General features: G+C 37.5%; 1 protein-coding gene across 1 annotated transcript; it reads right to left on the reverse strand.

Moving 5' to 3' along the window:
* Positions 1 to 10,390: 10,390 nt before the first annotated feature.
* SLC25A36 (solute carrier family 25 (pyrimidine nucleotide carrier), member 36) lies at positions 10,391 to 42,220 on the reverse strand. Its single transcript, XM_004682154.2, has 7 exons — positions 41,968 to 42,220; positions 30,538 to 30,702; positions 27,153 to 27,230; positions 25,198 to 25,298; positions 17,440 to 17,506; positions 15,444 to 15,733; positions 10,391 to 12,967 (listed from the first exon to the last, which is right to left on the reverse strand). Exons 1-7 carry the CDS (start codon positions 42,006 to 42,008, stop codon positions 12,774 to 12,776), a joined length of 936 nt encoding a protein of 311 aa, XP_004682211.1. The 5' UTR covers positions 42,009 to 42,220; the 3' UTR covers positions 10,391 to 12,773.
* Positions 42,221 to 59,080: the final 16,860 nt, after the last annotated feature.

Raw genomic sequence — 59,080 nt, forward strand, 5'->3', positions numbered from 1 at the left:
TAACCCACTGCACCACCAGGGAGGGCCACTCCCAACTTTTTTTAAGATTTATTTTATTTATTTATGCATACAAAACTGGGGTGTAGGCCAGAGGTCAAAGGGATGAGAGGATTTTCCGAGGCAGAGAGGGGAGCAGAACAGGCAGATTGACTGAAATACACTGCTGTGGGGAGAAGAGCAAGAAAGGAGAGGTCTGCTGCACCATGTGGGTCATCTCCCTAATCAGGGGTTGAACCCATGCTGCAGTGGCTGGTGATAGCACTTTGGTGCTGAGAGTTTAACTCTTTAACCAGGGAGGGTCTCATCTTATAATTGGTGTTTACATAGTATAGCTCTCCCCACTTTGTTTCTAATCTATTTGTACCTTAATATTTAAAATAGTTTTCTTAATGTAACAAGAAAAAAAGACAAACTTAACTTTGGAAAGTGTTCTTTTGACTGCTATATCCTACTTAGTACATTTGTTTTTTTTTTTTTTAACAAGAGTATAGTTAACAATTCTGGAACTTGTTTTCTATATATTCTAGCTTCATTTTGGATGATGAAACTAGGCTTCTCACTGTCAGAAAGGAGTTACAAATAAAGAAGACTACTAGAAAGGACATTAAGGTATTGGTTTGGAATAAAATATATGACCTCATGGTGATAAATAGTAACCAGATATAAGCCTCTCCCTGGTAGTGCAACAGGTTATAAGCACAGCACCATGAAGCTACCTGCAGCCACTGCAGCAAGAGTTTAATCCCCGGCCAGGGAGCTGACCCACAGGTGTGGCAGACCTCTCCTGTCTCACCTGCTACTTCCCTCAGCAGGGACTTTGTCAGTCTGACCATTCTGTCTCTGGTGAACCCTCTCATCCTCTGCACCTCTGGCCTGTACCCCAGTTCTTGTATGCATGCATAAATAAATCTTTAAAAAATAGTAGACATATAGATATAGAGATATAGAAGTTGATGGGTGCATGTGTACAAATTCTATTGCTGGGAGGGCCAAAAAGCAATAATATTCTGTTAATAATGAACATTGTGCCCAGAACTTATTTCTAAATATGTCCCCCAGTAAAGGAACCAGGATTCCTTAGAGAAATGACTGACTCTGACTCTTGCACTGGGAATGTGCAAGGTGAGTGGGAAACAGGTCATGGTGGCAGAAAGTAAGAAAATGCAGAAAGTGGTGGAAGCATGTAAACAGGACACAGAACCAACCTGGAAGAGCTCCCAGTGGTTAAATTTCGAACACTTTGAGCAAATAATAAGTATGATTAATAAATTACAACCCATAAAATAGCAAATAACCACCATATAAATAGGTAGCTGAATAAACGAATTGGCTAAAGAGACAATTATTCTCTATTCCTTTCAGTGGAATTCTAGTGAAAGAATGTAGAAGAAATAATAGAAATAGAAAACCATTTGGAACACAAAACAGTTATTGTTTCAGGCAATAACTCTCAAAGGCTAAAATGAGTGGGCAAAAGTGTGGTGACAAGGATTATTCTTTTTCTCCTATCTCTTCAAAAGATAACTATTAGTAACAAAAAAAATAGTGATTGACTTATTCATTACAGAAGGAGAAATGGAGTAGGAGACCAAGTTAACCATGTGGAGAACATTAATATCACTGGTAATGAGACATATTGACATTACATACTTCCCGAAATGAAGAATCGACAAAGACGAAACATTATTTTTGTCATATTATTGCCCAAAATAACTAAATATACACTTAATTAAATATAAACCTAACTAAATACAAATGAATATCGCAAAACTGAGGCCAGTTTAAAATTACTGGACAGCTCAAAAATGTCAGAATTGTGAATGAAAAGAAATACTGAAGACTCTCTCCAACTAGCGACAGTTAAGAGGCTAATTAAACCTAAATACAATGGGAGTCCCTAGATTGGGCCAGAAAAATGACAGTGGGATCATAGAGTCTCTAAATCTGTTAAAAATGTTGTTTCAATGTTAACTGCCCAGTTTCAAAAACTGTACAACATGTTAACTTTTGGAAAAAGTGGGTGAACATATATGAAACCTCTATTTTATTTTTGTATCTTTTTTTTTAAAGATTTATTTTATTTGTACATACAGAACTGGGGTACAGGCCAGAGGCTCAGGGGCGGTGAGAGGCTTCACCAGAGACAAAGTGGAGAGCAGAACAGGCAGATCGACGAAGTACACTGCTGAGGGGAGCAGCAGGTGGGTCAGGAGAGGTCTATTGCATCATGTGGGTCACCTCCAGGGCTGGGGATCGAACTCATGCCAAGTGGCTTTAGCTTCTCAGTGCAGTGCTTTAACCTGCTGCGCCACCAGGGAGGGCCGTTTTTGCATCTTTTTTATAAGCAAAATCCTTCAGTAAAAGAAACCATGGGTTCCTAGAGACTTTTTAATTTCAAAGTTAAAAGATTTAAAAAAAATAGACCCTCCCTGGTGGCACAACAGGTGGGATTCAGCACTGCAAGCAAGCCGCAGCCACTTCTGTGCAAGTTCGATCCCCAGTGGTGATCCACATGGTGTGGCAGACAGCTCCTGTCTGGCCTACTGCTCCCCTCAGCAGTGTACCCTTGTTCATCTGCCTATTCTGCTCCCTGCTCTGTCTCCAGTGAAGCCTCTCGCCACCCCTGCACCTCTAGCCTGTACCCCAGTTCTGTATGTATAAATAAATACATCTTAAAAAAAAACAAAACAGAAAACAAATTTCCTTTTTCATTGTTATCCAGTTTAAAAGCTGTCTTTTATCAACTGCTCAGACCACTGATACTTAATGTTCTTAATGATATGGTTTGCTTTATATATACTATGCTGCTATTTGTTTTCCATTGATTTCTTTTGTTCTATTTTTTGTTCTTTTTTTCCTAGCTTTGGACTTATATTTCATTTTATCTCCAGTACTCGATTATTAGCTATATGTCTTTGTTTCATTTATTTTTAACTACTATGTGATGATTTTCATGGTGTTAAAATGTCATTATTATTAGTCTTCCCAAAGAACAAATTTTTGGCTGTGTTGATTTTTTATTATGTTTAACATTTTAGCACAGCAAATCCTATTCTTTATTCTTTTTTTAATCATGTAGGTTTAGTCAACTCTTTTTCTAATTTATTGTGAAGATAAATTAGAGCCCTTCACCAAGGGCTCTATTCCTCTTCTTCCAGGAATAACGACTGTTCTGTGTCCCAGAATCCCTTCAGCTAGGCGTGATCATGTGACAGGGTTCTGGCCAGGGAAAGTGGGCAGACATGGGGCGTTCTTTGACATCCATTCTTTCATCCAGCCGCATTAGCTACAGGCAGCCGAAAGTTCAGTGGCACTCAGAATATGGTCTTTGGACCAACAGGTTGCAGCACTTCGCAACCTGTCAGAAATGCAAATTCTTGGACCAATTTTATGCCACCAGATTGTGTCACCTAGAAGAAATGGATACTTTCCTAGAAACATGCCACCTAAAGAAACAGAAAATCTGAACAGACTAGTAATAAATGAGGACTTAAATCAGTTATTTAAAATATCTCTCAACAAAGACCAGATGGTTTTACTGGTTAATTCTACCAAACATTTAAAGAAGAATTAATATAATTTTTCTCAAAATCTGCCAAAAAGCTAAGGAGAAGAAACACTTCCAACTCATTTTCAAAGCCAGCATTACCCTGACTGATACCAAGCCCAGGTAAGGACACAGTAAGAAAACTACAAACCAATATCCCTTCCTGTTTTTAGTGTCCCATTCTCCTAGCTAGTTACACGTATGCCATATTTTAAAAATGCACTAGTTTGCATTTTATGACCGATACCTTCACACTGATTTCTAGTTTAGCTGTATTTTTCTCAGAGAATAGCATGAGTGAATTCAATACTTTGAAATTTAAATTGCTTGCTTAGGTCATTTTTTAGAAATATTTGGAAAAACATACTGAATCCACAGATGCTGAATACTGTGTTCTATACATTTCAAGGTTGTCAAACTATATTGTTGCTATATTGAATTCTTGCTACTTTTATTTGCTTGCTCTATTTCTAAGGTGTTTGCTAAAAACTCCCACTTTTGTGGATTTGCTTTTTACTTCTTTTGTTTATTTCAATTTTGGCTCTATACAAGAGGAAATTTTATTAGGCGTAGAAAATGTTAACTCATTTCTTTGGTGAAACAAAGCTTTTATTCTCTCCTCATGTGGTTATAGGCTGTATTCTTCACTACTTCTACTCCATCTCCTGTTAAACTATTTTCTTCATCTTTACCCAACTGCATTTACAATTTTTTTTCATTTTTAAAAGTTATATTTGGTTTCCAAATCTGCTCTACCTTTTTTTAGTGTCCCATTCTCTAAGCTATTTACAAGTATGCCATATTTTAAAAAAATGTACTAATTTGCATTTTATATGTGATAGTCTCAGAATCTGTTCTCTTTTGGAGAGTGGGCTGTTTCTGCTTTTACTTTTGACGGTTGTCACCAGTCAGCGATTTCCTTGTGAGCTTATTATTGACTGTGTGTTTCTTGGAGCTCTTGAAAATTAATGATGTGAGTTCTCCACAACCTAGGATGAGGATTGCTTCTCTATAAACTAATGGGATTTGCTTCTATTGTGCACTTGGGATTCTATGCCTGATACTTTAATTTATGACCAAAGGCTTCCCTCCCAGCTCTAACAATGAAAATTTGGAATCTAATTCTGCTCAGGGGTAGGTAAATCAAGATTAATGTAGTCTCAGGAATGGGTTTATTTTCTTTGATATTTTTTCTTTTCTGTTCTGCTCAGCACCAAGGGAAGTTTCTCTGCTACGATGGGAGTGGAAAAAAGAATTAAACTTAATTCTGGGCCCACACTAATGGAAAGGGCCTGTCAGATTCCTCAGTCTGCCTTGGTCTAGTCATTGACTTTGGTCTCCTTGTCCTGGAAATCTATCATCATTATAGTTCAATTAGCAAATGCTTGTAGGGCGTAAGTACCCTACAGTGCTCACTGAACTTTCTAGGTTCTAATTATGTGTTAGGTTTTACCTTTTGGTATTTTTCAGATTTTTAGGATATCAGCATTACAGGAGCTCGTGTATTTTATGAAAATTGAATATACAGATTTAAAATAGAATGTGAGCCTAAAACCCAAAACACCAACTTGTAAGATAACATGCAACAATTAGTATGAATGCAGTTAATGGCTCTAACGGAGTGGTGGACCCGAAAACCATCTTAGTGCTAACAAAATGAAGAATTCATTTAGCATCATTTGAACTGTAAGAACTTTGGTGCCTAGTGATATCTAGAGAAAATATGAACCCCCCTCAGTCACCTGTAGGACAGTGTTACAACAATTAATCACATAGAAAAACTACCCCCCTCCATCCTAGCCCATTTGATTTAAGCAGGCTTCATATTCCACAGTAGTAAATTTTGTAAATGTTTTATGGATCTCAAAGTACTGGAAAGGAAGCTTCCATTCAAAGGCGATTTGTTAAAAAAAAACAAAAAAAAAACCAAAAAAAAAACCCCTGTAATTGTTATTTCTTTGTCCATTTGAAATATGTAAGTTGTCCAGTAACAACTCATCCTATCAATGTAGCCGTTGTCTACATGGTTGAGCTTCTGGAACAAAGAACTCAATGGAACAATAAAAAAAAAAGAAATGGACTAGATATAACCAGTAAGTTTAATTTGAAGTCTCATCTAAATATGCTGAAGACGGAGAAAAAGACTATCAAAGAAAAGTTAGGAGACACCGAGAAAGGATCATATTGAAGATGGCAATGTGAAGATGGCAACTGTGAAGACACATCACACACTTTGTGGTTTATTTCCAGGCCTGCGACCTCTGCCCTCTCCTCTTTTCCCCTGCTTCCCTCCTTCTTTGCAACAGCCCTTCAGTTTGGGGTGACTTATTAAGAGTAGATGTGAAGATCTCAGGCCATGACTTGTGGGATTACTGCTGTTTGTTGGGGGGTGCTTTGTCTGCACCCCCTAATTTCTGTTAAGTCTTTGGGTCCCCTCTTCCAAGCCATTGTCACTTCCCCACTCTCCACTACCACCACTTGGTGAAAGCACAGATTGTAACTCTTTGTTCCCTCTGAAATTGGTGAGGAATTTGGGGCTTTTTCCATAGCTTTCTCTGTTGCCCCCCAGCTTTATGGAGTAGTGCTGCTTTCTTTCTCCTTCTTTTCAAGCTCCTTGTCACACCATCATCACCCAACACTTATGACACTTTGTTTTGGCCAGAGCCTTTAGAAAAGACTGGCAAATCCCTGCCCTCCCTAGTTCAGCTTTTGTGTCACATTTTATGCTCCAAGACTGAGGAATGAATATTGCATTTTGGCCCTGCTAACCTCTGCTGTCATCATCTGCTCGTTTGTTTTCAGTTCAGGTTTTGATAAGGTAAAAAGAACAGTAGAACAGTCAGTTCTAAGAATCCTCGGTTACACTTAGAGAAAGGCCAAGACACTTGTAAGTACACACGGACACTGACTTTTCTTATAATTGCTTTTTTAAAATAGAAGCTTAAACAAGATTCATTTGGTCATCTTTGTAATCCATTTGGGTCCCGCAGATTTCTCTGAGGTTTGGAATCTGACAACTGGAAGCAGAGAACCTTGCTTCAATCTATTCTTTCACATTGGTGCTGTTGCTTCTCACTGTCCTCAGCAGGGATTAAGAATTTGGTTTGCAAGTTAAAACCACAATGAGATACCACCTCACCCCAGTGAGAATGGCACATCTTCAAACAACTAGCATCAACAAATGTTGGCAAGGATGTGGAGAAAAAGGAATGCTCCTACACTGCTGGTGGGAATGCAAACTAGTACAACCACTATGGAAAACTGTTTGGAGATTCCTCAAACTGCTAAACATGGAGCTTCCCTTCGACCCAGCATTCCCACTCCTAGGTATCTACCCAAAAGACACAAAAACACTGATTCAAAAAGACAACTGCACCTCATGTGTATTGCTACTTTATTCACAATTGGAAAAACATCGAACAGCCCAAATGCCCAGAAATGGATGACTGGATTAAAAAGATGTGGTACATATACACAATGGAGTATTACTCAGCAACCCCCCCTCCAAAAAAAATGCCTTTTGCAGCAACATGGATGGAACTGGAAAAGATCATGCTTAGTGAAATAAGCCAGAAAGAAAAGGAAAAAATACTGATGGTTTCTCTCATAGCATAAATATAACGGAACAGGCAAAAAATAGTGATAATGATGAATAGCTATATACCAGAGACATTTTGTGGGGGTGGAGAGGGGAATGGGGTCAAAAATAGCTGAGGGAGTTAATGCCACTGGACTATGGTGATGGCACATTGGTAATTTGGTGATGGAAAACCCAGGGGATTGCAACTGAGATGGAAAAATGCACAAAAATATGTAAAAATAAACTTTTTTTTTTAAAGAAAGAATTTGGTTTGCACCACAGAACCCTGACTTGACTTGCTAGCAAATTGCTGCGTTTTCCCACTGAATTGCAGATGCATACCGAAATAAAAGCAATTCAAGTAACACTATGGGAATTCTATAGACTTAACTCTAATTGATTAACTTTGAAGTGTGTGTGGAGGAGGGGCGCGGAGGGACACCTTGAAAACCTCAAAATGCACATCCTGACATCTAGCTGTGGTGGAGCAGGTGAGTCCCTCAGAGATCTGCTTATTCATGGTATCAAAACGGTTAAAGACCCTCCATTTTATATCTGTAAACATTTTATTAACGATGCTTTGATAATTGCAGTATGTGAAGTCTTTGTCTCACCATGTACTTACACTCAAATTTAATCTTTTCTGTAGTATGTTTTCACTTTGCATTAGATTTTTTAAAACAAAGTTAATATATAGTGAATAAATTTACATGCAATGTATACAGCTGTCTAGCCACTACTCATGTCAACATGTAGGAAATCTCTGCCACTCCAGGTAAGTGCACAAGTTCCCTCACAAGTCACAAGTCAATTCCTCTTCCCTACCTCTAGGTAAACACTAATTGGACTTTTCACAATGACTGGTTTTGCCTGAATTGACTATGTTATCATTCTTGCCAGGTTTCTCTCAGCTAGTGTGTATTTAGTGCTCATCTATGCATCATAGTCATGGTTTTTTGCTTGCCATGTAGCACTCCTTTGCATGAATACATTAGTTGACCTGTTCTTAACGACCAGTTAGCAGAGATGCTGTGAACAGCTGTAGATACTTTCATTTCTTTTGAGAACTGCAGTAATTCTGGCTTGTAAAGTGAATCCCGGTTAAACTCAGAAACCATCATTTTGAAGTTGCTGGGTCACTTTACACTCTCACAGCAAAACAGTTCATACTTATCCAATTAACACATTTAGCACCATTTCTTATTACTCCCCATTGTTTCGTTCTGAGCCACTAAGAGCTTTCCTTTTAAGAGTTTTGTTTTAGTTGTTCCAGCTTCTTCCCAAGAGCTGATGACTTAGTGTAGTAAATAAACACAGGACTGAGATTCAGAACACCAAAATGAAAAAGCCCATTTGTGACTAGTATCCCTGTAAATGCCACTTGTCAAAGGCTGCTGGTAAAAACTCAAGAAATCATTGTTTAAACAAAGCATGCTAACAGTTTAAATTACTAAATTGAACTCAATTATATATTTAGATAGTAATTGACAGTGGGGTGCAAAAAAAAAGGAAACCCAATTACACTGCTTGAATTTTTAAATTTGTATAGATGTCACATTTGAATCTCAAGAAATCAAACTCACAAACTCCTTTATCACAGCTCCTGACAGAATTCAAACAAGCAAAAGAAAACATAACCTAGGAAGGCATGAAGCAAATCAAAGAATTAGGCTCTAATTTTTCAGATGTTCTTTGTAAATGAATGATACATGATACGTTCTGGCCATAAAGATCAACAAACCTATGGAAAAACAGAAATTTCTTACAGAATGTTATTTGATCTTTTGATTCCTAGATATCATTAGTTCTAGCTGATGTGTTCAAGAAGTTTTGCTAAATAAAAGTCAATGAACCTAACAATTAACTTGAATGAAGACATGAATTCTGTAATACAGATAATCCAAGTCTGGTACATTTTCATTATGCCAAAGTATTAAGAGGTACATAGGAAAAAAAGCCCACCATATATTTTCTTAAGCATATTTTAATTTTTTGAATTTTGACAATTCAGCTAGTTAACATAAATACAAGAGTAAATGCACATAATTTACAGCCATGTACAGAAATGCAAGAATAGCAAACCTCCCATAAATGTTCAAAAGATATAAGCTCTTTTGAAGCCGATTACTTAGCTATGACTGGCAGGCCATAATTAAATGTTCACATATGCAGGGGGTACACATTCAAAATGTTTATCAACACAAAAGCTGAGTGAAACTAGAACTTTCAGTTTCTAGAAGGAGGAGCAGAAAAATCAGTTTTTAGATTAACAAATATAATGGCATGATGAAGACGTTTGGGCAGAAAGTATGTTAAGTCCATTTATATAATTAAAATCTCTTTCAATTTAAATCTTCCAGACATATGCATATTCCCAGGAATGTTAAAGTCATGATCAATATTAAAGGCTGAACTTGGATTTATCAGCCCTTAAAGGGGTCCCTCTAGTACTAACAGTTTGGGCAGAAGAACATGGAAACAAGTTTAGGAAAAATGTTCCAAGAGTAAATAACAGATGGATTTCTAGCACTTAAGTCTTTCAGGTTCAAGTCAGTTTGACTTCAAACAAAATTAATTTGTTTGACTTCAAACAAATCTAAAAATGATGACGTGTCATACCCCAGCAGTGTTAAGAGTAAACACTCAATTTTTCTAACCATGCAAAGCCTGCTGGCCCTAATATAATAATGCTACTCACAATGGGCATGTTTTAGGAGATGAAAGACTGGATTAAATAACCTAATGATATTCTCCCTTGGTTTCAAAATTACATATCAATCACTTGTGGCCCCTAGATCTAGTAAGGTTGGTTCCACAAAAATTACATACATGATGAAAACTAAGATCAAGCTTTGGTGATAGTTTCTTTTCCAAGATTTAAAAGCGGTTCCCCTGAACCAGAGGGTTGGCAAATCTCAATTTGGACTCTGAAATGTGGGAAACTGTTTCTCAGAGCCACAGTTCCCAGGGTACTAACCACTACTCCATGTCTGCATGTGCTTTCAGGATCTACTGCTCTAGCCTGAATGAGTTCAATTTCATTTTCTGAGAAAATTTTATAATAAAAGCACATACCCATCTGAAAAGTGACTTCTATACTAGAAATAAAAAGGTACCTGATAGAAAGCAGATGAAAACAAAATATACCTTAAAAAGAGTAATGCTTTGAGTATGTTTTTCTTTGAAAACATCTATGTCAACTGAAAACAAATCTCCAAAGAAATATTTCAGAGAGGAACTTTATATACAACTTTTACATATAGTTGTTTTTTTTTTTTAAATTTTTAGTATCACACTTCAAGTAAACTGTTTGTTGGGGGGGGGAGGGGTAGGCAACTTGTTCCTTTCCAGTTGTTGCACAAAGAAACAAAGTCTAGGACTCTTAAGATCTTTTTCCTTCCAATACATACATAACACTTTTAAAAGCTGAATTTGATGTACTAAAGGTCAACAGAAATTTTACTTGCTAAAAAACAGGAACAGAAAGAATACATGTTCATCTATGAAGGACACTTGTTATGAATTTGCTACAACTAAATGTAAAATGTTCCTTAGCTGCTGGTTTTCATATCATTCTTAATCAATGTGGGACACTGAGATCATTAGGAGTAGGGAGAATCTTTGTCCTGCATTCAACACAACTAGTGTTTACAGATCACCACAAGGCAAATGGCACTGTGTTAGGCAGTGTAAGTGGCACCTGAAAAGGTAAACACTATAGATTGAGACTTTCTCTACAAAATTAAATTAAAAACCCACTACTGGCTGTCTTTTTTCTTTTTCTTTTTGGCATGTTCCTCAAATAAATGTCAAAGCTGAAATTCACCACAGAGGGTTTGAGTAATTCCAAAGGTAATGAAACTGTATTTGCCTTTGGTCTCCAAACAGACTGGAATATTTTTAATTCCAATCAAAGCACCTCAAAAACATCCAGTTACTGTTGATTACAAGGAAGTTAAGAAGGTAGAGGAATTTAGGAGGACACTGTTTCATTGGTGACGATAAAGAAAGCTTACAAATGACACATTACAATTTTAGGGGCACTACAGAGTACACAGAATATATAACACGTTTATACTGAAGATCTTCAAAACATACCTAAAGCCCAGAAAAAATGTCATGAACACTGTTTCTGCCTAATACATGACCAATCTTTAAAAAAAATCTTAACATGAAATTCTCTCCTACTCTCACACCTCCTTCCTAAAAGAAGGCCACAAAGTGCATTCACTACGAGTCATTAAGATAAAGCCACTGCACAAAATGTACATTTTGGGTATACAAAATGAGTACCACACTGGAGTTTAGTTATAGAGGCTTTATATACCAGTATAGCAACATCCATAAGGAAAAGTCCTTAACAGAATTACAGAAACATCTCCATGAGGGCCATTCATACAATACATTGAAAGTATTAAAAGGTGCAGTTGAACTCAACAGCATATTGTAAAAGTGATCTCCTATTAGCACACTTATCTGAATCAATGTGGATCTATGATTTCCATTCAAGAAATTAGGACAGAATAAATTTTTTGTCAAAGGCAATTTATTCATTTATAAAGCCCTAACGTGATAAGGATCACAACCTGTTCCTACAGCACAGGGCTCCTTTTCTACAAGGTTTATAACTGCTCCGGGTTATTTCTACTACCACCTTTAAAAGTGTGTAAAGGCCAAACTGAAAATTACCATTTCCTCTGGAAAATAAAGGCAATCTATACAGATCTTTGGAAGTAATTAAAAAGTTCATATTTTTGATATGAAAGCAAACAGAGAAATGTTCACAAGTGGTAAACTTTTCCATTAAGAAAATGACAACCTAGGTATAGACAAGTGAGAATTTAAATTCATAAGTAATCAGTCACTGAAAAGACATCCTGGTGAGTCATGTATCATAAAGTTAGCAAATGTGAATACATGCACAAGTCACTGAAGTGACCTAGAATCAACATTTTATTGGTCTATTTTGTCTGAAACTATTGCCATTTAAATTTGATATAATACTAATGTAAATGTCCAAGTTATGTGTAACACTAAGCACCTGTTTGCATGGAAACCAAAATATTTTAAAGCTAAAAATACAAAAGATCTTTAGACAGTATTTCATTGGTTGTCAAAGAGACTAATGCCAAATAATTACTTTAAAACTACTGTGGTGCCTGATTCTTTTAAGAAAAGGGGAAAGTAATACTGAATTACTGTTGCTATTTTGCAATTTATAGGACTTAAACAGAAGCCAGAAGGTAGAAATGTGTAACTGCCTTTGGATAGTGATGGCACAGTCTGCAAAAAGGATGGTTTTGTTTAGAAGACTGGAGAAGTGCTCGTGAGATAAACACTGTGTGCTGACTGCCACAAATCAACAAAATGCAACTGTGTCTCCTGTGGACATGGTAGAGAAAATGGCAATTTTGAGGAAGGAGTGCTTCTAAAGGCATTTCCTTGGAGGCAGTCAAGTTTTTTCCCCCCACACTACTAAAAGTCTGAGTAATGCGGCATGATTTATTCCTACAACCAAACTTCCACTTAGGCATAGTTACATGTTCCCAAACTATTTTCCTTCTGTCCACCATGCTGGTTTCGCTATTCCATGGTCCACTGTAATCTTTTGGTCTTCCCTCTTTGTATTATGGCAGCCGGATGTTGCTATCCATTAAGTAGGTAGACCACCAGTTCATAAGTGGCCATCATAATGGCTGTGTTTGGAATCTGTCTCACCAGATGAGTTGTTAGACCACGGTAAAGAGACCCATAACCTTCTTCTTGAACAACCAACGACAGTGTCTGAAATAAAGATCTATATTTTGTTCCTTCTTCACGTAGTCTTGTTCTTACAACTTCTGTTTAGGAAAAAAAAAAAAAAACATTTAACTTAAATATTAGTTGTATCTTTACAGCACTCCAAATCCTGAGCACAATTCCACTCACCAGTCTGTAAGCATAAGCTTAGCATAAATAAGGAATGGTTTTTCATCTATAACATACTGAAACCAATCATATTAGAGTAACACCAAGCATAGAAGATCACTAACTAAGATCATGGATACCAATTATAAAATTTTATAGCGGTTCCTGAATGTTTTAAGATGGAATGAAAACAAAAGCATCACTTGTATACTAGGTATCAATGAAAAGGTGGATAGATGGGAGAAGAAAAAGGTGAAACACTAGTAACTGAAATGGAGGTGATATCACAAATGAATACAAAATGATACAGTAAAAAAATAAGCAGAAATGACTTACACAGAGTACAATGAAAAAACAGAATCACTAATTTATTCACAATGGTCCACACATACCAACATGAAATTTCATATCAATAAACCTAAAATGTTTAAATACTAGCTGCCAGCTAAAGTCCCATCTCAGAAATAAGCAAGACAAAACATAAGAAAGGAAGCTTAGGGCTCTACCGTGTTAAAGCACCACATGATGAAGCTCTCGGAAGCCACTGCAGCAGCAGCTCCATCCCCCGCCAGGTAGTTGACCCACAAGGTGTGGCAGACCTCTCTTGACCCACCCGGGAGCAGTGGTATGTTTCAGTAGATCTGCCTACTCTGCTCCCCACTCTGTCTCTGGTGAATCCTCTCATCTACCACACCTCTGGTCTGTACCCCAGTTCTGTAAGCATAAATAAATCTTTAAAAAAAATGAAAGCTTAAAGATATCTTACGATGTTTAAAGATTGCATTTGATCCATTTTTTTTTCTTCTTCAAAAAAATAAGGAAATCTGGGCCAATGGGAGTAAAGTTTTAGTCAGCTGTGGGCAGAGGCTAGGGCAACAGTTTTATTTCTTACAGTTCCTTCTTATTCTTTGCATTTCCACTATTTTTCAAAAGTTTCAACATAATATACCTGATGAAAATGGCCTACAGTCATTTTCACAGTAAATATAAACATCTGAAATCTTGTTTCCTGTCTTAAAAATTCATGCCATTTATATACATTCTATTCCAAAATATCTTGCCTAAAAAATACTTTACCTCTTCTATTAATAACACCTCACTTGAATAGATGGGATACTTAAAACTCCTGAAAATTTTCTCACTTAGGAGGTGGCCATCCTGGTCTTCCATAAAAGCCAGAACCCAAGACAAATTGCTGAAACTGCCCTCTTCTGACTCCTCTAAGGAGGCTGGGAATGGGGTTAGTTCACAGTTCAACTTGGCTAGTTAGTGAAACTCTTTCATTAAAAGAGTTGGTAAAACTTTTAATTACATTGTAAAGCAAATACTCATTTCTTAGCCCTGTTTCATTTTTTCCTGCTATTATTTTAGTTCATCAGTACAATGAAAGTACAATACTTAGATGGAAAAAAAAAAAAAACCAACAAACTAAAAATTCAAACATACCAACAATCAAAAACTACATATAAAGAAAGATGGAGAAAAGAACTGCAAAAATCCTGTGTATTAACCGAATTCTTAAGTGCTTTCCTTGATCATCAATAAATCAGGCTGAAGTCGCAAAATTTAAAGACAGAAATAAGATGAATTGTTTACCTATATTTATCTGTTGACATGAAATAGTACCAAAAAAGTTGGTTTGAGGGATTATAGACTATTTCAAATTAGGGCTCTACACCAAATAGACTATGTGACTTTGAGCAAGTTAAATTTGTTCCCCTTTTGAGACAGAGGACAAGTGTGGTCATGTTCTAGCATAAAATTATCTTTAAATAGAGAATTACAGGATTTTAATGCAGATAAGCAATAAAGCCATACTTTAAAAAATAAAAAAAGGCCCTCCCTGGTGGCGCAGCGGGTTAAAGCACTGCACCGAGAAGCTAAAGCCACTTCCGCATGAGTTCGATTCCCACCTGCCCCGGAGGTGACCATATGGCGTGGCAGACCTCTCCTGACCTGCCCGCTGCTCCCCTCAGCAGTGTACTTCATCGATCTGCCTGTTCTGCTCCCCACTCTGTCTCTGGTGAAGCCTCTCACTGTCCCTGAGCCTCTGGCCTGTACCCCAGTTCAGTATGCATAAATAAATAAATCTTTAGGGAAAAAAAAAACTATGCTTAAAAAAAAAAAGTAACTTGCCCAAAGAATACCTAGCCAGAATTTGACTAATTCCTGAACTAGAGCTCATGATAAGTTACCACCAACTTAATACAGTCGATTAGGCTATACCAACCTATTAAAATAGCCTTATGTTACTTACACAGATTTAATTACATGATGATGAACTCCCAAGAACAGTATTTTGTTTACTGGAACCCAGCAATTTATAAATACTCTAGCAAGCCAAGCTGTTGGTTGGGTGGGAATAAAAATTCTAAACAGCACATTACTCTCATAAACCAGTCCTCTTACCGTGGGGATATGCGATAGTTGTGGCACAGGTTTTTGAGGTGGCAGCAGCTAGCATCATTCCCACAAAATCAGATGCTTCTTTTACAGACTCTTCATCATTTTCCATTGTTGAAGCAGTTTTATATTCCAGTAGTTTTTGCTTAATACTTTCATAAATAACAAAATGGATAACAGTCTCTGATATGCCAGCGTATGACGCAGACATGCCCCTATAAAATCCTCTAAGTCCATCTGTCTGATACACTCTACCAACGCATTCAAAAGCTCCCATTCGCTTTTCCCCACGGTTCCTAAAAAGGAAAAACACACAAAGTCTTATTAAATGAACATAGACAAGTAATACAGGCTGTTAAATAAGGCAAATAAAATATAGTAAAAATGATATTGTAATAAAAAATGACCCTCTAGCTCATGAAGTGAAATAAAAATTTTAAAACATTCATTTTAGATTTCCTATTCTTTGCCCCAAATTTGAAATATTTGTAGTTTACTGGATAGAAAATATACTACATTGAATCTTCAATTCCACATCTACAAATATTAAGCATTTGCTGAGCACTGTGTCCAGGAAACATTCTTCAGTGTTCCTTAAGGGTACAGTTTATATACACATAGAATTTTGATTTTGGAAAAATATTTATACCTTATACCATCTTTCCCCGCAATAGGATCTTATCTATAAGAAATGGATTTCAGTGATATAGATACCTAAGGGGGCCTTCCAGTGGCGCAGGGGTTAAGTCTCAGCACTATCAAGCTGATAGTGGCATAAGTTCAGCATAAGTTTGATCCCCAGCCAGTTAGTTGACCCACATGGTGCAGCAGGCCTCTCCTGTCTTGCCTGCTACTCTCCTGAACAGTGTATTTCTGCTCCTCACTCTGTCTCTGATGAATCTTCTCGTCCCCATCTCTGGCCTACACCCCAGCTCTTGTATGCATAAATAAATAAAATAAACCTTTAAAAAAATTAAAACAGGGCCCTCCCTGGTGGCACAGCAGGTTAAAGCACAGCACTAAAAAGCTAAAGCCACTTCCGCAAGAGTTTGATCCCCGCCTGCCCTGGAGGTGATTGATCCACATGGTGTGGCAGACCTCTCCTGACCCGCCAGCTGCTTCCCTCAGCAGTGTACTTTGTCGATCTGTTCTGCGCCCCACTCTGTCTCTGGTGAACCCTCTCACTGCCCCTGCACCTCTGACCTGTGCCCCACTTCTGTATGCACAAATAAATCTTTAAAAAAAAGAAAAATCTAAAATGCAAAGTTTTAAGCCATTATTATACCAGATGGGATCACCTCTCTACCTTTTCTCCATGCTCCATTCTAAAGGCCAACAAGTAGAGGTGGCAAAACTCTTAAACTGTGCTGCTTTGACCTTCTCAAAGTTCCCAAAATATGCTAAGACCCTATGCTTAGGACTTACAAAGTTGCACTGACTGTCCTCTCTTTGCTTCAAGTGAGCTAAAAACAACAAAAAAAATTCCTTGCCTATTCCTTTTAAAGTCAATCCCCACTCTTTCCTAGTATATCTATAGTACCTAGCAATGTCTGTTCAATAGAGATTTATTGAATGAATATTACTACCTTAAAGTAGTCAGAGGAAAAACAGATGGAAGTTTACAAATATGAGGTAAACCCCACACTAGAACTCTTTCTATAAGGCTACCTAATTTGACCAATGATTCTCAATGCTTCAGTCTGTATAGGTTGATTATGTGGGTTAACAAGTTGTTGGGAGGCTGATTATAATCACCTATCTAGTGAAAGTATCACTCCTTGGGCTAAGTTAATATTCTCTTTTCTTTTTCTTCATTAAACATACAGACTTCACAAAAAACACCTTCTTTCCCATCAATTATCATCTTTTTTGCTTCTAATGGCAGACTAGTTTGAAAAATAAAACAAACAAAAAACAAATTCACTGAATAGAAATTCTCACGGACAGAAACTTAGAGAATAAAATTAGTTGGAACCAACTTTATTTTAACGAACCAACATACCTTGCATCAAGTTGTAATCGAGTCTTTATAAGCCAAATGGGATTGGTTGCTGTGATTGCAGTAAAACCTAAACAAACATGTTTAAAATGAACTCAAGTAAAAATTAAGAAAACACTATTAACTTTAAGATCTTTAAATTACATTAAAGAAAATGTACATAATATTTAAGCTATTAATTGGTGTATGCTTTACACTTTTATCTTACAAATTCATGACCATGAAAATTTATATTTTTAATCTACATCCTCAAATTCTAACCTTAACTAAAAGAATATTTTAAGAGCAAAATCTGCTTATATAAATATATAGATATAAATATTCAGAATATCTCTGGGGGCATCCTGACTTTCTAAGCTGAATTCAAAAACCCATTGCTAAGGACAAAATTAGAAATTTTATGTATTTCAAACGTTTTAGCATGCAAACTCTTAAAGCTGCTACTTGGGGGCCAATTGTCATCACAAATCACTATGTTCAAAACGGATTCTATATAAATTTCAGCATTTACTAATATCTGACCATAAATTGATTGTGTATCAGAATCTGTTTAGACTTATGAATACTTTATAATAAACATACACTTGGCTACTATTGTTAAAATAATGGTATCATAGAGAAAAGTTTTTGTTATAATTTATAGGACAGATCTGGTTTTTATCCATTTGAACACATAAACTCAAAAGTTCAAAAAAATTACAAATTGGAACTTCCCTCTCATTTTTACAGACACTGAAAAAGGAAACTCAGGAGAGAAGGTAGTTCTAAGTTGAGTTTAAAACCAATCATGATACACCATCAGTGCAAAAGGATGGTCACCTAAGATGGCTCACTACAGGTAGTAAATTAAGATCCCTGGACAGTATGTTTCTAGGCTAGTAGTTATATCTTTTACTTGCTGTCACCCTGGTGTTATGAAAAAATAGCAGACTATCAAATGCAATCTTACTGATGGGAACCTGGGAAGACTGCTTCATCTATCCAAAAATGGTTTTAATCTATCTTTAAAACTTCACAGAACTACTTACATCAAGCTAAGCTTATTCAACTGGACTTTAAATTTGATGAACAGTTACATGCAGAAATGTGTAAAGATATTAACTGTTTTATTATTTTCTATCAAATACTAGTAGATCAAGCATTGTTTTTAGAAAGGTCGAATGTAATTAGCACATTTACTATGATTAAAGACTTTCAGGAACAAAAAATGCTATGGTGCACTTAATTTTCTTTTAAAGTTAACATAGTGCAGAAGCAATCATGGCCTTTCTTGGCTTTCAAAGTTAGTATGGGTACATCTAAAAATGCAAAATTATTTACTACATTGTTTACAAGTAAAAATTTAGTTTCACAGTTCCTTCCTTTCTATAATGACAGATAATTAGCTAACTCAAATTTTACTGCCTTAATCCACTGTTTTAAAACTATAGGACAGCCAGATGTTTCACAAAGAGATGTTCAAATTATATTTATCTATCTATCAACAAGATAAATGAAATAAAAGTCTGGTTTGGTAACTCTACTAGTTCTGTAATGGTTACATAGTCTTTCTTTTAAATGTTTTTAACACTATACACATACATCTAAAACTGAAATGGGAAAAACAATTTGTAAGCATCAGTCAATATTAAAATAATAAAAATTTAAGGTTTGGGGCAGGTTACCAGGAACATTTTAAAATAAAAGATAGTATGTATATATATATTCTTGATTAAAGGGAAGAAACCAAAAATACAAAACTATCAGAACAGTTTAAATATTTGTTTGAAAAAGGTTTTTCTTACATGCATGGCATAACTGAGAATAAGGTTATATATATTTTTTTCTTTAGAATCTGATTTTTTAAGAGAAGAAAATCAAACTAAAGATATTCAAATCATATTTTAAAGTAAGTATGTAACATTCATCAGTATTTTTGTCATATTTCTAATGAGCCTTATTTTAAAGCTTATTTGCATTAGCTAAATATCTGTACAGAAATATTAGGGGTTTAGTAGTCAAAAGTCATTTAGCAGCACAAAAGAACAAAATATTCTGCATTATTCACAATGATTCTCTATTAATCATTTCTGAAAATTTTAATTTGAGAAAAATATTTGCTTTTTATTAAACTTTGAAAACCTAAAACTGGGAATCCTTATATAAAATTAAAAAAATTAAAAACTTATCTAGGTAAAACTCTCAATCTATTGCAGTTTTATCTGAAAAAGTGAGCAAAGTTTTCTTTTAAACTTAGTATCCAACCTTACTACTTTCCCAAGTCACAAATTCCTCAATTAGAGGTTGAAAAAAATCTTCATACATATATTATAACATTTATAACTGCTACTAGGAATAAACTTTTAAAGTACCTATAAATTATAGTTATTCTTTATACATATTAATAAATAACAACAGGAAGCAAACAGGTATTGCTCACTTAACCAAGATTCATTTCCAGACATAAATTAACTTATGGAACAGGACACATTAAAATTTAGGTAACTGAGAGAACATTCTCACTTATTCCTATAATCAGTAGCCTGCATTTACTATAGTTATTTTGGGTTCCCAACAATAAGCTAGCTCTTAATAAAGATGATAATCTAACTGCCAGCAAACCATAAAGTGAAGAATCAAGGCATAATCCCCAGTAATAAACTAGCTCTTAATAAAGACACTAATCTAACTGCCAGCAAACCATTCAGTTAAAGCATCAAGGCATAATCCATAGATTTTTAGCTAGTGGTCCTTAACCAGTTAAAACTCTTAATTCCTTGAGTTTTATGCTATTTCACCTAAGCAAAGACACTCAAACTAAGTAGGCATTATTAAGCTGGAATCTATTAATTAAATCTGGGAATCTATTAATTAAAAAATGAAGCTAATGGGAAGAAACAAACATATTATTTAGTATTATATATAGTAAGGCAATTTGAAATTGACAAATAGCCAAAACTAAACATATCTTTCTACGACTTCTGAGACATACATACTTCTAAGATAAAGATATTGGGAATTCTAAATCCCTAAAATTTAAAAATTTCCTACTACTTTTAATGGTGGCATTGTGACACTTTGATAATATGCTAACTCATACCAATATTCTGAACACCGAGTTCAACATTAAAACTGACATAGAGGTATAGGAAGATCTTTTTGAAGGTGAAGAAGAATTAAGATAGCCTAGAATCAGTTAGAGCAAAGTGACCATACTGTTAGTAGTGTGGTTAGTACTTTATTAAAAAGTGTTCAAACACTTTTAAAATGCAATTTTTTAAGTTTTACTTCATCTAAGACCCCCATCTGAAAATGTAAATCAATCAAATGTAAATCAAATGTTTAATGTAATGTAGAAACATTAAAATAAATCCTGTCTAAAGTAAACTTGCTGAAAATGTCCATTTCATTAAGTGAGTGATACCTGTATTAATGCATTTTCCAGAATTTTTTATTTCGATTAACTTCAGAAAGAACAAAGCCCACCTAGCCTTCTAAGAGAAATGTATTAAACCACCCCCCAAACTCCCACACATCTAATTAAAACTAAAACAGCTAAGATCTTGTATATTACTATCCTGCATTTATTTGGAAAGTAATGGTACAACATTAAGATCAATGTTTTTGCAGGAGAGTAAAAGTCAAGTATCAACAGAGTGGAAAGCACGGTGATAAGATTTTTTAAAATGTTATGCTGAGTAAAAAGCATTACTATTCTTTTCTAAAGGTCGCAGGATGGTCTGATATCACTTAAAACTATGTATATAAAAAACTATTCTCAAATTCTTTGGAGAGCAGGGCTATATGGCCTAGTAGAATACCCCAGGCTTTTATTATACAGTGACTAAAGAGTTATCCCATCCATCCTTCTAAAAGGAATATTATGAAAGGGTCAAACTTAAAATACTCAATGCACACACAAATTCAGGAAATAAAGAGTTCATTTCCCGCCTTTTATTAATTCCATAACTATTATAAAATCCCAGGGTGTGTTCTTATACTAGAGGCTGCAAGAGATGCTCAGATCAGTACTCACGAGGTTTAAGTTAGTCCATATTTCTACAGGAAGTGACCTGCGGATGGGGAGCATGAGATGACACGATCTCACTCTTTTCTCGGGAGAAATGTACAGTAAATGCCTAAAATAGACACAGGCTTTTCTGTATCATAACAACAAGCAGTGACCTCATCAGAAACATGTGTACAAAATGAATCCCATTGGAAGGATTTGAGAAATATTTACTGTGAGATCTAAATTTTTTGAAAATTTAAAGTTAAAAAAGAAAAAGAAATATCAGAATGGGCCTTAACTTTTTTTAAAAAATGCACCGAGTACTGAAAATTCTGCCACCTGCAGCAGTTTCAGAGTCCACATACTTACCTAAAAGAAGACCATTTACTTTAAAGAAAAAATGCTAACCTTGTCAATGGGAAATCTAAGAAAGTATTTAGAGGGGATATTCATATCCCATTATTCTTCCATTATTATCTATGGCAATCAGAGTTGAAATAACAATGTTTTATTTAATAATAAGCTTATTCAGTAAATCTTTACCCCCCCAACACCCTATTCAAGTAACTTCATTTGGTAACTATAATTACTTTTATAAAATAAAGTATATGTCACTACAATAGTACCTTTCACCTTTTGCACTATTGCCAGTAATATTGCACATCCATTTTTATGGAATATTTTGGATTATTTTCTACTTAATTTCTTGTGTTCTACAAAACAAAAAACAGGAAGAATGTTTACACACAAACACACAGAACATCTGTCAAACCAGCCATTGGGCTGAACGAACGGCCATGGACAAATAAAATATTCTAAAAAGTATTTCATATTTTTAAGACAAAATTTCTATCAAATGAGTCAAGTCGTAACCATTAATAATAAACTGAGTCAAATAGAAAAATGTATCTTGAAAAATAACAGTGAGTGCTAATAAGCAAATAAAACCCAGTAGGTATATAGTAAATGCTAAATAATTACAATATTTATATTGAAAAAACTGAGCAATAACTTTGAGTATAGTCCAATAAAATTAATTTCCTTAAAATCTGTAATGTGATATACAAAAAAGTATACACTCTTGAAAATTGCAAATTAAAGAAAAAGTAAGTGTATAATACTATTTTTTGTATACACATTTGTATCTAAGTGTATACAGAAGGATATGCACGGTCATTTACACAAAACTACAACGCTCAGAAACCAAATATCCTCAACTGATAAGCAACACGTAGTATGTCAAAGGTGATATAGAAAAAGTAAAAGGTAAGTAAACCAGAGTCAACTGTACTTAATTCCATTAAATAGTATTCTTAAAATCATACAAATTTTTCAATGTAAAATTCATAGTTCAATTTTAGGTTTATAAATTCTCCCTTGAAACAGCAAAGCAAAAAACCAAACAAACAAACAAACAAAAAAAGCCCACTTTAAATGATGAAAAGTGTTACTAACACTAAAGTTTTTATAGATGAAATGTGAAATATAGCTGAATTGGCAGATTACTAGAAATTAAAATTATATACCAGGTGCATTATTATAATATGTGTGCAACTGATGTGAAACAATCTTGTAGACAGTATCTTTAATGGTCTATTTTAGTGCATTTTTAAATACTTAAGTGACAAGGTTAGCATTTTTTTTTTTTTGAATACCCAGTCTAAAAAAAAAAAATGATTTTTCACGTAACTGCCTCTAAGCACTTTGCCCCCCAATTCATATTTAGAAAACTTCCACAAATGAACCTGAAGAAATACAGCACAATCTGGTCTAGAGTATTTCAAGAATGAAGGGACAAAAGCTACCTTAATGAGTATGCATGGGGCCATTTAGTTTTACCAATCAGGGAGTTATATATGAAAACTATAAAGCTAAATATTAATGTTCTTGAATAATGCCAACAAAGCTCTAAAAGCATAATTCTCAGAAAAATGTGACCGCAATAAATGGAAGAAGACTTTTCAAATTACAAGTATAAAGTATAAAATAATCTCTGAACAAGGGTTCAATTTGCTAAAATTCAAGTAATTTAAATTAGAAATAATATCAATGTATAGATAAAAAAAGTTAACATTTGTACACATTTGAGAAAAAATATAAGTAACAAATTCTTTGTAATGTGATACAAATACAGTAATAAAGTCTGCTGATAGTCTAATAAAAAAGTTCCAATGGGAATTAAGATATTCTTACACCCTAAATTAATAATACTGAATATATAACAATAACCCTCAATTTAAAATGAATGATCATCTACTTTCTTGATTTCAATTCTTTAAAAAATGATGAACATTTCTTCACAATTTTCTGGGGTTAAAAACTGAAACCAAACGCTGGTATTCTACAAGTAAATTCATAAAGAACCTAGTACAAATAGTTATTTACTTTGTCACTGGCCTTATACCCACTCAAATTTGCAAAGGGAAAATCATATTTATCCATATTCAACATCTATTAAAAAGTACATTAAAAAATAAATCTAGTTGTAATTAGATAATCTCCACAATGTGAAACAACTAATTCTAAAAGTTTCATATCTATGTAGACCAACCTACGTATTTTAAGGATAAAGTAAATGGAGGTTCATATACATCACCTCGCTAGCTTCCCAGCATCTTTCCTCACTGGTAAGTAAGAATGTCACCACCTTGACCCTTAAGGTTTCACTTCCTACTCTTAAAACTTTAATGAGTCATTCAACATTTCCTAACTATAAAGGCGTTGAAAATTTTCAAATAATGTACATACTACATTTATTATATGGCTACTGACCTTTCAGAAATTAGTATTTCTAACCTGTACTTGATTAAATATGTGGTTCAAATTGATCCAATTTACTTCTAAGCAGAAAATGGTTAACAGTTTAAGACATTATTAAGCAGATAACTGACAACTGATCAGCAGCTGATCAAAGTAGCTTAATTTCTTTATAAAGTTAAACCATAATTTGGGAGTGTGAGATATAGTTAAATATGCAACACATCTCAGTAAACTATTGAGAATTTTGAAGGAGAACCAATGGTCAAGGCTTGTCTAACATGCAAGACAGCAAATGATTCCAGAACCAATTTTCCAGTTTATTATCTTTAAGGGAATGAAATCAGAGGTGGAAAGCTAGCTATTTTAATTTACAACTATATTCATCAATGGTGACAGAAGAGTTCTTGGAAAACATTTTTATAGCAAGCATGTACACACAGCCAGTGCCTAATTTTGAGTGCTATGTAGGGTGATTTGTGGATATGTTAAATACATTTTTCAAAATATGTATATTTTAGTAACTCAGTTATCAGTAACGCATCACTCACAAAAATTTCAGCATTTGAGCACAGGATAAAATGAATACTTTACCAAGAACTGCTGGCACATTTCAGACAGAAGCCAAAACATGCAGCAAAAAGGGAAAAGGCACTAACAGAAATTGAGGAGAGAAAAACAAATTATAGCTCCATAACTTATTTATAGTGTAATTAAGAATGGATTCTTAAGTCTGTTCAAAGTGATCAGTAAATATTCAGTGGTCTACACAATGTATATATTACCTGCATGCTATCATTTCTCTTTACAAAAAAGTTAACTGACAATAGATTTTACATATGCATCCTGATCAAATTTATTATATACTAGTCAGTATAAAAATCATGTTTGCAGATGCTAACCAATAAAAAGCCCATAAATCACCTTAACTTTCAATGTAAATTCATCATCATTCACTATTAAGTCTCTAAGTTTCAGGAAAAATTTTTATTTTTTATATTATATATTCATACCTGCCATTGCAGCTGAAATCATGTGTACCTGGGTAGAATCTGGATCAAATACACCATTCAACTTTTCCTTGCAGTTTGAATAAGCAGCAAAATATATTGCTCTAAAAAAAATATTTAAATTTTATCAATAAGCATGTTGTTTAATTCACAAGATTTGAATGACATGTAAATTAATCTTTATAATTTTAGAGTAAAGAAACCTCAAAACAAAGTCTCAGTCACAATGTCATGTAAATTGTTACACTCTTACCATAAAGGCACTGAAGTACTTTATTATTGGCTCATTAAGAAAAAAAAAGCTCAGATGTAAAGTTGCTAGCATCTTCAAACAGAGTAATCCTAACACTCCAGCAGCAACTGACTGACAAATCAAGTGTTAGAAAGAGATTTTAATCATTGGAAAACCTACGAATAAGACTGGAAGGCTTTTATAATGCGATGGTCAAATTAAATACACTTGTGGAATGAGCACTTAAAACTGGTGGGGGAGGACGGTAGAAATGAATAATATGTACTAAAGTATATATTACAACAATTTGAGACTGTGGATATACTTAACATCGTAGTTCATGGGATCCTTAAAAAACAACTCCAGAAGAAACCAGTTCCATTAGATCAGATCTCGTTTGCCAGCATTTATAAACTTGCCGCTAAGTCTAAATATTTCTCCTATTAATTTATTAACTATGACTTCATGATCCCAATTACCTCATTATTTAGCTTGTACTGAATTACCGCTTATTGTTTCAAGCATCCTGCTAACTCCCAATAATCCTGATTTACAGACAAGAGTCTTGCTATTGTGTCTCTTATAATGTGCTCATGAAAAAAGGAAAGAATGTAATGTAAAATGCAACGATTTACTTTATGAGGGAAAAAAAGGATATTTAATGATCCCTAATCACTAGAAGAATATACATTTTTAGAAATAAGAAAAAAGATGCCACCTTGAGAAAATGAGACATATAGGCAATTCACCGAAGATATACAAGCAACAACTCAAGACAGAATGACTACAGCAAAAATTAAAAACAGTAAAAATCATGTTTGATCTACTTGACTAGTGTTAAAAGACATGGATAACAGTCAATGTTGGTGATATGTGAATAAAGTACTTAAAGTAAGTACTTAAAGTAAGTGTACAGCTATGTTCACAAAACTATTACTTTTAACAACAAAAATCTGGTAATAATTGTAAGGTATACCAATAAGGCAATGCTTACTAATGAAGGGATGGTCATATTACATAATTTAAAAAAAAACAAAAAACACAGATTTTCAAGGAAAAAATCTTCAAGTAGAATTTGGTAAAATATTTAATATGATGCAATTTCTGTAAGTGATAGGTAACAAATATTTTTAAGTGCATAAGCCATGAAAATTAATATACCAAACTATAATAACGGTGATCTATATGGAAAAAAAAATTGTGGGAAGGTGCATAGGAAGAGAGATGGTATGTTAAAGGTGGAATTTAAGCTATATTTTCAACATTTCCTTTAGTTTTTACAATGGGGGTGAAATTTTGGATGATTTCTCAAAAAAAGAAAAAGGCCCATAAAAAGTTGAAACCCAATGAATAATGAGACAAAGATAGAGACAATTGGGTATGCATTTTCATGCTGGTTGTGAATTGTACACAGTGACCCAGCCTGGAAGAAGTCAAAAGATAAAGCAATATGAGAAAAGTTAGCAAATTAATGAGTCAAGTTCTTTTGGCTTCTTTTTGGTAGAGAATGAAACTATATTATTTGTATGGTTTGTTCCATAAGCTAAGAATTAGGCAGAGTTCTAGAGATTCAGATCTTTACTTTTTACTGCTAGTCCCTTTCTCTTTTCTTTTTGAACCTGGTATAATCTGCACATTCTCCAAGAGGTTTACTGACACCTGCTACATCACAGCCACAAGTTTGCTTTACTTGTTTTTTTTTTATTTGCTTGTTTGTTTTATTTACCTGGAAGGGGCCACCCCCACTAAATTGGGGCCTAATCCTCTAAACAAAGAACGAGGTCCTTCTTTTTCCAAAATCATCCTGAAAAGGAAAAAAATATTGTTTAGAAAGGAACGTCCTTCAAAGTCTTGTACTTCATTTGTACCAAACTGAGACAGTGTAAGCTTCATGTACGTTATGATGCTCTATTTCGTTTTCCTTATTTAGGAAAATGTTTTTCTTGATATAGAATAAATTACTGAAAACTAACATATTTCCTTGTCATAATAAAAAGAACTCCATTCAGAATTTTGCCTAAAAATTTAAAAAACTAAGAATACCAATTTCTACATTTTCATGTCATGCTATTCTTTAATTACCTCCATTTTATCATCTTTACCTCTAAGTTCAATTACCAAAAAACATGGTTCCTTTCTAGTATCTGAAGGCCTTTTCTCAGTATTAGATAACCTCTTAGTACTACAGCATTACCTCATCCAACCATGTCAGTGAAATGCTATGGGAAAACCTGTCATTCAACATTGTTTAGGGGCACTAAAATAGTTGGCCTATTATTATTTCTCCTTCTACTCTGTTAACTAGACTAAGCAGAACAATTAAATGTAAAAAAGAGGGTGAAGAAATTTGTTGCCCAGTTGTGGAAAAAAGATTTTACTGACACAACTAATTTAACAGACCATACTAATTAAAGTCCCAAGTTCCAAGTTGTGGGATCTGACTTCTCAGTTACTAAGCCCAGTCTGGCTGTTGACTAGCTGTAAGAACAAAAAAATAATTACTTTTCTTTTACCCTTATTTTCACCAGCAAGTTTTTCACTAGGAAAAAAACAAAAACAAAACAAAACAAAAAACAGAACACAACAGTACTTTTTTTTTGTTACTGTATTAAATAAATTTATAAAGAGCTTGAAAGAATCTGACAAACAAGCCAGCACTTGACATCTCTTAGCTTCACTATTACCATTACTGCTACTTTACTACACTATTAGTTTATACATTGTTTACAATGTAGATTTCTCTCATTCTATCCAAAGTACCCTGATTGTCTAAGTATAGGACAATGTTTAGGTACCAGATTAAAAAGAAACAAAGTAAAAAATGACAAACTGTAAAGTACATTTTGAAGACTCTGTGACAGTTAACCATTTCTATATTGAAAGTCATTTTAAGAAATTAAAGAAGTTTTTTTTTTTAAAAAAATAAGACATTTGCTAAAACTCACTATTTTGCATATATTTTCATCTAATTTATAGACCACTACAGGTTTATCCACTAGCCACCTGAGTGACAATAAGAGCCCAAAGGAAACTCCTGAAGTTCCTAGGTAAGAAGTCATGAAACACTTCATGCCCACTAAGTATGTATATAATCAAAAGACAGAGTAACATGGGCTGGCAAGAATGTGCAGAAACTGATAATCTCATTCATTGGTGGGAATGTCAGCCACTGTGGAAAACAGTCTGGTAGTTCCTCAAAAATGTTAAACACAATTTACCTTATGACTCAGCAATTCACTTGCAGTATATCTTGGAGATATCAAGAGAAAAGACATCACATGTCCCTATAGGAACAGTATTCATAATACCCAAGAAGTGGAGACACCCCAAATATTCAGTAATGCTAGTGAGTAGATAAGTAAATTGTAGTGTTAACTATGGCAAGAAAACGACTGCAACATGACGAACCTTGAACAGTATGCTAAGGGCAAGAAACAAGACACAAAAGAACACATACTGCATAACTCCTCTTACATAAAACGCCTAGAAGAGGCAAATCTATAGTGACAGAAAGTAAGATTAGTAGTGGCCTAGTGCTCAGGGGGCGGAGGAATGGGAGAGAATGAGTGATTTCTTGTTGTGGGGATGGTGAAAAAGTACTATACTTAATTTAAAAGGAACAACTGAACTGTATACTTTAAGTGAAAGTTATAGTATGTATATTAACAAAATAAACATGTTGGAAAAGCAAACAAAACAAAGTAGGCAGTCATGAAACAGTTCCTGAATAGGGACACAATGGAAATAAGAGTGAAGGGATAGTTAGATGAGAATGCAGACTTTAAAGTCACCTGTATATTGATGACAGAAGAAATGCATTAGAGTGACTTCATATATGAGGACCTGAAAAACTAAGAAATTAAAACGAGTCCAGAGAGATTCCTACAGTTCCTGTAAGGAAAGTCAGAGAAGACACAAAAAACACTGAAAAATAGAAAACATGGGCCCTCCCTGATGGTGCAGCGGGTTAAAGCACAGCACTGAGAAGCTAAAGCCACTTCAGCATGAGTTTGATCCCTGCCTGCCCCAGAGGTGACCACGTGGTGCCGCAGACCTCTCCTAACCCACCCGCTGTTCCCCGCATCAGTGTACTTCATCAGTTGGCCTGTTCTGCTCCCCATGAATCCTCTCACTGCCCCTGCACCCCAGCTCTGTATGCATAAATAAATCTTAAAAAAAAAAAAAAACACATACATATACATTATATATATATACGTTTTCTAATTTTAAAATCTATATTATATATTTTATACACATAGTACTGTCATAAGTCTAAGGAAGAATTTTATGGAAAGGTACTCAGTAATGTTGAAATCAAGGTATGAAGGCACGCATTATTCAGAAGTATTTTTAACCATGGCATTTTATTCTATTCATGTACTCTGAAAGTTTGAAAAAAGACTGATGAAATCTTTTGTTAGTAAAAGTAAACACAGTATGCGTTTATTTGCTACAAAAATAAACACTACTGAACTAAGTTCAAATAGATTATGTCCCAAGTGAGCTGATAAGGCAGACATACAAGGCATTCAGTTACATACCTAAGTTTAAACATGTAAAAACTAACTGCAATAGATCTGAAATGTTAAACCAAAAGTTAACATAATGAAATTTGGTAAAATAGAAAAACACATCTTTTTCAAATGGTCAAGATATTTCAGAGAAAAAACAAGTCACATTTTAAAATATGTAGAAGCTTACTTTAAAACTTAATTATGTTTCAGTCATAGGAAAATCAGACTGCCATTAATAGGATGCGCTTAACTTGTATGAATACTTTAGAAAACTAAAAACATATTCATGAATCAACATTTATCATCACTGCACAAAAATAAGTAATCCAGAAAATACCTATAATAGCTTTATAAAAGAATATCCATCAGATAAATGTAAAAAAATATTCCAAATACACACGATTTGGAAATAACATTTTATATTATCCAAATAACTATTCTTCTACATTAGGCATTATCATTTCTAATGAATATAACACAGAGAAACTACCACTAAGTTTGTCAAGAACCTCTTAATATGTGGCAGAATATAAATAACCAACCATAGGCATCACCAAAGTAGGCACTAAAAAAGAACCATGAATACTGTGCTCTCACTTTAAGCAGTGGAGTGGTCCAGGAGACATTACTCGGTTGACACTTGCTCCAGCCACGGTGTTCAGCTGAACTTCAGAGATATAAAGTGTCACAGAAGATGACTGTAGCCGTGTTTTTACAACTTCCAGTGGACATGTCAGAATAGCTCCCACTGTACCACCACATCTGCCAAAACAATGAAGAGAACAAAACTTAAACCATTTAAATTATCAATTAGGACACATACATAAAGCTGATGAAGTGGGTTTTTTGGACAACATACTACACATTCAACATATTACACATTTCTTACTATAGAGGACTAAGTGATTTTTTTTAATGTTTCATTTACTGGCCTGCATTCAGACATATTTTATAGCTAAAAAGAACTAAGGTTTACTATCTACCTAAGAAGAATAAAATTAGCTAAAGAAAATTCCAAATAGTACATGTTGTTACTAGACTTTACTGATAAGATACACACTGCAGTTTTAAATATTGTTCTAAGAGCTTATTTGTGCTCCTTACCCAGATATTATGGTTCTGTTAATACCAAGATCATTATTTAAGTCCTATCCTTTCTCTTAAGCTCCTATCATCTTTCAAAACTTCAGAAATGATCTTTGCAACAGTTTGAAATAAACACTGATGGATATTAATTCATATTTCTCCTACTTTAATATCCAAATATTCAGAATGTTTTAGATTTAAAAAATGACATTTAAGACTAGCAATTATTACCTGTTAAGACATATATGTGATCTGTATAAAGTGGACAGACTAAAATAATCAAATTTAAATACAAAAACGGATGAACAAAGCAACAAAATTGAATTCTTAAAGTATGGCATCATCTAATCATTTTAAACGTATGTAAGAGATAAACTGCGTAATTTTTCTTTATAACAGTGGGGAAAGAGTTTAAAGCATTCATAGCTGTCCAATAAAGTTCTGAGAAATACTTTCTAGCCAGAGGAAAACTGCCTGGCACAGGTCTTAGAGTACAGTGAAAGAGAAAAGCAGATTAAATCAGAATAACATTTTAGACCCCAAAGTGATTAGAGGAAGAAAAAAAAAAATGCAGCCCCCTCACAAAATATTAGCCTACCTCCAAAATTTAGAAAATGTATTATGTAAATTATATAAGGAAAGCAAGACTATCAACATCACTCCAAATAAAATTTAAGTCATCATAAAGAAGGAAAAAACATTAAATAAGATACTAATTTGATGAGTACATGTCATCAAGAAAATAAAACTGAAACAAACTTTCTTTATAAAAAAATAATCAAAACTGTATACAACAACTTAAAAAATGCATCATGGAATTAAATGTCATTCAAGAAATACAAGGTCAATGTAACATATAACCTAGCCATACTGTGCACAATAAAGTAGGCACTGACCAGTTGTTTAACAAAATATAACTACAGATTGAGAGAATGGAAAGATGAAGGAAATAAGGAGCAGTATAAAGAACTAAATCCTCATTTACCAGAACAGGCAGTATGAAAGAAAAACCCAAAATAAATAGCTAAAATAGGATGTTTCCACTGGGAAGTAGCCATGGGATAGGGCAGCTACTAGGGGATGCTGTTTTATATTATTTCAGCAGTTCAGTTTTTTTTTTTTTAAACCACATGTATACATTTACTTTTAAATTATTTTTTTAAAGGCTTATTTATTTATGCATACAAGAACTGGGGTACAGGCCAGAGCTGTGAGGAGGTGGGTGAGAGGACCCACCAGAGACAGAAAGGGGAGCAGCAGAACAGGCAGAGTGACTTTAACACACTGCTAAGGGGAGCAGTGGAAAGGCCAGAAATCTGCCAGGTCATGTGGGTCACCTCCCTGGCCAGGCATGAAACTTGAACTCCCTGTGCCACCAGGGAGACCCCTAAATAGTATGTATTTTTAAGTGGAGAATATATGGTTGATAACTTTTTTCAGAGATAGCAGATTTACTGAAATACACTGCTAAGGGGAGCAATGGACTAGACTCCACTGAAAAAATGTGTATAGTGTGCTCTTTAACCCAGAGCTCTAGAGTGAATTCTGAATACAGTCTAATTCTCTCCATTTCTACCCATCTCTGAGTCACTTGATTTTACGAGGTTACTGTATTATCCTTCTAATTAATTACTGTCTCCCTGCGTGCCCTACTCCCGCCAATCAATCTTCAGTACCCAGAGTAATTACATTAAAAACCTCTATTTCTTCACCTAGCTCTTTTCTTCCTTTTTGTCAGTGGCTTTCAAATCTTTGACTTTAACCTATGAGAAATATTTTACATCAAGGTGCAATATGAGGCTAAGAAATTAGGAAGAGGCAAGGAAGGATTCTTCCTTCGAGCTTTCAAAGGGAACACAGCTTAGGATCTGTAGCCTCTAAAACTGTGAGAGATTAGGTTTCTGTTGTTTTAAGTCAACAAGCCTGTAGGACTTTGTTACATGAAACACAGTAATTTTAGTCACATGTTACGGTCTATCTTCTACCCAGGCCCTGACTATGTATCTTATAATATGAAAATGAGAGCAATAACAAATCCTGTATCCTTAACACTTGGAACAGTATCTAACACATAATTAGCACTCAATAAATAGTGGAAAGAAAAAAAAAACATGCAATATATTTACATGCATATAACAAACATTTTCTAAAATGCTATTTGCCTTTGTTATATACAATACACTAATATTTTAAAAAAGTTGGTCACAAACTAAATTGATTTCATAATCTACTAATGGGCTGTTATCCACTTTGATACACACTGTTCCGTATTAATTACATGCAATTTAATCAGAAAGAGCAGGGAAAATTTTTTCTTCTGTTTTATTACACATTTTATGTAGCTTGTGAGTAGAGGTATTTCTATGGACTAGTCAATTTCATTCAAGATTAAAGCAGAATGCTAAAACTAGAAGTTGGGGACAATGCATTTTTAGCTTCACAAGAAAATACGTAAGAGCCCAAGTTAAGTAAGCATACACTACTTGTCTCATTAATGAGTCTGCAAGATATGGATAACAGAATTCTATATAAATATAGTAACATTTAAAATTATTTGTCTTATTCCACAAGAAAAGTTCATTAGCAATGAATATTGATGTAAATATTTTAATGCTTATAATGAGCAAACTCCTCATGAACATAGATCCATATAATATAATGCTTTAAAATATAGCAAGGTATAAATGTAGAATGCACCAAGGCTGACAAGAATCCAGAATCAAAAAGGGGAAGAGGGTCTCCCTGGTGGCACAAGAGGTTAAGTGTCAGCACTATAAAGCTATCTGCAGATCCTTGGCCATGAAGCTAACCCACATGGTGCAGACCTCTCTAAGTCTCGCCCACTGCTTCCCACCCGCCTCCCATTCTCAGCAGTATATTTTAGTAGATTCACCTGTTCTGCTCCTCACTGTCTCTGGTGAATCCTCTCACCCTCCTGTACTTTGGGCCTACACCCCAGTGCTGTATGCATACATAAATATTTAAAATAAACAGAGGGTAAGAATATGGAATGGAATAGGCTGTGTAGAAGATTCTGCCATTTGCAAAAAAATTAATGAACCTGAAAGACATTACACAAAGAAAAAAACTGCATGATCTAGCTTCAATGTGAACTCCAACAAGGTGGAGCACATTGAAGCAGAAAGCAGAACACTGGTTATGGGTTGGGGTAGAAGATAGGGAAAATGGGAAGATGCTGGTCACAGGGCAGAAAACTATAGTTAGGTAACACAAGTTAACTCGAAAGATCTAAACGATCTAATGTGGAGGCACAAGTATAGCTAATAATACTGCACTGCGTACTGAAAATTTGTTAGAAGTGCATTTCAGGTGCTCGCATCATTCACAGAAAAATGTTAACTACGTGAGATGATGTTAATTCAACTACAGTAATCATTATACTATGTATATTCAATCTTCATACAATTAAAGGGAAAAAAGGTGGCATGTAAAGAAGCTCCCATTATTGAGCTAGGAGTTACTGAAAACAAACAATATTAATTGAAATAGAGTAAAGGGATACGGAGTTTTATTGATATGCAACTATCTTTAAGTCTTGCTGGCTCTACAGTCTATAAACTTCCTCTCATGTTTCCTCACCATCAACTCTCCAAACAGGCTCTCATTTCATTTATTGTCTTCAAACTGGTCCTGAATCCTTCTAAGTCAGTGATGTGGTCAATGCATTAAGATAATCAGTTGCAAGGTGTCGCCAATGTTATTTGCTATCTCTAATAAAGCTGGACGCTTTACCTTAAATGCAGATAATCCAAAGAGAAAACAGCCAAATTTGATAAGCCTATCGAGTCCATTATTCTGTATAGAAGGGCCAGTGTATTATGAATCTAATAAGCCATTAAATGTCACTCTTGTACACAAGTTAGATAAGAGTGCCCCAGCCACATATTCTCAATTAAACTACTTGGATCAGTGCTTATTTTAGTTTTATAGACAAATGTCATACATTCAAAAGATTATGAGAGGGCCAATGTTGCCTGGTGAAAGTCATATAATCACATTAACTATGCAATGATTTTAGAAAATATTTAAGGATTGTTTAATTTGGTTATCACTAAACACCTTTGTAAGACATTTAAAGCTACTCCATTTTTATGATGTATGCCAGATTGCATAAATAAATTAAGTCACCCCAGGGAATTTACTGGAACCTAGACACATTTTAGTACATGGTTATTAAGGAATGTAAATGCTTAAGAACTTTCTAGTGTTGTTTCTATTTGTTTATGATATAAAATGAGGATATAAAATATGAGCCTCTGGATTACTAAAAGCTACTTAGAAGAGAACTTTTCTTTTTTAAGTTAGGCACAAAGTAAATAAGAGATTGGTTAAAAAAAAAAAAGCAAAAAATAATTACACAAATAGATCTTGTAAAAGGCAGGCCTCTTGGGGGCACCAAAGTGCTCTCCTTTATCCAAATTATGGCAACACAGGAATCAGAAGTTTGGAGAGGATGAAGAGGGGGAAAAAACTGCTCACCAAGTAAATATGAATAGCTAGCAGATCAGTTTCAGCCACGATGCCTAGTCATAAATCCCTAGAGGAGGTGTAGAGACATAGAACCCTATCCGCTGGACAGCACTAAACTACTGAACCATTAGAGCCAGTTCCTTTGCTTTAAAGGACTTCTACTAGCCTCATCTGGAGAGATACACTAAGGATTCTGAGAATGGATCATGGAAAAGAACTGGGACTCAAACATTGTGGTTTTGGGACATACATTTTGATCTTACCTTTTTGAGCATGTATGGATGGAGCAATTGTTCTTGATAGGCAATGTAATTTATAAATGAACAAAATCTTTTCTGAGTGAGTCCACAATACTCCCAATGTGAGTCCATACATACAATAGGTGTGTATGTGTATACATAGGTATATACTTTGGAAATATATTTGTTAACTTTAACTAAACCTATTTTTTCAGGCAAATGTCGTGTCTTGCTTTGTACAGCAAAATTAACAGTTTGAAATACTTGGTTGTATTCTGCCTGCAGTTAATAATGCACTATAACTTACTTGTTGGGGCATTAGTCAAATTAAGAAATACCATTAAGGGACGAATTCATTAAAATGTTAGTCGAGGAGTCTTTCAATCTTAAAACAAGTAGCCTGTCTCTGAAACTTCATAAAAATTGGTTAGAAGTGTTACCAAAAGTTGTTTCTCAAGTTATATGTTCATAGAGATAGTTTCTCTAAAGCTGTTAGGGTTCCGGCTGGAGAAAACAAAGGTTCTTGAAACCTTGAATAAAGGACATAGCATATATATTTGACAGTGAATCACGAGAATTCAGAAAGATGTAACAGTGTTTGAAAGTAGGCTATTTTTTTAGGTATATATGTCATTTCTGGTGTAGGTTGATTATATGTTGAATATAAAGCCAAAATTTTAAGTCTAGTAATACTGAAAAACAGAAAATGTTAACTAATATAGGTGAATATATAAACACAGAAGAAAGTCCTATCACAAAAGATACAGTTGTGTAATATTCACTTTAAGGAAAAATAAGGTATCAGAAGATACTAAAAACCTTGGGCACATTCTTGACTACTTTTCCTCACGCTCTACATTGAATACAGCACAATCTAACCAGAATTCAACAACTTCTCACCATTTCCAACCTGTTCTGAATGACTGTTAACTCCCATTTGGATCACTGCCAATAGCTAAATTGTCCTTGCACTATGTAGTCTATTTGAAACAGGATCACCAGTCTTTTAAACTCCTTCAATGACTCCTACCATTTTGAAAAACTTAAAATTCTGCAATGGTGTAACAAAACTCTGGTCAGGTTACACCTGTCTCATTCCTGTGCTCTAACTCCAGTGTTTTCACCTAATTTCCTTGGGAATAGTTAATTCCCCTGAAGCCCTGCTCAAATGAAGACTCATCCCAACCTCCCTACTTAGAACTACAGTTCACTCTTAGGTAGTTCCACTTTATCCAGATCTATCCCCCTTCCAACAGCACTGAACACTTTCTAATTAATGATACTATGCAATCTTTTTTGCAGATAATTGTGGATATTCTTTGATACAACACTAAAACCAGGCAAATGCTGGGTTCTGATTCGCTGGGTCACACAGATTTCCCATATGATGATAGATTTATTATACATTATCAAAAAATTGAGAATTCCTGTCAACTCATGATTTTACAAATTCTGATTTTTGCTTGAAAATTCAAATTTTATCATATGGCAACATAAGCTGTCTGTGGTTTTCCCCGAAGCAACAAGCTTCTCTTCACTTTTTGAGAAAATGTCTGCCAAATACTCAAGTCTGAGTAGTGCAATTTCTCTATCAACTGTTCTTTCAAGAATGGTTCTCATGAATAAATAGCTTTAGATTGAAACAATTGCAAAACTACTTTGATATGCCTAAGTACTTTATGCATTTTTCCATCCTGTCACATAATATTAAATAAAGATAGGTATTCAAGGTCAAGATTGAACAAATTAGTAATTTTTACTGCTTCAAGAATATTCCAAAGTGAAACTGGCTTTTAAAAAAACTCTAAGTGTGGAGACTACTAGTACAATCTGGTGATTCTGCTCTGATAGAGGATGAGGCATCAGCAGTTTTCCCTTCCATTACTTTTGCACCCTCAGTACAAATGTCAACACTGAAAGGGTAAATAATGTTTTAGTATTTCTATGAAAATAATTCTGTCAGATGACAGAAAATGTCCCCTCAGGAACTCCTCTCCCACACTGCTGTAATACATTAACCCACACAGAGCAAAATAGTTTGAGAATATTTTTTATCAGAATAGTTTTACTCTGAGTCTTGCCTGCAATTAAATGAAAGGATGCATTTTTAACAAGAAAATAAAAAAGGAGGAAAAGGGGCTAATAATAGAGAAATAGAGGTAATAAGAAACATGGAATGAAATGGAAAAACATGTATTTAAGTATTCTACTTTCCTGACTTTACAAGCAAGTGAAATAATTTAACAGATAATATAACAGAATTTCTGTAGAACCAACTAATCTGATATCAAAGTGGGAGTTTTCTGCTGAATAAATGAATAGTTTAATATGTGACTGGATTAAATCTAGGATCTCAAAGTACAATTTCTTAGATACTCTATTACTCACTAGATTTATTAAAGTTTTTCACTGTTCATAGCAGTTGTATTAAAAAAAAAAAGAGAGGGGCCTCGCTGATGGCGCAAGGGTTTGAAGCACAGCACTCTGAAGCTATCCCCAGGAACTGAAGGACAAGTTCCATCCCAGGCCAGCGAGGTGACCCACATGGAGCAGTAGACCTCTCCTGTCTGGCCTACTGGTCTCCTCAGCAGCATATTTCAGTACATCTGCCTATTCTGTTTTCCACTCTTTCTGGTGAATCCTCTCACCCCCACACTTCTGGCCTACAGCCCAGTTACTGTATGCATAAATAAATAAAACCTTTTTTTAAAAACCCACCTTCTTAATGTTTGAAAGGCTTATTCCTCCCATTTGAGGCAAAAATTTAAATCTCTCTCAGTAACAAAGAAATTAACTAGCTTTGGGGGACATAAGCAGCTATATACTAACTAGAAAATGTGCAGTTCTATTAAAGAATTAAAAATTTATTTCTTATTGCTTATATTTTCATTTTCAGATACATTGTGTTAACAAAAGTACAGCTAAAACTCAATCTTATTTACATCTTCTTTGTAGGCTGCCATGAGTTGCTCAGTTAGCTTCTCTTAACCAATGACCTTACAAACTCTGAATATTAACTCTGGCAAAAACATAATGGGACCAAAGGGTGTCTTAAAACAAAGCACGAGTTATGCATGTGAGTATGTCACCCAACCCAAGGTCCACTGCTGGTCTGTTTAAAATGTTCCTGTTTTAATAATACATGAACTAAGCAATTAGAAATCTCTCTGAGATCCTGATAAACACATACTTTAATATATACAATTATAACCATAAAGAAAACCCAAAAGCAAAAATAATGAACAACCATATACCAGACATTTTGCGGGGGTGGGGTGGGGAGGGAAGTGCACGGGATTTTGGTGATGGCACACGGGTGATATGGTGATGGGAAACCCGGGGGATTACAATTGAGATGGAAAAAATAATGTACAAAATGATGTAAAAATAAACTGTTTTAAAATAAAAAAACTAAAAAAAAAGAAAAAGAAAAAGAAAACCCAAAAGCTCAATATTCAATTTTTGCTATTAAATGCCACTGTGAAAAGTCTTTTAATATATAATCTTCATCATTTAATCCCAATGGTACCTGTGTGTGAACTATCTCCAACATAACAGCTAGTAAGATTTTTTACTTTTTCAAAATATTTATTTTATGTATTTATGTATACAAGAGCAGGGGTGGAGGCCAGAGTGGGGGAAGAGTGAGAATACTCACCAGAGACAGAGTGGGGAACAGAACAGGCAGATTAACTAAAACACACTGCTGAGGGGAGCAGCAGGCTAGACAAAAGAGGTCTGCTGTGCCAGCTGGGTTAGTTCCCTGGCCTGGGACTGAACTTAGCTGCTGATAGCTTCATTGTGCTGAGATTTAATCCCTTGTGCCACCAGGGTCCAACATTTTTTTTTATCTGATTATTAAAGCAAAAACAAACAAACAAAACAAAACAACAACAAAAAAACTTCCTTAGCTCCTTATTTATATAACTCTATCAGGATAAATAAATGAAATTTAATTTTTTATCAAAAACTTTTAAAAAGGGATTGCCTAAATAAGGAAGTTTAATATAAAGATGTAGTTATCTTCAATTAATAACAATTTAACATAACCTGCTTTGTATTTCTACAATGCTCGCTGTACTGACTTTCAGAAGAGTTTACATGAAATGGTGCTGGAAGGGTCTTGGTATTCACTTCTCATTTTACAGATATGAAAAACTGACCCTGCATAAGTTAACTTCTTACACTTCAGTATTTTTCCATATTTCCAAGGTGCTGAACCAGATGATTCTTACCATCTTTCCTACTTCTAATTTTTTTTTAAAAAGACAAGCCAGATTTTATTGAAAAGATTTACACAACTACATAAATGTAAAATCAACCAAATAAATATCAAAAGGAGATACAAAGGAACAGAATTTACAAGGCTAGAGCACCTGTCTCATGTCAGCGTTCTAGATACCAGTATCTCATTAGTACTCTTAATAACCTGCATGAGGATTTGGGGGGGGACTTGAGTGAGTTCTAAACCTATGTCTTTAGATGCTGCAAAAACTCCATTCATGTTCTTAAAGAAAAACAGCTAAGGGCCGTAAGGTGTATTAATACCATGTTAAGTGACTGATGCTCTTAAGCCAAACTGGGAAGTATAGCGCCATCAAGTTAACATTTCAACTAAATGTCCTCTACTTTAAACAAAACTGGATAAATAACTCTTGAATACACAATAATAGAAATGTCAGGACCTAGAAAATGGATTTTAAAAATGAGGCGATTAAAGCCAAAGGGTTTACCTATTTTTCAACCAAATTAAAATAGTAGGCAGAAGTAAATGTCTGATCTCTTTCTGGAGTTACTATGTGCTCTAATAACACAAAGAAATCCAACTATTTGCCTAGAAAGACATCTTTAGAACATCTACAGAGATAAACGGTTTTTTAAAAATTAGTTAATTCGTCAAGACTATTGACAGTTATCAGAAATATAAAGGGCAAGCTCTACAGAACTGGGTCTCACAGATTAAAGAAAACTATTGTTTTTATGTTCGACAGTGGCTGACCCAAATTTGGTGAACAGTATATATGTGGCGAACAATAAATGTTGGTGAATGAATATGCCCAATCCAAGGCAAGTATTGCCATCACTGGCAACAGATTCCGTGTAAGTCCAACTCAAATCAAGCCATTGTAAATAGAAATGAATATGTTACTTAACAGTCCTAAAGTGATCAATTTTAAAATTAAACTGTAGGCTTCAAGGTAATGTAACTATTTGGTCAAACTGACAGAAGTAAGCTTCGCATTAATTCACTGCAGCACCCCTCCCTTCTTTTTTTTTAAACAAGACTCGGATTCTAGAGATAAGAGCTGAAACTTACAATTTCTATGACTCTCTCCAAATAATTTGGCCAGAACAAATTATTTCGTCTCCTTAAAAGGAGACTAACTTGGTTCAGGTTGGCAACCAGGGAACGAAAACTTTAGGCTTAGTCGTAAATCTTGCCCACACGGTATAACTACGGTCAAAACATCTGACCTCTCCTTACCCACCACTTTCTCCTTTACTCAGACGAAAAGCAGCGGGTGTGTAAGGCGGTGGATAGAAGGTCGCGGGGTTTTCACCAAATCGGACCCCCATGGCACCGCCTCGGCGCGCCGCAGCTCCCAACCTGGAGAAGCTCGGGAAGGAAACTCCCCAAGTGCGAGAAACAACCCACAGCTAAAGCGGGGGCCAGAACACCCAAATCTACGCCCGTGGCTCTACCAGGGGAGCGCCGAGCCCGGAAATCAGCTGCCCGAGGTCCGAGGTGGAGCGTGAGCGACGTGAGGCCCCGGAGCCCGCGCAGCCAGGAGGGAAGGAGGCGGCCCCGGCGCCCATTTTGTCCCTGGCCTCCGCACTTCCCACTCGTCTCCCCCCCCCCCCCGGGCCAAGTCACCGACGCGCGGCCTGCAGCTGGGCTCCTCGCCGCGCCCCGCAACCCGGACAGCGGTTGGGCGGCGGAGCGTGCCCGTTTCCGCGTCGACTCCAGGCCCGGAGGCTCGACCCTGATGCGGGCCCGAAGCCTCCGTCTCGCCCGGGCTCACGGTCCCCGGGCTCACGGTCCAGCCCTTCCTCGGCCGGAGGGCCCCGGCGCTCCCCGCCCCGGCCTCAGCCTCCCGGGTCCCGCGACCGGGGGGCCCCTCACCCCCTCTCGCCCAGGTTTTCGGCTCACGCCCCGCAACCTGAGCCCAGTACCTTCCTCCCCCCGTTTGCACCCCAGCCTGAACCGTACCCCCCAGCAAACAGATGCACCAGCGTGTCCCTCTGGCTCATTCTCTCTCCCGCATGTCCTCCGGGCGCTGAGGCGGGACGCGGGTGCGGCCGCCCGTCACGGCCGGCGGCTTCGGGGCGGGCTGGAGCTGCACAGAGCCCCAGGGGTGGCGAGGGAGCTGGCGGAGACGCGGCCGCAGAAAGCCACCCGCGCGGCCCACCCCGCGGCGCTACAGCCGCGCCGCCTCCCGCTCGGCGTCAGCGCTCTGTTCCCAAGCCGGAGAGCGGCGCGGCGGCGACGGCGGCTGCTGGGTGGGTGCGGGGACATGAATATTCCGATGACCCCCGACATAAACAGAAGCTCCCATTGGAGCGCGCTGCGTGACGTCACGCGGTCGGCAGGCCTCTTTCACGTGATCACTGAGGGGTTTCTCAATGAAAGGCCGCTAGGCGGGTCGGAGCGCGTGCCCGGAGGGGTAGTAGGTCGCTGCGCCCTCGCATCTAATCAGGCTGCCCTGAAGGCTGCACCCCACGCGGCGTGGGCTTGCTCGCTGCGGAGATCCGAGCGTCCCCCAATTCCGCGACCCCTGAAGACAAGACAGATTTCGGGTTCTCGGGGCGGGGTGGGGGAGGGTGGGGCGGGGCCCAGTCTCTGACAGACTTAAAAAAAAAAGGCTTCTTTTAGAGCATTTCTTATTTTAAGTTTACAACAAAATTAAAAGGAAAGTTCAAATTTCCCATCTTCCTCCTTTTTGATTTATTTATAAAGAATTTGGCTTCATGACCCTGCAATTCCACTTCCTGGTGCCCACTTGAGAGTAACACTCCACAAAGCAAGAGGCGGCCTGTGTGAGGTTACTTGTCTAGAGCCACAATACAGTATTTGTAAACAATCTTGTAATAGTGGAAAATTGCGATCAGGAGAGTAATGGAGAAATATATCATGGAAATTCCTATAAAAATTACCATCTCTGGGACCTCTCTGATGGCACAAGGGGTTAAAGCTCAGCACTATGAAGCTATCCACAGCCACTGCAGCATACAGTTGGATCCAGGCCAGGGAGGTGACCCTCATGGAGCAGCAGAGCTCTCCTGACCGCCCACTGCTCCCCTTAGCAGTGTATCTCAGTCAACCTGCCTGTTCTGCTCCCTATTCTGTCTCTGTTGAATTCTCTCACCTCCCCTATCTCTGGCCTGTACCCCAGTTCTTATATACACAATAACTAAATCTTTTCTTTTTTAATTGCCACCTAAGACCATTCTTCCTCCAGCTCATTGCATTAACATTTAGAGATATTCTTTTTTATTAGCAGCATTATTGAGGTATTTATTCATGTGCCATAAAATTCAGTTACTTGAGGCCTCCCTGGTGGCACAAAGGATTAAGTGTCAGCACTCTGAAGCTATCAGCAGTTCAATCCCAGGACAGGGAGCTGACCCACATGACACAGCAGACCTCTCCTATCTCACCTGCTTGTTCCCCTCAGCAGCGTATTTCAGTCAATTAGCCTGTTCCTCACTTTCCTCTTTGGCGAATGTTTTCAGACACCCCACTCCCTCACCCCCACCTCTGGCCTGTACCCCAGCTCTTATTTGCATAAATAAATAAATATCTAAAAAAAAATTCAACTATTTAAGCTGTAGAATTTAGTGATATTTAGTATGTTCTCATGAACTGACCGAATTCCAGAACATTTTCTTCACCCAACTCCTGGCAACCACATTCTTCTCTCTTTGGATTTATTAATCTGAACATTTCCTATAAATAAATAATACAATATGTGCCTTTTTGTGGCTGGTTTTCAAGATTCCTTCATGTTGTAGCTTGTATCAGTGCTTCAGTCCCTTTTATGACAGAATATGGCTACATCATGTGGGTACATCATGAATTTTGCTTATTCATTCTCTTAAATGGCCATTTGTGTTGTGAATAATGCTGCCATGAGCATTTGTGCAGAAAAAGTTAGCGTGAATACACACTTTCAATTCTCTTGGGTGTATAACTGGAAGTGGAATTGCTGGGTCATATGCTAAATCAACATTTAACCCTTTGAATATTCACCAGACTGTTTTCCAAAGTGTATCATTTTAGATTATTTCTTTCAAGGCAATAGCTGTAGCTTCCTGTTTTGTTTTTTAGTATAGTGACTGCATTATAGTGAAAGTTCTTATGTGCAGTAACAGTTATTCCCATAGTAGGCAATAGCAGTCTTTTTAAATGCCTTTATGTGCCATAGAAAGAGACTCTGCCCCTGTGCACTCCAGCTGGTACAGCATTGGGGCTGCCCACTTGGGTGTGCTTGCTGAGGTCATTCATGCAGGAATTCTAGGACTGAATTGGCTGTCATGCTAACTGAGGTTCCACAGTACTGTCATGTGCTTGCTCTTTTAAAACCCTTCTTCCTCATCCTTGTTGATTACAGTATGTCTTCAAGTGATTTCTTTCAGAGTGGCACAAAGAGATTTCTTGTGCACTTGTACCTTACACAAACAAGCTTTCAAGTGTTTTTGCAAAATGATGACAGGCAGGGTAGGTGGGGCTAAAACCAAGATGTGGGAGCATCTTCAAGTCTTCCTGCTGAGGTGTCTTCTGGGAGTTGTAGTTTCACTGAATATAGAAAGAGAAACTGTTCGGGTTGTCTCACAACTCGATGCTTACCTCAACACATGCAAATAAGCACATTATAAAATAGAGAGGAACTAGGGGACTCTAGAATTGGTATGATCTTGCATTTTAGTTGTTAATGAACAGTGATCTTTGTAGCTATTAATGCAGGGAGTAGAAAATAACTGGGTCACTTATGCCATTTACCCTTACTCCATCCTTAGTCTCTATTGGTCAGAGGTACAGACAACTCTTGTGTTTCAAGCCTTGAATTGGAAGCATTAGTTTCAAATGTTTGGGTAAGTTTTTTTTTAATATATATATATATAGCTTTGTCTTAACTATTTTAATGAGAGATTAGGAAAATGGTTCGTGCTCTATATTATTTTTCTTTATAAAATTTGAAGTACCATTGCATTATAACAAGTAAGTTTTGGATGTGCATCATATTTGCTTTTAACAAAAAGCAATACATTCAAGTAATACAGAAGTGCATGAGAAATTAAAATCCTTTTCTCACTTTCCCCTCTGCAATTTCCACTCCCCCAGAGGAAATCATTAAGAGTTCTGTGAGTGTCCTATATCATGATGGCAATAATCTCAAATATAGTTTGCAAGAAGCTGAACTGGAATGGAAACCTGGTCTGGTTCTGGGTCTGTGCCCTTGTCATCTATTTTACACTATCTTATAGTGCTTTTGTCCCTTGAGACTATTAAGCGTAGTTGCAACAAAAAACGGGAAAGAGGCTTTTGGAGGAACTTCGAGTCTGGTGCCCAGAAGACAAAATATGCATTTGCATGTGAGCCCTATATCTGAGTCATGTGGGCAGTTGTTCCCTAACGCAGGTTTGATTCCCCATTGAGCTGCCACTTCCATCAGTCACTCTAGCAATTAAATTCAGGGGTATTTAGATTCTTAGACAGACAAGTGCTAAGCTGAGCCTGCTAGCACCTGAGAAAAAGAACTTGTGGAAATGATTTTCCCTCAGAATGAATCAGTATATTGCTTATAGAGAACACTATATCCCAGGGCCAATTCTAGTGAGAGTTCTAGGAGAAAACAAGTAGACACTTTTCCTATTATTCAGGACAGGAGTTGTTATTGTAGAAAAGTGGGGAGACCTTGCAAGATAAGTTTAAGATAAGGGTGCAACACACTGTCTTATTTTGTCTGGAAAATGCCTGGGATTTGTTTGTGATAATGTGAAAGTAGTAGTACCTCCTTCCCATTGAAGAACCATCCAGAGGTTGGTTTCTGCTTTAAATCCACTTGCATCTATGCATTTGGATCTTGCTTTTAATATTCATTATTTACTTTTAATTTCAAAGCAATAAATACAAACAACCCAATTCATAAAATAGGCAAATGATTTGAATAAATAGTTCTCCAAAAAGATTTACAGATGGTAAATAAGCACATGAAAAGATGCTCAATTTCACTAATCATAAGGGAAATGCAAATCAAAATTACAATAATATATGACTCCACACTCGTTAGGATGGCTATTATAAAACAATATATAAAAACAAGATAAACTCCTCAAACAGAAACAGAAACAAAAACGACCACGTGTCAGCCAGAATGTGGGGGAATTAGAGCTCTGTGTATTGTTGGTGGAAATGTTAAATGGTGACACTGCTATGAAAAATGGTATGGCAGTTCCTAAAAAAAGAATTAAATATAGCTTTACCAGAAGATCCATTTCTAAGCATATAACCAGACTTGAAAACAAAGATTCAAGAATCTTTGCTGCTATTTATAGCAGCATTATTCACCAAAAAGTAGAAACAAGTGTCCATTCTCAGATAAGCAGATAAACAAAATGCAGTGTATGTATATAATGTATATAATGTACATTTGTTACAGGACAGGGTGAGGGACCCCCAAACCTGCCTGTTCAAATCATCTGCTGCATCAAGACAAAACATACTCTAGTGCTCATGATCTTTAATGGAAAGAAACTTTAATGCAATTAGTGTACACAATAAAGAGATGAAAAGGGAAAGAATAGATAAAATTGTCTTAACACTAAACACTTAAAATTACCCTCTCTTCATGGGTAAATACCCAGTCCAACAAAGTTGGCCCAAGCAAGAATGTTGAGGCCCAAAAGTTTGCCACAAGTCTAAGAAGGCACTTTGTGATGTGGAGCCATTGGAAAGCAAGCCTGGAAGGAAAAGCGCAGAATCAAAATCAAGATAAAGACTACCATTGTTAACTTCTCATCCACATCTATTTCAAGTGCTTCCTTCCATGTCCTAAGTCCCAGTCCAAGGTAGAGAAAAAAACACAGCTTCTTCACATATTTCTGCTCCATGTGCTTCCTCCAAGTCTTCTTGCTCTCCAGACGCCTTCCTTCCCTCTATCCAGCTTCTTCTCCCTGTGCAGCTCCACCCTCCCTTGGGTTACCAGGGAACCAGGAATCTCCCCTCTCCCTAGAGATCACATACTGATCCTTAAAAAGAGGAGAAATTCTGACACATGCTACAAAGTGGATGAACCTTGAAAAAGTATGTGAAGTGAAATAAGTCATTACAAAGGGACAAGTATTTTATGATCCCACTTATATGATATACCTGAAATAGTCAAAATCATACAGAAAGAAAGCAAAACAATGGTTACTAGGAGATGGGGAAGAGAGTTTGAAAAGTTAGTGTTTTAATGGGCATGGGTTTTCAGTTTGGCATGGTGGAAAGTTCTGGAGTCAAATGATGGTGATGATTGCTCAATAATGTGAGTGAATGCCATTAAAAGGTTACTCAGAAATCATCAAAAATGATAAATTTTGTGCTATGTATATAATATATATAATCAATATTCATGGTTGTAAAAAAAAGTATTTAGTACTAGAAATGTTATTATAAATAACATCAGCTGTATTTCACAGTAATAGCAGCTCATGCTGCTTTTATTAGTTTCAAATGACTTTACCCTTCTGGTGATAATTAAAGCAGATATAGCTCTTACCCCACTCCTCTATTCCCCATTCTCTCTGCTTCATCTTCCCTATTGTATCACAATGTTTTTTAGTTAAATTGACAACTGTTTATCTTATTGGGCTATGTAAATTTGGTTCATTTCAAAACCAAATGGTGCACATATTTTTGGGAACAATTTGTTATTTTTCTTGGTGCTAACAATTGCTCTTTTGTTTTCCCTTTTTGCTTAACTTTCTAAGAACCTATTCTTACTACAAGAGATGTATCAATGCCGTACAAATATTTTTTAAACCTTTACGTATCAGTTTGTCGAAGCTATCTTTTGCCTCCACTGGAAACTTTCCTCCAGAGGCTTCATCCTCTTGCTGCAACTTGAACTGCTGGCTTTCTCAGTTACATGGTTGTCCTCCTGGAATGTGCGTCCTCCAACCTTTTCCTGGGTCTCATGGATTTTTTTTCTTCTGGGTTTGCTACTTCATTTTGCACAAGTACATATTTGCAGATAACTAAGAAAAATTCTACAGGAGCTATCATTACTACTACATGTTGTATGCTTTTTATTTTATTTTCATATTTGATAATTTGAGTATAGTATTCTGGGTAAAAAAAAAATTTTCCCTCTGACTTTTTAAAAAAGATTTTTATTTATTTATGTGTATAAGAACGAGATACAGGCTAGAGGTGTAGGCAGTAAGGGGATTCACCAGAAACAGAGTGGGGAGCAGAACAGGCAGATTGATTGAAACACACTTGCTAAGGGGAGCAATAGGCGAAACAGGGGAGGTCTGCCATGCCGTGTGGGTCACTTCCATGGCTGGGGATTGAACTTGTGCTGCAGTAGCTGTAGATAGTGTCATAGTGCTGCGCTTTAACTCTTGTGCCACCAAGGAGGCACCCCCCACACACACACAGCAGAAGAGCCTCCACCTTTGGCTTTTAAAGCCACGGTCCCATTGGTTTCTACCATCAAAGCTAATATTAAGAAGTCAAGGTTTCCCTGGTGACTTAGGGGTTAAGCATATGCTGTCACTGTTGTGTCCTGAGTTTGACCCCTGGCCTGGGAAGTTGTTCCACATAGGGTGCAGCAGACCTCTCCTGTCTTACTCACTGTTTCCCTCAGTAGTATATTTTCAGTAGATCCGTCTGTTCTGCTCCCACTCTGTCTCTGGTGAATCCTCTCACCCCCTCTCCTATTCCGCCCCTCCACCTTGGCCTATACCCCAGTTCTTCTATGCAAAAGTTAAAACAGAAGTTTCATTTTAGTTGTTTCTCTGATTTACTATATATAACATGTGTTTTGATCTTTAAACATATTAGGATTTCTCTCTTGTCTTTTTGGAGTTGTTGGATTCAGAGACCGTGCCCTTGGGTTTACTCTGTGGAAAAGTTTCAGCAGAGCTCCCCTTTCAGCAGCACCAGCGAGTTTCTCAGGCTAGTTCTTCCATGACACAGAAATGTGAGCAAAGGGCATGTTCGTTAAAAAAGGGAGAGAAAAATAAAGGCCACTTGCAAAGACACAAGCAGGCAGAAAGAGCTGTCCCCAAAGGGACAGGTTTTCTGAGAGAGGCCTGCATGGTCACAGGCGGGCAGCCTTAGGAGAGCTGCCTCTGCTGAGGGACGTCAGTGCAGAGAAGCCCAGGCCTGGTACAGGTCATGGGCAGGCAGGAGCTGCTGCCCTGTGCAGGGAGAGAGTTAGTGTGTGGAGCGCCTGCATAGGCACAGATGGGCAGAAGGGCTGCTGTCCAGTACCCGGGCAGAGATTACACTGATAGAGTCTTCTCTTTGGGAGTCTTCTCTTCTCTTTGCTCATTGTGCAGGGGACTGATTTGGTGTTGATAACTGTGTAGAATTTGAAAAGGGCTGGAGATTCCACAATCTCTGTATATTTACCTACAGTTAGTGCCCTAGGACACTAATGGCATCTGACACATTGCTTGTGTCTGTGCCTTGGTGCCTAAAGGTTTTTCGTTTCTACACCTCATGTAGTGATTATGTTAGTCATTCTACCCCCCACTCCAGCCTCCAGCTTCTGGCACTGTGTGAGCCAGCTTTCTGGTCTATGTTGCCTCCTTTCCAACTTTTCTTTTCTTATTCTCCAGCAGTGATACTGGGGTTTCTTCATTCACTTTCTGAGTCCTCAATGTGGCAATGAAAATCTGTGATTTACCCTTGGCATATTCTTTAATGTTGGAGGTATGCTAGTTTGAGTCTTTTATTCCCCAAAGTTGAAATCTACAGATGATGTTTTCTGTCCCCCCAGTACCTGGAAAGAAATCAACACTGGGCAATTACCCAAAGTCCAAGGCCAGAGACAAAATGAATAGATTTCTAATTTAGTAACAATGCTCTGAGAAGCAGCACTTGACAAATCTGTAGTTGGGAAGAAAGCGATAACATCTTCATTTCACAAATACCAGTTTTCTTGAGTCTGGAATGGTAGAACTGTCTAGCAACTTTTCACTTTATCCAGCTTAATTTCAGGCCTTGCCTTCTTAGACAGCTTCATAGTTGGGTGAACAGATGGGAAATGCAGAATAGACTGAAGTTTTATTGTGCTTGAGGTGAGGGTCATAGATCAGGGCTGGAAGGGAAACTTCCATGCCACAAGTCTGAATTACTGAGGAGAAGTCTTTTAGTCTTCCCAAAGTAGGAGACTCTAAGACATGTTTGTATTTAATGTTATCTCTGCCCCTCAGTCTTTCAAGTCTACTTCCAGAATGTCAGTGAAACTATCTTAATTAAATTTCTAGGCCACAAGTAAGCAGTTTTTTCCCTATTGATTGAGAAATATTTAAAGATCAAATTTCTTTTCATCGATTGTGATATCTTTACAGTTGTTTTCATAGCTTTCCCATCACTTTGGCTTTGCAAAATTCTTACTTTCAAAAAGATGGAATAAGAGGGATCAAAATATCATTTAATGCCACATAAAATCAGACACTTGACATCAAGTATTGAAAGACATTGATTCTTGTGAGATAGGAAAAGTAAGCAATAAAATGGCTCCAGTTGATTCCCTGGAGATAGTTTCCAGCTACAGAGCAGGAAGATGGGGACCAGGCAAAACCTGGCAGCCTCTGAGTTGGAACACAGGTGAGAGTCCAGGGAGATCAAGGCAGTTAGGGTTTGTGGGACATTGGACTAAGAATTCAGGTATTGGAGAGGGTCTTTAAGTTTTCAGCTGAGTACTAGTCAGTGGATACATATGAGAAAACTGACGAAGGAGGGCAAACACATCTCATAGGGCTAGAGAGACCAGTATTTGGTATTCACACAGGGCCAGGAAAACTGCCTATTTCCATCAAACCAGAATAGAAAATCTTGCAAATTATGGTATATTGGATAGAGTACTCAAAACTGTCTTGCTTCACAAAAGAGACATTAATGAAAACAAAGAAACACCCTACTGAATGGGAGAAAATATTTGCACTCCAAACAACTGATAACGGACTGTTCACAAAGATCTACAAAGCGCTTACATGACTCAACAAAAACAAAGTAAACAATCCAGTCAAAAAATGGGTAGAAGTGCTAAAATGACACTTCTCCAAAGAAGAAATGCAAATAGCTCACAGGTATATGAAAAAATGTTCAACATCCCTATGATCAGGGAAATGTAAATCAAAACCACAATAAGATACCACCTTATGCACCTTATGAGAGGAACTGAGACTACAGAGGACTCAGGGAACAGGACTCAGGGAACAGGAAAGGCTGACATATGGGACAGTGATTTTTCAACAATATAGGAGAAGGAAGGGACAAAACAGCTCCCAGGAAAATAGAGGAGTTTTATACACATGTTGCTGGGCTAGCCACCAACTAGAGTAAGATCCAGTTACAGGACAATTAGGGAACAGAAAAACAAGTGCCATGAAACATCCCCACCACCCAGTGCATAATCAATAGTCTGGCACATTGGACAGCGTGAAGTCTGACAGTTTATAGTCATAGCCAGGCTGGAGTAAGTGGGCATCCTCCCTTGGATCCCCTCCTGCTGCCATGAGGTCTTTCCTCTTGCTTCAATAAATCCACCCTTGCTTGCTCTCATGTGCGGTGGCTGTTATTCTTCAGCTGGACCCATAAACATCCACTCTCCTAACATTTAACACGTTTTAGGAGAACGGCACATACTATTAAAAAAACTAGCAACCACAAATGTTGGCAAGGATGTGGAGAAAAAGCAACACTCCTGCACTGCTGGTGGGAATGCAAACTGGTTCAACCACTATGGAAAGCTGTGTGGAGGTTCCTCAATGGAAGGAATTCACCAGAGAGGAGAGTGCGGAACAGGCCAATTGACTGAAAAACACTGCTGAGGGGAGCAACAGATGAGACAAGAGAGGCCTGCTGTGCCATGTGGGTCAGCTCCCTGTCCTGGGATGTGTGACAATGGCTGCTGATAGCTTCAGAGCGCTGAGACTTAACCTCTTGTGCCACCAGAGAGGCCCTAAATAGCTGAATTTTATGGCACATGAGTAAATACCTCAATAATACTGCTAATAAAAGGAAATACCTCCAAATGTTAATGCAACGAGCTAGAGGAAGAATGGTCTGAGGTGGCAATTAAAAAAAAAGATTTATTTATTATGCATACAAGAACTTGGGTACAGGCCAGAGATAGGGGAGGTGAGAGGATTCACCAGAGACAGAGTAGGGAGAAGGAATGATTATGGATTATTCAAGTCTAAGAAATGAAACATTTATTACATCTAGACAGTTTTAACTTTTAGTCAACCAATTTTTATCAGAGAGCTGACATTTTGGTGATGCTTTCACATATGCCTCTTCCTTCTAGCTCACCAAAACCCACAAGGTTGGCATTAGTTCCTTTTTACCACTTATAGGAGAGAGAGAGATAAAGAACGAGAGACAGAGACAGAGACAGAAACATCAAGGAGTGTGTAGAAAGAGAAGAATGTCCAGCTCTACTGGCTCCAAGGTCAAGTTGCTGTCTAGCTTTCCCTCCACCCTCCACCCTTCCTACAAGCACAGGTAGCTTTAAGCCAATGAGCCTCTGGTGTTGCCCATGCACATACAGTTGCTTCATTCTTCTGAGACTTTAGCCATCCCTAAAATATCCCCATCCCCTCCTTTCTGCTTTCACAATTCTGTGCTGGCTCCTCCATCCATGCCCGGTCCTCTCTTGAGGCCTGTGTGTACGTCCCAAGGGCCAGGGTTCCTGGCACACAGAGCACCATGCCTCCCCAGATTGGGGACCACTTCATATTTGTCACTGTAGCTTTTTGGCTACATGACATTAATAAGTATCTTCCATTGGGCCTGCCCTGTGCCTGGTGCCATCCTTGAGGACGGCAGCCGCTGTCTTGCTCTGAGTTTATATTATGGTGTACAACCGACAATATGCTGGGCAGCACAGAAGACAATTGTATACTGTGGAAGTACTTTACTGTGGAGAAAAACAAATGATGGGAGACTGTAGTTTAGATTGAGTGGTTATGTTAAGGAGAAGGATGTCCTAAAGGAATTCTGCAGAGTCTTATGGACTCCACCCCCTACTCCAGCTTTCAGGACCCTATACACTACTCCAGTGATTGGAAACTACAACTCCCAGCAGTACCAGGAACTGGGAGAACTGCAAGGACTTAAGGGTGGAGCTAGCAGGAATGAATTCTGGGACATTTGGGGGTATAAATAGGGCGCGATTGCATCTTATGGGCTCTGGCTCTGGCTCTCTGTCTCACTCGCGCGGGAAAACGGCTCTCCAGACCGCGTGACTTGGTGTGTTCAGTTAGCCTAGCCATAAGGTATTCCACTTACTTTGTATCCCGCTCTCTTTCCCTGGGTTGTTTCCTTTCCCCTTTTGTAAATAAACCCGTTATTGACCCTTTTGTGTGTCCCTGCAGTATAGCTGAATTGTAAGTGGGCGGGTGAGGCCCCACAGGCAGGCGGCCCAGTCCACTCTGGGCTTCCCTTTAACAGTTTTAGATACATTCTCAGGGGTCATGCCAAATATGTGGAGAACTGAGAATGATAAAAAGGGAATTAGTCATGTAAAGACAGGGAGTTGTGTTACTTTGCTAAGGTTGCTGTCACAAACATACCAGAGACTGGGTTGCTTAAGCCAGAGAAATTAACGTTCTCACAGTTCTGGAAGTTAGAAGTTTAAGATCAGGTGATGGCAGGTTTGGTTTCTTCTGAGGCCCTTCTCTTTGGCTGGCAAATGGTTGTCTTCTCTGTGGTTGTTCCTCAGACTGTGTGTTATTGGTACCCTAATGCCCAGTTATGGGACTCCATTTTTACTAGATTTGGATCTACCCCAATGCCTTAATTTCCTCTTTTTTTTTTTAAAGATTTATTTATTTGTGCATACAGAACTGGGGTACAGGCCAGAGGTGCAGGGGTGGTGTGAGGATTCACCAGAGACAGTGGGGAGCAGAACAGGCCGACTGATGAAGTACACTGCTGAGGGGAGCAGCGGGCGGGTCAGGAGAGGTCTGCTGGGCCATGTGGATCACCTCCAGGGCAGGCCGGGATTGAACTCATGCGGAAGTGGCTATAGCTTCTTAGTGCTGTGCTTTAACCTGCTGCACCACGAGGGAGGGTTCTAATTTCCTCTTTAAAAGCCCAGTCTCTGGATTTAAAGCTAAGCTTAAAAGCTCAGTTTCTTTGATACTGGATATTAGGATTTTGACATTTAAATTTGGGAAGACACTGTTTAGCCCAGAATAGGAGATAGCACACTTCTAGGAATAGCAAATGCAAAGGTTGGAGAGTACTTAAGGAGAAAGGAAGGTGGTGAGACATGAGAAGAATGAGTAGGAAAGACACTGGTTGCAGATGGAGCAGAGAGACGATCAGGCATTTGTAGGTCATCAAAGGATTTATTCTAAGAGAAACAGAAAACCACAGTAGGGTTTAAAGCACTGCAGTGCAAGGACCCAGTTTTCAATTCCAAAAGGTCACTCTGGGTCTGTGGGCTAGGGATTAACTTTCAGAGTTATCACCACTGCAGCCCGAGTCCCCATGTGGCCTGAGTTCCATCCAGCCAGGTAGCTAACTCACAAACCACAGAGCGGACCTCTTCTGTCTTGCTTTCTGTGCTCCTCAGCAGTATGCTTCAGTAAATCTGCCTGTTCTTCTCCCTACTCTGTCTCCGGTGAATCCTCTAACCCCGACCCCACAACCTCTCTCCCCACACTCCAGTTTTCTATGCAAAAAAAAAAAAAGTCAAACCATCACCCTGATAATGAAATTGAATGTAAGGAAACACGAAGTGCATTAAGTGACTGTGGTGAGGGGGTAGGGGCTAGCCTGGACCGTGTTCCCAGTGGTCTGGAGAATGGGCTGGGGTGGGGAGAGGAGTAAGTGGATGGGACAAGGCAGTAAGTACAGGGTACTTTCAGAGAAGTGGAATTTTCAACGAGATTCATCACAGCGACCAGAAGGTGCTAATTTATGAACACTTTCCATGAATACAGCAAGGTCATTCTAAAGAGTCCCGGAGAATTTGATTACTTGTTTTAACATGTGACAAGGAAGACGAAACATTGTGGAGTCATTCCAAAGGTAGTTAAGAGTAGAGCTTCAGGCACCAGCAAGCATGCCTAGGCCTGCTCAGATATATCCACTTCCAGGAAGGAGCTGGAATACAGCTGGTTGCCACAAACCACCCAGGATTGAAGCCTGGCCAATCACTGCCGCACATAAGTTCTACCAATCCAAACTGCACTGGTGGAAAGCCTGAGCTTCAGCTAGTCCAGTCCTTCAAGTAATTCTTGGGTCTGTGTTCCCTGAACTGCAGTTCTAATAAAACCCTCAAATAAATGCTTGTGCATTACTTGAGCAAGGTCTGTGTTCATTCTGGGATGACAAATACTTTCATTTCACCCTCAGGACAACCGGTGAGAGGGAATTGCCTCCATCAGGGTAGAGAAGAGGAGCGCGAGTCTAGAGGAACGGCTGGTGGACATCCGAATTTGCCAACCCTCCAGTCCCAGTGACAGCCTTAGGACGAAGCCCTCTGCCTTCCCAAGGCCCTCCTTGCCAGGAGGCTGCTCACTGCAGCCTCTGCCCTGAGCAGCTATGCCTGTCTCAGAGCAAATGTCACCCCACAGTGGAGACCCAGTCTGTGGGTCTTTAATAAGAGTTCTTAAAGTCAGCATTTAATTGCATGTTTTATTAATTTGTTCTCTACTCAATATTTATCAGTGAATACTTTGACTTATAGCAATCTTGAAAGTACCTAATTCCATTTTCTCAGGTAAGTTCTACCTCTACTTTGTTTTACTAGAAAAAACCACTCCTCCCAGAGACTCTGCTCAACTCAGTTCTTCAGCCTTCCTAAGGACAGCTGCAAACTTACTTTTTTTTTATTTTTTGAAGATTGATTTATTTATGCATACAACAACTGGGGTACAAGCCAGAGGTGTGGGGGGGGGAGTGGAGGGGGAAGAAGATTCACCAGAGACAGATTGGGGAGCAGAACAGGCAGATATACTGAAATATACTGCTGAGGGCGGCAGTGGCTGGGTCAGGAGAGATCTTCCACATCACATGGGTCACTTTGCTGGCCAGGGAACAAATTTGTGCTACAGTGGCTGCGATAGCTTCATAGTGCTGTACTTTAACCTATTGTGCCACCAGGGTGGGCCTGCAAACTTATTTTTAAGAAGAGGCAAACAAAAATAGTCAGAAGGAAAGAAGGGGAGAAGTTCAGGGTGGGGCATTGGTGGCAGTTCTGGGAAGCAGACTCAGGCGGTGGGGAACGGAAGGTGGATAGGTCAAGCATAAGACCTGAGCTTTCATCGGGGCCCTCTGAGGGGGATGTGAGCCCGACCTGAGCTGTCAGCCTAAGGTGAGGGGTGGCCACACTCCACCCCCACGTGGTTTTCTGTTAGGAAGGAATGCCAGCAGTGGACACCAAACAGAGTGGTCTTTATTTTCACTTGGCCTACAACACACATTGCCACTTCTCTTTAGGAAGGCCCAGAGCCAGGAAGATCTTGTTTTAAAAGGATTTCTTTATTTATGCATACAAGAACTGGGGTACAGGCCAGAGATGCAGGTTGTGAGAGGATTTACCAGGGACAGAGTGGGGAGCAGAACAGGCAGATGGATTGAAATACACTGTTGAGGGGAGCAGAGGGCAAAACAGGAGAGGTCTGCCACGCCATGTAGGTCACCTCTCTGGCCAGGGATCAAACTGGTGCTGCACTGTCTGTAGAAGGTTTTAAGGAATTGTCACCAAGGAGGAGGGAGTGGTCAGTGTGTGGGATGGGTATCTAAGATTATCCAGATAGGACAGCCTTTTCCCCAGGGCTTTCCTGTCCTGACAAAAGCCAAAAGAACCTTTCCCTTGACAGGCAGAAGAACATCTTGTGATGAGGCTGGCTAATAGAGGAGGGGACAGTAATTTTGTCCTTAGGGAATGGCCAATTAAAGAGAGTTAACAAGATCAAAGAGCTATTAGGCTAAGGTCTCTGTTTTGAAGGACCCTCCAGTTTGTCCTTGAGAAACTTCCAGCCCAATGCAAATATGGTTTATAAAAACTCTAGGATATGGTCAACACATGCATGAAAATGACTCAGGTACTCATATTTGAAGAATGGTTGGTAGGGTCTAGGTAGCTCTTGTTTTAAGTAGTCACTTGCTACAGATTTTACAAGCAGTATGTTCTTTAGATCTAAATTCATATGAAACTTCAGTATAAAAGTGGCCTTTCAGGCCCTCCCTGATGGCGCAGCGGGTTAAAGCACAACACTGAGAATCTAAAGCCGCTTCCACATGAGTTCGATTCCCGCCTGCCCCGGAGGTGACCACATGGCGTGGCAGACCTCTCCTGACCCGCCCGCTGCTCCCCTCAGCAGTGTACTTCGTCGATCTGCCTGTTCTGCTCCCCACTTTGTCTCTGGTGAAGCCTCTCACCGCCCCTGAGCCTCTGGCCTGTACCCCAGTTCTGTATGCACAAATAAATAAATCTTTAAAAAAAAAAAAGTGGCCTTTCAAATTGGTGGGGAAATGATGTATTATTCAATAAATCATGTTGGGATTATTGGATTACCCCATCTGCAAAAATCAAAGAAACAATAAAAAAAAATAATCAAACAAAAAAGTATGACTGGATTTCCAGTCATACTTCTTTGATCAAAATAAGTTCCAGATAGGTCAAAGATTTAAATGCAATAAATGAAGACAATTAAAAGAATAAGAAGACAAGCTACAGGAAGAAAATAACTGCGGGATACATTTCTAATAAGGAACTTTTAAAATTCAATATTAGGAGAATGAACAATGCAAATAAAAATGTCAAAAGACCTGATTAGGTACTTCATCAAAGAAGACAAGTAAGATGGCAAGGAGACATATGAAAAGATGTTCAGCATCAGATATCATCAGGGAAATGAAACCTAAAGTCACAAGCTCCTATTATATTCCTAGTATAATAGCCAACATTCAAAACTCTGGCAACACCAAATACTGATTTAGCTGTGGAACAACAAGAACTCTCATTCACTGCTAGTCAGAAAGCAGAATGGTACAGTAATGCCCCTGCCTACCACAAATCAAGCTTTCTTGGAATGCAGCCAAATGTGGTCCCTGATCCCTCCCTGCTATAGATGCAACTGTGTGGTTATGAGAGAGACCATGTGGCCCACCAAGCAAAAAATATATACTAGCTGGCCTTTTAAAACAGAAAAGCTTATTGACCTGTGATCTGGATAGAGACTGATTTTATGTATAAAGAAGGAAGGCAGAGGGTATAATTTGTCTTGCCTCAGGTGATGCAATTGAGAGAGAGATACTCTATCTCTCTTCTTTCCTGTTTTTGCTTTTGAAACTCCTCTTTCTTCACTTGAGTAACAATGATTCATTTTGAAAATTTGATTCAGAAAAGCATGGAAACTGCTCCCTATGTCCCTCTGCTTTGCCAAAGAGATATTCTTGAGCTTCTTCCCTGGGCTGAGGTGATTCAGCTATTTTTGAAGACAGTTTTGTGGTTTCTTAAAAATACATTCTTACCATCTGATTTAGCAATTGTGCTTCTTGGAATTTGGAATTTACCCAGAAGAGTAGAAAACTTAAGTACGCAAACAGTCACCTTGTTTGTAATTCCCAAATTATACCTGTAAGTGGGTGAAGAAATAAACAGTGGCAAAGTCATACAATGGAATGTAGCTCAACACTGAAAAAAAAATGAACTCTCAAGCCATGAGGAGATATGGAGGAGTTTTCAATGCACATTCTATGTGGAAGAAGCCACTCTGAAAAGATTGCATATTTTGAGGCTCCATCTATCTAACATTCTGGAAAAGGCAAGACTAATGGAGATAGTAAAAAGATCAGTCATTTCCAGGAATGGGGACACCATTCTGTATGATACCATAATACAAGATACTACACATTTGTTAAAACCCATAGCATGTCTGACACTAAGCATGAAACCTGAGGTGAGCTATGGACTCTGGGTGACAAAGATGTGTCAGTGTAGATTCACTCATGATAAACAATGCACCACTCTTATGGGCGATATTGACAGTGGAGGAGCTGGGTTGGTGGGAGTCAGAGCATATATGGGAACTCTGTTGCTCCATTTTGCTGTGAACTCAACACTATTCTAAAAAAAAAA

The sequence above is a fragment of the Condylura cristata genome, unplaced genomic scaffold (assembly GCF_000260355.1).
Source record: "Condylura cristata isolate star-nosed mole 26May11 unplaced genomic scaffold, ConCri1.0 scaffold00014, whole genome shotgun sequence".
Classification (NCBI taxonomy): domain Eukaryota; kingdom Metazoa; phylum Chordata; class Mammalia; order Eulipotyphla; family Talpidae; genus Condylura; species Condylura cristata.

What these genes read in the sequence shown, in the direction of transcription:
- SLC25A36 (XM_004682154.2), bottom strand. Translation starts at nt 42,008, where the DNA reads ATGAGCCAGAGGGACACGCTGGTGCATCTGTTTGCTGGGGG. An exon ending in GTGCATCTGTTTGCTGGGGG is followed by an intron (nt 30,703 to 41,967) that starts GTACGGTTCAGG and finishes TTGTTTTGGCAG; the next exon opens with ATGTGGTGGTACAGTGGGAG. An exon ending in GATTTCAGCTGCAATGGCAG is followed by an intron (nt 17,507 to 25,197) that starts GTATGAATATAT and finishes ATGTTTGTTTAG; the next exon opens with GTTTTACTGCAATCACAGCA.